The 72,089-nt window shown below is 46.2% G+C and overlaps 2 protein-coding genes, 1 long non-coding RNA gene and 1 pseudogene across 3 annotated transcripts; 1 reads left to right on the top strand and 3 right to left on the bottom strand.

Annotated features, from left to right (window-relative positions):
- Positions 1–13,322: 13,322 nt before the first annotated feature.
- LOC103628776 (putative leucine-rich repeat-containing protein DDB_G0290503) lies at positions 13,323–14,077 on the bottom strand (annotated as a pseudogene).
- Positions 14,078–17,442: 3,365 nt separating this feature from the next.
- Positions 17,443–18,519, top strand: LOC103627482 (uncharacterized). Its single transcript, XR_553624.2, has 4 exons — positions 17,443–17,470; positions 18,173–18,232; positions 18,318–18,381; positions 18,453–18,519. It is a non-coding gene; the product is annotated as an uncharacterized lncRNA (long non-coding RNA).
- A 3,109-nt stretch (positions 18,520–21,628) lies between these two features.
- LOC100284133 (uncharacterized) lies at positions 21,629–23,539 on the bottom strand. Its single transcript, NM_001370580.1, has 3 exons — positions 23,430–23,539; positions 22,978–23,319; positions 21,629–22,842 (listed from the first exon to the last, which is right to left on the bottom strand). Exons 1-3 carry the CDS (start codon positions 23,463–23,465, stop codon positions 22,036–22,038), a joined length of 1,185 nt encoding a protein of 394 aa, NP_001357509.1. The 5' UTR covers positions 23,466–23,539; the 3' UTR covers positions 21,629–22,035.
- A 30,648-nt stretch (positions 23,540–54,187) lies between these two features.
- Positions 54,188–57,114, bottom strand: LOC111589331 (uncharacterized). The gene is made up of 2 exons (XM_023300168.2): positions 56,525–57,114; positions 54,188–56,121 (listed from the first exon to the last, which is right to left on the bottom strand). The coding sequence occupies exons 1-2, from the start codon at positions 56,536–56,538 to the stop codon at positions 54,570–54,572; spliced, it is 1,566 nt and encodes a 521-aa protein (XP_023155936.2). The 5' UTR covers positions 56,539–57,114; the 3' UTR covers positions 54,188–54,569.
- Between the last annotated feature and the right edge of the window lie 14,975 nt (positions 57,115–72,089).

Raw genomic sequence — 72,089 nt, 5'->3', positions numbered from 1 at the left:
TTTCTTTCAACAATACCGTTTTGTTCCGGGGTATATTTGGAAGAGAATTCATGTTTGATACCCTTGTCATCACAATATTGATCAATTCTTGCATTTTTGAATTCCGACCCATTATCACTTCTAACCTTTTTGATGTCGAAATCAAATTGATTTTGAGCCAATATAGCAAATGACTTGAATGTTTCAAACACATTGGATTTGTCTCGTAGAAAATAAACCCAAGTAAATCTTGAATAGTCATCCACAATCACAAGACAATAAGAATTACCACCAATACTTACAAAAGATGTGGGCCCAAATAAATCCATGTGAAGTAATTCCAAAGGTCGATGAGTGGACATTTGACTTTTATTTGGATGAGTATTTGCCACTTGCTTACCGGCTTGACAAGAGCTACACAATTTGTTCTTTTCAAACTTCACATCTTTTAAGCCTCGAACTAAGTCATGCTTGGTTAATCGATTGAGTTGCTTCATCCCAACATGACCAAGTCTTCTATGCCATAACCAACCTAGTGAAGCTTTTGAAAACAGGCAAGTTGTGAGCTTTGCCTCATTAGATGAGAAATCAACAAGATAAAGATTTTCATGTCTAAAACCTTTAAACTTAAGATTGCTACCATCAACACTAGAGATAATAACATCTTCAACCGTGAAATTGCAACAAAATCCTAAATCACATAATTGAGCTATGGAAAGTAAATTAAAATTCAAAGACTCAACCAATAGCACATTTGATATAGAATGATCATTTGAGATAGCAATTTTACCCAAACCTTTAACCTTTCCTTTACGATTATCTCCAAATGTGATACTATCATAATTTGAGCAATCTTCCTCACTCATTTGGGTAAACATCTTCATATCCCCGGTCATGTGTTGAGTACATCCACTATCCAACACCCAATGATTCCCTCCCGCCTTGTAGTTTACCTACAAAAGGAAATCAATCTCTTTTAGGTACCCAAACTTGCTTGGGTCCTTGGATGTTAGTGACCAAGGTCTTTGGTACCCAAATAGCTTTCTTTTTGTTTCCAACAATTGAAGTACCAACAAATTTAGCATGAACACCTTTTGCATTATGAGAAAGAACATAACAATGCTCAAAACAAGTGGAGGATACATGTTTGAACTTGGGACAATTTTTCTTAACATGTCCCTTTTTGTGACACTTGTGACACACTTTGTCACATTCTTTCACAAACAATGTCTTTTGCTTTACAAAAGCATTCTTTCCTTTCTTGGGAACATATCCAAGACCTTCACGGTTAAGAGAGCATCGTTGACTTCCCAATATGAAATCCAATTTAGTCTTACCACCATATGCCTTTTCTAGGTCATGAGTTAGAGTATTTATTCTATCTACTAACACTTCATTCTCAACAATAATTTTTGATTCATCAAGAGCAATGTTATCATTGAGAGAAATTTTGCATTTATCACAAATAGAGTTAGTAGGTAGTGGTTCACTTGTAAGACTATCAAGTAAGTCACAAGTGACTCCAACATCCTTAGTGACCACCTCAACTTCATGCACAATAGATGATTTTTGAGCATCCGCAAGCTTCTCACAATTTTCTTTGAGGTCATTGTGAGAGGTCTTGAGCTCCTCAAAAGACACTTGGAGGTTTTTATACAATTCCTTCAAGGTCTTAAATTTTTCTTTTTCTTTGTGCATGTAGTCATCGGCCTCACCTAACATTCTAACGAGATCATCATATGAATAGCCATCATCATCAACATCATCGATATCATCATCATCTTTTATATCATTTAAATCGGTGATGATTTTTACCTTAGCATCTCCCTTTGCCATGAGACAATGGGGGGATGAGAAGAGTGAGGGAGCTTCCTTGATGGCAATTCCGGCATTAAGCTTGGATGAGGTGTCATCATCGTCATCCGAGCTATCATCCGAGTCCCATTCAACTAAGTAGGCTTTGCCATCTTTCTTCTTGTTATAGTATTTCTTTTTCTTCTTGTCACTTTCATCTTTGCCCTTCTTCTTCTTGCTTGGGCAATTCATGGCAATGTGACCGGGTTCCCCACACTCAAAACATTTTCTATCATTGAAAGCATTTCTTCTAGATGTTTGACCTCTTCTAGGTTGACCTCTTTTCATCTTCATGAATTTATTGAATTTCCTTACAAATAAAGCCATGTCACCATCACTCTCACTTTCATTTTCTTCATCATTGCTATCTTCTTTTTCAATTGCCTTTGAGGCCTTGGCTTTGAGAGCAATAGATTCATTTTTCACCTTCTTTGCCAAACTTAAAGCATCGGCTTGTGACTTCTTGAATATATCTTGAGTGAGAATTTCTCCCAATACTTCGGTTGGAGAAGTTGTAGATAGATCACTCCTTACTAGCATTGTCACAATAGTCTCATATTTCTCCGGAAGTGATCTAAGGAACTTGTGTGTGAAATCCACATCCGATACATTAAAACCAAGTCCTTTGAGTTCATTTACTATCTCATTCAACCGATTGAACATATCGGATACACTCTCATCTTCTTTCATAATAAATTGCTCAAACTTCCCTTTGCACACATATAGTTTGGCACTCTTCACAATTGTAGTTCCTTCATGAATCTCCATTAGTTTTATCCAAATCTCATGAGCGGTTGTGAGATTCTTGATACGATTGAACTCATTTATATCAAGAGCATCATAAAAGACATTCATGGCTTGATCATTTGTGAGGATATTCTCATTATCACTAACGGATGGTTCATCTTCCTTCAATACAACAAATCCATCCCTAACAATTGGCCAAATTTTTCCACCCATTGCTCTAAGATGCATTGACATTCTTATTTTCCAATAATCATAATTGTTTCCATCAAAGTGCGGTGGCTTCCCAATGTGCACATTGTTGTTACTAGCCATTTTGTCCCACTCCGGGATGATTAGATCCACAAACAATGGAGTCCTCGGCTCCGATACCACTTGTAGGATCTAGGACACCGGCTAGAGGGGGGGTGAATAGACGGTTTTGACTAAAAACAACAATACTAAATAAATTTAATCAATACAACAAGAGGAATAAATTATCTAGTGTCAATAAGTAAACAATGTATGAAAGACAACTACGGAGATTGAATACTTGAAGGACAATAAGCAAAGCACTAATCAATTGCAAGGCAATAAGTAATGCTAGAAGGAATAGACACCGAAATTTATCCCGTGGTATCGGTGATTTGCCGATCACCCCTAATCCACGTTGAGGTGGACTTCAAGCTCTCACTTGCTCCTCTATCAAGACACGACTTGATCTTTGAGCCAAGTGGACAAGAAATCACTCAATACCTCGATTCCACTAATGTCACCTTTGCCGCTCCGGCGAGGTAGGCGCGAACCCCTCACAATCCACACCGCGGCTTCTCCACAATCTTCTTGGAGAGCTCGACGGAGACAATCACCCGAGCCGTCTAGGAGGCGGCAACCTCCAAGAGTAACAAGCCAACGACGCTTGCTCGGTGTACCACCTAGTGCCTCAAGAATCACCAAATGATGCAAATGCACTAGGAACCCTCAATCTCTCACTAGAATGCAATCTCAAGCAAAGAGTGTGAGAGAGTGAGTTGGAGGATCACAAATGAGCTCAATGTGTGCAAGGAATGGCCAAGAGAGGTCTCTCACACAAGCTACCCTTCTATTTATAGTCCCTCATCTAAAACCAACCGTTATGTGCAAAAGGGGGCAGTTCTGCGCACACGCGGACCGTCCGCGCCCTAGGGCCGGACGGTCCGCCGTACAAATAACGGCTATAATGACCGTTTGAAACATGTCAGAGCTAACTCAAAAGGTGGGTCCGGACAGTCCGCCCTTCAAGGCCGGACCGTCCGCGACCTGGCAGAATGAAACACCCGAGTCTCGGATCAAAAGAGGTTAACACACGCGGACCGTCCGGCTATAAATCCCGGACGGTCCGCGACCTGAGACAGTACTGTCCGGACTGGTCCCCCGGACAGTCCGTAGTACAAATCTATAAAAACACACAGTCCCTGTCCAAAAACGAGTTTGACACTTGCGGACCGTCCGCCCCTCACAGGCGGACCGTCCGCCTATAATTCAGGGACTGGCCCGAAGCCACCCTTCTCTGGTCATGACTGCGGACGGTCCGGCCCTAAAGCCCGGACGGTCCGCAGTGCAATAGAACAAAGTGTCCACACAAATGGTCAGACTTCGGACCCCTCTGGAGGATCGCGGACGGTCCGCCCCCAAGGGCCGGACAGTCCGCGCGACCAAGACTTCACAATTTTCAAACATGCTTTTGAATGAACTTTTAACTCACGAAATGAGAAGCGCTGTTAGTCCTCATGCAAATGCAACTACTTGATGCTCTATGAGGCACTAAGTTTTACACAGATCTGAGTCATTGACCCCTCTTAATAGTACGGCTATCTAGCCTACTAATCCGGTCAGGTATCTTCTCTAAACTCCTCAAGACCGGCAAAAGTGAAACCTATATTATACCTTTCCCTTCATCTGATCCACAACCAATGCGTATGATTCTTCAACATTTCCTGTTCTATGTGGTCCAACCCTGCATTCTTATTTCTCCAAGAATCGTTAGTCCACAAGCAGTTGTCATTAATTACCAAAACATTACCAAAGGGGCCTAGATGATTCACAGTGGGCCCGCCTGACTGTCCGGTGGTGCACCGGACAAGTCCTGTAGACTGTCCGGTGTGCCACCCGCGCGTGCTCTGCCCTCTGCGCGCGCTGGCGCGCAATTAATGCTGTAGCAGGTGACTGTTGGCGCGGAATAGCCGTTGCTGCGCTGGCTCACCGGACAGTCCGGTGTGCGCCGGACATGTCCGGTGAATTATAGCGGAGCGGAAATCCGAAGCTGGCGAGTTCAGAGTCGCTCTCCCCTGGGACACCGGACACTGTCCGGTGGTACACCGGACAGTGCGGTGAATTATAGCGAAGCGCCTCTGAGAATTTCCGAAGGTGCGAAGTTTGGCTTGGAGTCCCCTGGTGCACCGGACACTGTCCGGTGGCACACCGGACAGTCCAGTGCGCCAGACCAGGGCAACCTTCGGTTATCACTTGCTCCTTTTTGTTGAACACTTTTTCATGGTCTTTTTATTGGCTTAGTGTGAACCTTTGGCACCTGTATAACTTATAGACTAGAGCAAACTAGTTAGTCCAATTATTTGTGTTGGGCAATTCAACCACCAAAATCAATTAGGGAATAGGTGTAAGCCTAATTCCCTTTCATGTCCAAATTATATAATCCAACAATTTTTATAATAAATATGGGTAGATTATAACTCCAATCAAACACCCCTTTATAACAAACCCGAGCGTACAATAAAGGCCTGTTTGGTTGGCTTCTCCCTATAGCCTGGATGCATGAGCCAGGCCGGCGGGAGCCTGGCTCTAGAGATGCAACCAATTTACTCGGGCCTGCAGAGCCTGGCCCAGGGTGCGTGCGAACCTGGCTTCACATCGCATGCAAATAAGCAAACACACACCTCGCACTCGTAGAGCCTGGTTGACAACAACCAAACATCAGTTCATTGCATCCCGCGATGCAAGCACCAGCAAATACAGGCAACCAAACACACGTTAATTTATTCGGCCAACGCCGGCGATGGTAGAGGTAGAGCCAGCATGACGGACCGCTTTCTCATCATCCCGTCCCATCTCAGTATAGCTGGCCGGCTCTTACCGGCTTCGGCGCCTGGGGAGGAGGTGGTCCCACGACGGCGACGGCGACGACGGTTCGCGTGATCTGATCCCTTGTTCCTGGCTTCCCGCCCAGGCCCACCTCACACCCTCTCCATTACTCTGCGGGCACCAATTTCTGACGGCAGATCAGAACAGAACGGCCTCTCCGTTGCGTTGCCCATACGCTACGCTCCTTGCTCCCGCTGCGGGCGGTTCCAAGAATTCAAGATGCACACACATGGGCTGCCACGCAAAGTGCGGGTCACTCCAACTCTGTCCGATTTGGTATGCCATTTCTGGACCCTTCTCTTCTCGTTCGAGTCCAGTACAAATTTTCGAATAAAATCCTTTGGAGCAAAGAACTGAATTCCTACGGATCATACAAAACTACGAGCTCATGGAATTCCGCAAGAATTATGACGGGATGCCGCCACGAAACTAAGCCTTATGGAGAATTTTCTTTCATGTGACATGTCTCACTGGATTTTCATGTTTTTTTCTACACAGCCTATCTAAACGTCTGTTCTTTTAAATACCCATAGGATTACACGATGCTAGCACATTGTATTTCTATGTTTTAATTATTTTCGTGCTTCTTTTGTTTTATGAACCACACAAGACGGTGCGATTTTATTTCTATGGAGCTTTTTGTTGAGAACTACGTTACCACGGATCACCAGATCCGCTCTCTTCCCTCCCGTCAGCAGTAGAGGCGCGAGAAGCTGTAGAGAACCCGTCTCCCTTCCCATAAGCACGACAGAGGAAACACACGAGACACAGGATATAGGGTTGGGCCTCTAGCCTCTTTCTGATCTCTGTATTATGAGGGGGTGTACATGTTCCTTATATAGAGATGTGAGACCCCTCAGGGGCAAAGCAGGTATTTGCCCACATAACCCTAACTAGGGTTACTTAACACTCCCCCTTGGGCGAATACCGTGACCAACACATGCCTCGTTAAAACTCCAAAAAACCCAGTGGGAAAAATGTGGAGAAAGAGTGCATGGTGATACAAATTGCATTTGCACTTTGTTGCCTCGTTAAAAACCTCATGTGAGAAACTTCAAGAAAATTCACCAAGAGAAAAGAGTACAACAACTGTCATCGGGACAGATTTCGATCCTTTGGGATCTAGATTCTATCGAATCTTCTACAAGGGCTAACTTTAGAAATGTGCTCCCCCTGATCCTTGCAAAACTGTATCAATAAGGCAAAACATCTTCTTCTAGAAGTATATGCACATAAAGATTTAGCAAACTGATTGCATATCCTTGCAAGGACTATTTCAGGAACTTTACCTCTACTCACTTCTAGGATATACGAGGTAAGTGCACATATCAATATAAATAAGACACTTTGACTGATGGTGTTCGATCGACTAGATCTATATATTTGATAGAAAGTTCCATAAAGGTTCACATATTGATCATCAATCTCACGCCTTCAGGGCATAGAATATGACATTTATTGTCTCACGGTTGTGATCAATATAAGCATTCGCTCCCCCTGACGATGACATCTGTCAAAGTCGTTATCCCTCATAACTCAAGCATATTCTTCAAGATATATGTCTCATTGTTCATCTGGAATAACGAGAATGGATGAGGTTGGGGTGCTATCATTTTCTATCTTACACCACAATTTATACATAGTTGTGCAAAGCAAATAACATGTCCTTCAATAGGACTTAGGGGATAATATAGTTGCAATAGTACATATTCTAAATATGATACATCGCTCGAGGCGTTCATCCATTGCAACATCTATGATGGTGTCACAAAAGTCCATCTAAGATCGTAATCCATCAGGGATTTTTCATCGATCAGATACATCATTATAGTCTGTCATTCTGGCACAATGGGGATATTTTGCCAGTAACACCTAAACCTTATAGGTTTCTGCCATCAGGACTTTAGAGGATACCGTAATTCCACATCTAGTGGAAATTACCATGAGTAAAACTCATGGAATGCACATGTGCTTATTCGGTGAACTTCAAGTCCTTTGATACCTCATCTTATTCCTTTTTGGGTCTGTACGGGTCTTTATCCCTTTATAGGGATTATCAAACTTTGGTGTTCAACAAAAACTTTGTTTCTTCTGGATAGGTTCCATCTGGGAACGATAGTCTCAACTACGAGATATTCTCCTTACATAGGAGAGTGATCATTCATCAGGAATGTATTATTCGGTACGAGATTTATATGTTGCATATTTACAATTCAAAGATATGAGTCCTCCTAGGATCTCATGATGGATCTTCAGAATCCTATTAACTGCATATTATAATTCATGCCATTTGCCAGATATATTACAAAGCGGAACTGTGTTTATTCAACACATACGTGGGATGGGTCTCTCACAAGACCACTTGAACCATCGCATTCACCACACATTATTTCAACAGTGCCCATAAATGTCCGAACTTCAAGCTCACGACTTTCATTTTGCGATTATTGGTTCAGCCTCGATTGCATTTATCAATGACCCGATAAGAGAGCTTAAAGCACTCATGCCTAGGACTTTGTTTTGGATCCCTTTGCAATTTATAGAGGCAAGATAGGTGTCGACACATTTGTCTCCCACATTTAATAATGATCTTCGTCATTTCCCAAAAACAAAAGATTCATTGTTCCGTATTCCTAGCACAATGATATTGCGCGCATTACTAGGAATTTCATCATCATGATGAACCTCTTCGTGAGGTAACTCACCAGCAGGGCGAGTTCATCAGAGGAGAGTTATTACAGACCACGTGAATCTGCAATCATAACATATGCTTCGACTAAGGCTAATGGATCATATTCGCAGGCGTCCCCGAGAATAGATCAAATGCCAATAAGTCAAATGTGGATATGATATTAATCCCGGGTATATCCACATCTACATCAGGTAGAAGCATTCAAACCAATATGGTTAAACCTCAACGATTTCTGGCAAACTCCATATACACAGGAGTACACACCGAACGACAGGTTCAGTTTGGCTTTTGTGCGTTTAATAGAACATTGAGGCATTACACTATATGGGCATTCCTCCCCCTAATGCCGAGATGTTCTTAAAATCATACAGATAAAATCCCCAACCACAATCATCCAGTTGTGGCCAATGTATGCTATTGTGGTGATTTATTTAGGAAATCTTACGCACATTACAAATAGGGGTTTCATGCAGTGAGCTTTGGACATTAATGTAGTGGCATGAATACTACATATTATCCTTCAACATGAAGGGTTAGTCTCAACATCCAGCGAGACACGCAACAACAAGTTGCTTCATGGTTACAATTCTGCCAACTTATTGTTATTATTACCAAATGCACAGTCAATCATTAAGATTTAGACTAATATGCACAACACTATTTTATCCATAAGGATCCTTCAGGGGCTCATGCATACCATTTGTCGTTTGGAGCTAGTAGTTGACTTCAGATCAACAAGTAAAATGACCATCAGGGTCTAACGCTCACAAAGACATTCACTCGTTGCATTGTGCTTTTAAGCACATAGGAAAAATGTGTGTGTTTATATTGGTAGTGCAGTGCACGGCATCAGGCCAATGCTGCCAAGCAAAGATTTTTATATGCAGAGATGTATAGTCCAACTCGTTTTTATCACTGCCCATGGTTTACCCAATTACTCATACTGCTCTGAAATTGGGTATCGATTTATGCAACATTTTTAGGTATTATACTTTTGAGAGAGAACTAATAACAATAGTCAATTATTTGTGATGCTGCCAGCAGGGCAAACATTTCTCCTCATATTATATACCAATTTGTTCTATAAAGCATTATTTCGATCTCTTCGTTGTTCGGCAAAAAGAGAAGCTTTGGAATAGAACAAACAAGGCCAAGAATTCATTTTATCTGGGAAAATCACCATATAACTAGCTTTTGATGAAGCAAATGATGATAACTGCTTGGCAAGAACGAAACAAGACCGGTATCCGCCTAGGATCCATCTTCAACAACAGATAGTACTGCTCGCATACGAAGAAATCATCAGGAGTAGAGAGGATACAACAGGTCTCTACAAGATCTTCATATTTCTATCACAAATTATCATCACTAGTAGTCTAGTGGTCAAGACATATGACTCTTCTGGCTCCGAGGACCAAGGACATGTTAATGTCTAATGTAGCTTCAAGTTCTGTTGTGATGTGGGATTTCATAGTTATTTATCTACTCTTCTCACTTCTGGTAGATCGGAGGTAGATAATGGTAAGCATGCAAAAGTGTGGAATTCAGTGTAGTTCGGCTACATAAACCCCAGGTATGTGTCCATTCAGGACCGACCTTTACCATTTAGCTTACAGTGTATACCAAACTTGTTAAAGGACTATCCTGAGTCAATTCAGTGACTATAAGTATTTACATTTCCGAGAGATGTATGCGACACAAGCATAGAGGTCCTCGATAGAACGAGTAAAGTGGTTCGACGGGAACACACTATGGTTTTCACACCAACATAGTGAAAAATTTCTCAGGATAATCTCTCGGTATACTTTTAACTTCGTGTTGCTAGCGGTTACATGTCCTTTTATCTCATAGTTTGCTTCATGTCATCCAGCGACAAAGAGAGCAATGTGCTAACATCTGGTTGAGCAATGTATGACTGAGATTTCTGATCTTAAATCATTTGGTAAGGTCTTTTTGCTTATCAATATAATCCCAATTTGTGATATCTTCTATGCCAAAAAGGCTTTTATGCATTATATTATATATCTTCGGGTTACTTCGGGTAAAACTTTATGCATAAGGAGAGAGGAGAGAATTAACTTATCCATGTTCTGTTGTATTTCAATTTAATTTCCCAGATTATTCAAGCACTATAGAGCTTGATATAGTTTTTATGGCCACTTGGCAATATAAATAAATATATGATACCACACAATACAATCAAATAAAATATAGAGTTAAACAACATTGTTTACGAAGGTTGTGCTATGTTGTGACTTCAGGGGCTCGAATAATCCACCACATTCCACGCGAGTACAAGCTCCAGCGTATCTGGCGTCAACATGTGTGTGGCCATCAAGGCTACGACAACGAATAAGCCTACGTAACAAGCGCAACATGCGCAATTGTGGCTCGATAGTCGGGGTATAGGATAAATCCACGCAACGTGCGCAACAGGCGCAATTGTAGCTCGCTGATCATGGCGGCCGAACTGTGCCTGCAGGGCATGCGAAAAATACGCGACTCAGCGATGGCGGTCTGACTCAACAGGAGCGATCCGATTAATGGAGAGCGCGACATAGCAATCACATGACGCAGCCAAGTTCGAACGGCACAAATATTGCGTCGTGTTGCCAGGGCGCAGTCAATATTCAGCTAATGTCATAACTCAGCCGATTACCAACGCAGCCTGATCGACGTGTCTGAGTAACCATTATACAATTTAATCGCTCGACGTGAGTCCGAAAGCTCAACGCAACACAAATATTTAGAGCGATTTAAGTATGGACAATATAGACTTTACATGCATTTTAATAATTTTCTGCTAAATATCTGCTACGAGAAATAAAAGCAGAAAAATAGACACCAAAATTATTGCATGAGCATAACACATTAGGTGTAAAAAACATTTTCCATATTTAAACATCTATTTTTGTACTAATTATTTACTGCGGGAAATAATTAATTAAAATAGAAATTGTAATATAAAACATGCTTTATTCTACTTGTTATTTGCACCAGGAAATAAATAGAATAAATAATATAGAGCATGTATATAAATTAAATTATGTTAAAGTTGATTAATTCAACAGGAATTTATATATAGGTAGTACAATACTTTATATTGTAAGAAGCTCATAAAACTTTAATAAGACAATTGCGCCGGTTTTTAGGCACAAATTCTTAACAACAAAAAAAATTTGGCACCAGAGAGCACATGAGAGTTTTTTTTTCTTAACCACTCCACCTTCCACGCATGCATGCAACACATGGGAGTTTTTTTTAACATGCATGCGGCTGAAATGGGTGAGCAAGCGGTTGCATGCGGGGAATCTGCCAGACCTACTTTTTTTCTAAACGTGCATGTGGTTAGATCCGGCCAGCAAGCGGTTGCATGCGGCTCCTTTCTTTTTTTTCTCACATCTCTAACAGACTTGCCGCATGCACTACTTTTTCCTCTCTCTTTTTTTTCGCACGTCTGACCACATGCATTGGTGCTTTTCCTTTTTTTCTCACATCTCCAACTGACTAAACCTGTCAGAGCTGCCGCCGCCACTACTCCAGAGACGACGCGCGCAACTCGAACCACACGGTCACACGATAAACAGTAAACATACCGTTCGATTGCGTAGAGGGTGAATCGAAGCCTGTCACGTAGGACAGTTCGGCTAGGCCGGAGACCTGCCAGATTGACGGAGAGTTGATGCAGATCTGATCCAGCAGCAACGTCGAGGTAGAGCGTGCTGATAACGTGTTGAGAACTACGTTACCACGGATCACCAGATCCGCTTCCTTCCCTCCCGTCAGCAGTAGAGGCGCGAGAAGCTGTAGAGAACTCGTCTCCCTTCCCATAAACACGACAGAGGAAACACACGAGACACAGGATATAGGGTTGGGCCTCTAGCCTCTTTCTGATCTCTGTATTATGAGGGGGTGTACATGTTCCTTATATAGAGATGTGAGACCCCTCAGGGGCAAAGCAGGTATTTGCCCACATAACCTTAACTAGGGTTACTTAACACCTTTGACCAAGCAGCTAATGACCGACCATGGGGAAGACAAACACCCAGGCGAAGGCCCAAGCGCAGGTAAGTATCGAGGCCGAGGACATCGCCAGCCACGACTTGAAGGCCCTCAGCGCGAGCTATTCTTCACAAGCGAAGGAAACCAAGACGTGAAGTCTGCCATACGACCGATTCACGGAAAATGACCCGTCCGAGTTATCGGCCCACTGTGGTGACTCACTGGAGGGCCCAACCGGTGTGTATAATTGTGGGTGCATGCTTCCATGAGGGGCTGCGGTGTTGTAATTACTCCGTTATCTCTACTACTAATTATGTGAATAATGTAGGCGTCTAACCACTTCCATGGCGCACGTTCTGCCAAGCCCGTATCCCGCAGCCGTTCCATGGCGCACGTTCTGCCAAGCCCGTATCCCGCAGCCGCCCTAGCCGCGCATCCCGCAGCCTCCCTGCATACGCCGCGCGATCCGCCCGCTTCCTCCTCCCCGCGCCCGCAGCACCCGCCGCCGATGGCAGCCGCCGCGCCTGCACAAGGGAAGTTGCTTCCCAAATCCGCGCACGGGTACAAGATTTCCTCTGTCCAACCACATGCATGGCACAAGTGCTCAGATTTGGATCCCGCAGACAAGATTTCCCGCAGACAAGTGCTCAGATTTGGATCCGAGCGCATCCCGCAGCCGCTCCTTCCATCCGCGAGGATCCCCCAGCCGCTCTTTCCGTCCTCGCGAGGATCCCCCAGCCGTTCCTTCCATCCTCGCGGATCCGAGCGCGCTCGATCGGATACCCTTAATCACGGCGACCATAAACGTGCTCCTGCCCCACGAAATCGATGGCGCGTGTGTTGAGGGTGTGGGGAGGAGGTGCGCGGCCGCCATCAACGATGTCCTACCCATCTGCTCCGCGATTCCCGCCATTCTTCCTGGTTGCCTATCAGTTTTTGGTTCCCCTGCTGAAGCTCAAATCTATCTGAATGGCTTCCCTATGAAGCATCATCTGGTTGCTCATTGGCATCACCTTTGTTCTGTTGAAACTGGACATCTTCTATGTTGGTTGTTAACGTTAAGAACTGTTCTTGTTAGGAACTGTTATCTTGTTGGTTGCTCTCCCATGCAGTGGTGTTGTAGGAATTTTATTCTTCTGCAGTAACAGGTACAGAACCATTGGTGCTTTCAGATTTGTCGAGTACCACAAGGTCAGAAGTTGCATTATCTTCTTTTGCTTCCATTATAATGTTCTCATTCTGGTGGCTGCTATCTGATGCATTAGTGTTGCTTGATTTTTTTTCTGGAGCAGGCATGGAATCGTTGGAGTTTTCATATTTGTCTACCACGGTTTCAGAAGTTGCATTTTCGGTGTTTGCTCCCACTACAATGCGCTCATCATTGTGGCTGCTCTCTGATATTGTAGTATTGTCGGAATTATCTTCTACTGTAGCAGGAATGGGATCACTGGAATTTTCGGATTTGTCAAGATCAGGCTCAGCTTCTTTCTGCTGCAGGAGTTCCTTTATAGTTGTCGTCTGATCTGGGTTTGAAGCAATTGTGTTCTCTTTCATTTGGTTGATATGGCTCTCTTTCTCCACAAGAGCTGCTTCCAATTCTTTCTACGTGTTGGTAAGATATGTCGTGGTGGTTTCTGAATCCATGAGCTTGTTTTTCAATTCTGTCCTCTCAATACTTAGGACAGATGTTTTTCAATTTTGCCCTCTCAATTCTGCTTCCAATTATATTTGTTTGTTACAAAATACTTTAAATTGTCATTTCATTTAAACTGTTTATTGTAAACTAGAAAGTATACATACATATATACAGATTTGTACACGTAATCATGTACAAAATTCGCCACACCTCAAATTTTGTGCGTCCTCCGCCACTCTCGCCCCCACACCTCGCCCTCCATCCACCTCCCCAAATGGCGCGCCTTCCTAGAATTTAAAAGGCCGAAGGGAGGCCACACACGAGACCACCAATCGGACACACGCGAGTACATCCGACGCCCACCATCAGCCAGGTGATGGTCGATTACGAGTTCATCCTGCGCAATTCTTTCTTAGTGTTGAGTATGTTGTTCTTTTTTTCTAGACATAGGTTACATGTTTATTTCAGAAATAAGTTTATGCAATGTGTTTCTGCAATGTGTTGGGTTCAGTCATACATTGGACAGTCACAGGTAGGTTACAGGTTTATTTCTGAAATAAGTATATTTCTGAGACATAGGTTACAAGTTTACCGATCCTCTCCATACAACTGGTCTGTTATGTTTCATTTGATTTTCAGTTAAGTCATAGTACTAAACTGCACAGTCTCATTCGATTTTTAGTTAAATCAACCTGTTAATTTTGTACCATAATTTTAAATATGTTCATCTTCTCTTTTGTGCGTTTAAATATGTTAGTTTTGTACAATTCAAGTCTGTCAAACCAATTTTGCTAGACTATTTAGTAGTACGGATATCTTTAACTTTGTTGCCTGATCTTTGCTCATGCTCCAGCTAATTTCAGTGCCTAATGCTACTCATAGTACTAAACTGGATAGAGTAGACCTTGCAACTGGACGTACCTTCCTGTTCATACAATTAGTTAGTTCCTGTTGCTAACTAAAAATTTGTAGCTATTTAATAGTTCTGTTAGAATATCGTTTGACTTTGTAAACATGATTTTAGTGTACTGAGTTCAAGGTAATATATAGCTAACACTGGTATCTTTGAATACATGTTTGGTTCTATGTTCAGCTAGGTTTTATTTCTTACATTTTTCACCAAAGCATCGTACTTTTGGCTGCAATTGTAACTGATAGTGTACAGAGCAGTGCTTCAATAGAAAAAGCACAACTGTTTTATTATTTCTAAGATAGCAATATTTATACTGAACCAGATAGTGACATTTTTCTTGTAGGCTGAGGCGGCGAACATTGTTCAAAAACAGTACAGTCTTAGTGTAAACCTGAATTGATATAAACTCATCAAGCAAGAGGTATGTATTTCTAAGTTTTAGGATACCCTCCTTTTCTCTGATTAACTGTAGCTGTGCTCTTCTAGGTTGTTGTATTCTAAATAAATTGAATACAAATTCTAAGTCTTCATTGTGTTTACCATTTCTCTTATGTTGGGGCAGTTCATGAGCATTAGACCTTATTGTTTTGGACTAATATAATGTTTCAGAAATTCTCTCAAAACCAGCCACGGTGATCAAGTCCCTACTACTCTTTAAGACTACAATATAGACCGTGCACCGTGGTTCTGCCATATCCCCGTTCGGACGCGATGCTCGCTATGACAGTCGCCTTCGTGTCTTCAGCGCCCGCACCGTGCCCGCTCTGGATACACCGCCTTCCTACCCCCGCCCGCTACGGCCGCATCGGAGACAGGCGCGCCGCCGCATCCTCAGTCCCCTCCTTGTGCTCCCCGCCGACGCCTGCCTCATGCTCCTGCTTGTCCGTCACTCCCTCTCCTCCACCACCGCATCTTGCCTCTCGCTCACGTATAGAGGTGGGTCTCCCCCCATACCCCACCCCGCTAGGTGCTTGGCAAGAACAACGACATCGTCGAGGGCGTGCAACACGTCCTCGGGTCCGCCCCAATCAAGCTCGACTCCTAGGGTCTGCTCCAGATGGGGGATGCCAAGTTCTACTTCCTCCTCCCCTCCGCTCCGTCTTTGATGCCGGCATAACGCGTCGGGCCTTCGTGGTCCAACGCACGATCCCGCTGCCTTCGTCTGATGACAACAAGGATGTACGGGAAGAGGCCGCACCAGCGGCGAAGCGTCGGAGGACGGGCATAACGATACTAAATTCTTGCATTTCTTGATCTTTGTTGGATGCCTCCGGACGAGCCTGGGGAGTGCGTCGTTCGCGGCTTCAGCTTCCACAACATGGTCATCGAGACGCCATGCCACGATGTGCGCCTCTAGGACTTGGACGCTGAGGGGGTCCGCGACATGCAACTCGCCTACGCGGAGCGTGTGCGGCAGCTCGGGGAGCACCTTGCGGTGAAGTATGTTCAGGTAGAGCCGTAGAGGGGGCTTTTAACGTGTGTGCATCCCATTTATGCTTAGTTTGTCTTTATCATACGACTGGGACATTTAGTAAACACAAATATGTTCATTTTCCAGATTGACTTGCTTCTACTATCCGATTGTTTGTGGATAACTTTTTTACTTTTTTATGCTGATTTCATTATGATGTAGGTGTTGCCTTAGATGTGAAATGTGATGATCTAAATGGGGAGGAGAAGATGCAGCAACATGAGATGGTGATGGATACAGAAGCACAATAATTATCATGATTCCTGAGGCCAGCATAAAATTATTTAGGCTTCCTTTAATGTTGTAAATAGTCTAATTCTTCTTATAAATCTTTTTTTGCAGCCAAATACTAAAAACAATGATGGTGTCATGACATTGTTACCCGCTATTGTTGCATGTTCCCTCCCATGCTTGGAGGTCCTAATCGAGGTCTATAGTATAATATGATAAGTAAAACATGTGTATTCCCTCTGCTATACCTTCTTACTTCACTATCATTTTCTACTAAGACCTTTGGCTCTTGGCACACAAGTCAAACTCGTCACTGATATCTTGCACGATTTATTTGATTTTATTTTTGAAATTGACCTCTGCACCCACAAAGATACATTCGTTTCTATGATTCCATATCCACCATGCTACCAAATGATCAACAAATTAAATCCCCTATGATATTGTTGAGACCTTGGTTCCCCTTTCATACGAGTTAGACACACACTTCTTGTATTTTTTGTAAGTTAACAGGTGCTATGTAGCCTTTGAACATTTATTATAAAACTATGTTCATGATTTGTTGTGTGATCACAAACAACTTTGGGAGTCAGGGACTACGCCACTACCAAGAGCTCCGGGAGGGAGATTGCTGGCCAACGGTGGCCAGGCGATCGCCTCCATGGCATGGAAGCTTGAGGGGTCATGTCCATTAGGGAGAGCGGAGGAGATCCGATGAGTCCATTCTCTAGAGTCCAGACTCCAGACCAGGATAGAACAAGGCTGAGGCGTTCGGTTTCATCAATTCATCACGTCAGTTACTAGGCGCACGCCACATGGCTGATTACCAAGGTGGGCCTTTCCTATCCTCTTCACACCTTTCTTGATGCAGTGTCCAGCTCTCGAACGGAAACGCCATTGAAAATGTGTTCCTCCCTTTTAAGAAAGCGACTCTCCTAAGCTCAACGTTGTTACTGTAGGCTGTAGTAGACTGTGAGTCAACACTTGAACACAGAGTCCACTCTTGAATCACAGCAATATCCACCATATGTTTAATTTCTTCAAATTTTAATAAGAAACAAGAGCTCCGTATGCACTAACTTTCTATTTTATCATTTTAATTCCAGCGTTGGTTGGAGCTTTTACCTAACTACATGAGAAAGTATTCCGCAACTATGATCCAACGCTTTGTAGTCAAGAGAAAGATGTTGTGTATACTCGGGCACTCGATGCTGCCAAGTTACAAAAGCTATGCCACTTCTCCCTTCCCTGCATTCATGTTTTCATGTTTTGTATGGATGGGCATATTGACGTTGTATCTCGATATGGCTTACTTCGGATGGTGTATTATGTTGCACAAATCTCGACATATATCTTCTTTCATTTTCTATGCTAGAGTTAGCTTCATTCGATATATTTTTTCCTTTTATTTATCTTTGCTTCAAACAAATATATCATTTTCTAAAGTACTGACTTTTTGTGTCCTGTAAAAGTAAAACCTATTTGAATAATCAAATCTTAGTTGTATCTATAACAAGATGAAAGTGGTGGCAGCCAAGATGAAAGTGGTGGTGGCCGCATCAAAGGAGAAGGTGCAACAAGACGAACCGAAAGGTGAGAAGATTTCTTTTCCCAAATCAACTTGCATCTACCTGTGATTGTTTGTGAACAAGTTTTTTATGCTAATTTTTTTATGTAGCTGCTATCTCAGATGTGAAATGTGACAACCCAAAAGAGGAGGGCAATGTGCAGCAAACCAAAAGGTTAGAGGATTTCACTTCCTCAATTTCTTTGGTTACACTGTTTGTTTGATGCTGATTTTGTTATCATGTAGTTGTTGCCTCAGATGTGAAATGTGATGACCTAGAGCAGGAGGAAGATTCCAATAAAAATGGGGAACTGAAGGAGTGTAACAAATGTGTAATTTATTTTTTCCACTCTATATGCTATCTTAGAAGTTTCAAAAGTTCCTTGTTTGTGCGTAATTCAAAATTTACTTTTAGTCATTGTTCCTGAACAACCCTTGATTTTATTTCTTGAATGTGCACCTGATTCGTCTAATGGAATCATGGAACCACATGTTGTGCTACTATTTTGGTTAAGAGCTACAATGATCTTAAGGCATTTGTTTTGTATGTTGTCTCTTAATTTTGTCTACTTTTTATATTTCATTTTTCATATATATTGTTGTGTGCTGATTACAAAATGAAAAATGTATGATACCAACCATTAGTAATTTAGGACTCACTAAGCAAAGCCAAAGATAAGTGTTTGAACAACTATCCATCTACCTATGTGATATATAAAACCCGTAACAACGCTTCATCTATGTAATCGTTGTGCGCTAAAATTTATCGAATAATTTATACGCCGTCGCAACGCACGGGCACATACCTAGTATGAAATATTTTGGAAATGTAGTTGGTAATCGAGGGTACGAACATACTTTGGACCACCTACTCCGTGTTGCCCTATAAATACCCACGTCATGTAACTGTACGGGACACGCATAGGGCTGGGCATTCCGTTTTTTTTGAAACTTCGGTTTGGTTTTAAAAAAACTTGGCTTACCAGACATCAGGAACCGATCAGTTTTCTAGAAAATAAAAAATTGAGAAGTTCAGTTTCAATTTTTGGTAAAAGCTGAACAACAAACTTATACTCAAGACAACACATACACCAAGTTTAAATGATAGATTACACATAATTTTAAAAAGTAAAAATATAGATTTAGAAATACATCATATACAATTAAGTGAATAACAATTTAACTGCATCACACATTTAGTTCACATTATCAAATAGAAAATTTCAGAATTGATAAAGGTTGGTATTCAGTTTTTTGGTATTTCGGCTTGGTATGCGGTGAAAACCGATTAAGGTACCGAACACCAAACTTTTTAGATACAAAAACCGAAATTGAATCGAACTACCGAAAAAACAAAATTTCGGTTCGGTTTTCGGTATGCAAAAAAAGTGCCCACCCATAGACACGCATAACAAAACACTAACAGTTCCCCATCTAACCTAGGGCGCAGCGAGGAGATTTTGTTATCGTGGTCGGTACTAGTAACTTATAGATTGAAGATATGACACCATGCATAACACTAATAATTCTTAAAATAATAACCAATGTATTATGATAAAATAAGCATTCACAATAATAATTACCTTCTACATTTTTCCTCTGTGATTACGATCCTCCATCTTGTGAAAACCGAACTATCACATCATCAATTGGAAGTGTATCTATAGATCCCTATTCCACGAAGCATATGAAACAATCATTCATAAATCCATCTCCCATATGATTTCTCAACATTGTCTTCACAATTTTCATTGTTGAAAAGCACCTATCCACCAATGCAGTGGCGATTGGAAGAATTAGTACAAGCTTGAGAAGTCGATGCGCCAAAGGAAAACCCAGATGTTTTTTTGTATCCACCATCAACCTGACAAGCTCAGAAATAGTGTTCAAGGTTGCAAATCTTGAATCGGCTCGCACGTTATCAATATAAAATTAAGATCACTTCCAAGATCCTTTAGTTGTGTTGAATCAAAATCATCAAAGTGTGACTTAGCCAACTCTATTAAACTCTCAACTTTGAAAGCCTCAAAAGAATTTTGGGGTTGAAAGCAGCAATCTGAGTAAGCAACTGAGAGTTTACTTCATTGAAACGATCATTAAACTCTACAAGTTGCAAGTCAATAATTGAGTTCAAACAGTCATATCTATAATGTTTTATTGTGCACTGTGCCCTCCTAATTATCTCTGGGTGTTTAGATCCACCTATCGGTAACCAACATTTGTCGCCCACCGTCTGTACGACGAAGACCAATCTCATGACACCTCCCAAGAAGAGCACTTGGACCAACTCACTCGAGGACGAAACAACGAAGGCATCCCTAGCCGCCAAAAAATGGCAAAATTGTCTTTGCCAATGATGCCCTACCACCATCCAACAATGATCTCCAAACCACTGGCGAACCAGAGGGTGAGGACGATGCTTGTGCCTAAGGGAGGACGAAAAAGACCAGGACCACCATATGTAGGAGGAAACGTAGGAGGAGCATACGAGCCATATGGAGGAGGAGCGAATGGATATCCATACAGGTATAGGGGATACAAATAAGTAGAAGGTTGTGGAGGACAAGCATCGGTGGAAGGGTTTTATCAGTGTTTGGAGGACAATCGTCAGCTATTAAAGGCTCAATAGTAGAAGGATGAGTATCAACACACTTGGTCGGTATAGATATGGAGGAGTATATGGATAAGAAAAGAGATATTGTGGAGTTAGACCACGGGAACGTGCATGAACTTCTCTCGTCGATGATGGACGAAAGAAAGATCATTGAAAAAGACTTGCCCTATACCTGCAAGGTCTCAGGACACTATGGAGATTGATCGTTGAGCAAGTTCGTGAACGTTTCATAGTTGGGACTCCACCTTAGATCAATAGCGAGAGGGAGGTTTGAAAGCAACTGAATCGAAACGGAGATGAAAGTGTATGAATAAAGGAGATGGCTTGAGAATTAAAAATGAAAGTGTGTGTGAATTTAGCACCCGGATGGGTTTAGTTTTTATAAAAATCAAATTAATACGATAAAATAGTTCAAATCATTTAAAGTGTGACATGTCAAGTACCGATCAGAATCGACTCCTGCGCCCAAGGTGCCGATCAATACTGCTCAATCGCTACCGAGTGGCCTACCCCGAAACAACCGCTAATACCCGCTCGGATCATTGAGCAGCCTAGCCAACCCGTCAAGCCAATTGATCTATATTGCGCCCGACGTTGCTAGTATAAACCGTCTAAATAGCCACACTTTGGGATGTTTGGTTTGCTGCCTATGGCGCCATAATGTGCCTAAGTTTTATGTCTAAATTTAGTTTTTTAATTCAAACGAATAAGGTTAGGGAGATTATGTCGGTTTAGATAGGAAACCAAACATAGACTAAGCACAAGCACAAGCAACAATGCTTTTAGTGATGATGATGCAGGCAAGACATGGCAATGCAAACAATCACTTTCTTACTCGCCTGACACTCTCGATTACAACAAGGCAGACAGTTCCATGTTCCGCGCCAAGGCACGCCTAACTTTCTTGTCACTGGTGCCAGCAGCGCCTCGACATGACAACATCATTCCTCGTAGGTCAGGCCAAACACCTCACCAAGTTCTTAACTACTACCACAAGTACTATGGCCATACATACCCTAACAATCCTAATCAACCATGGAAATCTTAATCTCTACTACCTAACTCGACCTAATAAAGCTTCTACAATTCAGAGCTCTAGCTAAATAGTACAGCACAACTACTAAATATAGAAGTGGAAGAGAAAGAAAAAAAAACCAAGTACGGTACAGCAGGTTAAACAGCTCCACCCGCGGACGAAAAAATGTACAGCGCCGGCTAGAACGACTCGACGGCCGGCCCAAGCAGAAGCGCGGCCGGGACTGGGAGCGGGAGCTGGCCAAGGTCGCCATCCTTCTTGCGGCGCATCTCCAGCACCTTGCGGTGGGAGTTGGAGTGTATGCTGCTCACGAAGGTGGGGCTGCAAGCCGGACGGTACTCCGGGAGCAGCCGCCCGGACTTGTAACGGACCCCGCACGCGTTGCACAGCGTCTTGGCGCCCTCGGGGCCCGCGCGCCACTGCGGCGTCTTCTGCACGCCGCAATGGCTGCAGCGCCGGTCGCCCTGGGCCGGCGCGTAGGCGGCGCCGCCCGAGAACTGGGGCGGCTTGGGGTGGTGCTTCGGCTTGCGGCCGCGCTTCTTGGGCTTGCCGCTCTTGCCATGCTTCCCGTGCTTGGACTTCTTCTTGGGCCGCGGCGTCTCGTCGAGGAGGTGCGAGGACAGGACGAGGGACGGGTCCGCCGGAAGGAGTAACAGCGGCGAGAAAGAGGCGGACGAGGAGCAGGACGACGTGGTGGCCGTGGAAGACGACGATGTCGACTCCGACAGGGGCGCTCCGCCGGACAGCGACCACACGGAGCCACGCGAGCGCTTGCTGCGCTTCGCCCTCATCACCGGCACTAGCGCCTCCGTCGACAGCGCGCATATGGTCGTGGTCGGGCTCCGCATAGGGCCTGCCACTGCGCCTTCCAGCGGCCGCCGCGCAGCTCCCAACGGCGCCGCGGGTAGCTTCGGTGGCGGCGGGAGCTCGGCGAGCGAGTCGTCCATGATACGGGACACCCACTCCAGCTCCTCGGCGTCATGGGCCTGCACACGCACCGAAACCTCAACAACCAAGGCGCGGAAATGGAACCTTGTGTGTAGAGAGGGTGGGGAGGGAAAAAGAAAGAAAAAAGCCGCCTTGCCGGCGAAGGACGCGGTCAAAATTGGTCTTGCTCTTACCGGCAACGGGAGGTCAATCATCGGGTGCGGAACCGGGAGCGTCATGAGCTCGTAGGACAGCACCGACGACCCGTGGGAGTCACTGGACACCTTGTCCTCTTCCTGCACAGACTCCGCCGCCGGCACCGTGTCGCCCAGCTCGGCGCAGTCCTTGTCAACTTCGCAGAGGTCCTCGAGGTCCAGCAAGTCCTCCACGGAGAACTCATCGGCAAAGGCGGCGATGCCCATGTCCGCGCCTCTGCACCACGCCTGCCCGGCCCCGACCTCCTCGGCGGCCTCGCACGGCCTGAGGCTACTCCTCAGGGCCAGGGCGGACATCTTGACCTTGCCCTCCCTGTCCAGCTGGAACCGCGCACACAGGAACCGGATGAGAACCAAAACTCTCGTGAGTCTCCAAGAGCAGCAAAAAAAAAAGAGAGAAAAAATCGCACGCGTCTGAGTATGAGCCTTACCGGCGAACCGTGGTGGTGCACGACGAAGGACGCCATGGAGGGAGCGGCTGCAGGGGAGGGGGGGCAGGACCGCAGGAGGGAGACGAGGAACGGGTGAAAAGGAGAGGCAAGGAGGCGTGGAGGGAGTGGGAGGCAGGGGAAAAGGCAGCGGCGGCAACGACAGCGTGGGTGCAAGCGATGAGCGTCTGGTGGGTCATTGAATGGCTGCCAAAGTCCGTGCGTGCAACAAATGCACTGTGGATTTCCCCAGCGATAAGCAGTTGGATTGCCCGACTCTTGTTAGCCATTGTAATTACTGCTATAGGGGTCGCGCACGGACTTTGGCAGTCGTGTACTTATTTAGTACACCCTACGGCGCATGGGCTCACCGTCATGTAGCTCAAAGCGGGTGTCAGGATTCGAACACGACTGGATGGCTAGAAACTGACATTGGTAACCAGTTGAGAGAAAGAGCAGCATCGACGAGTAAATTGTGTATACGCGTTCCACCTCGGATGGTATGCTAAGTAGACGTAAGATCTAGTGGCTTGCGCTATCTACACTTTGTTGCTCGATGCTCATAGTATGAGTTACAAGTGATTAGGAGAGGAAAGAGTTCTCAAGTCCCTATGCGTTATTGATTCTAAAGGACTACATATCAATTTTCGCTGCCTAGCTAAGTCGATCGAGTATCGCTGCTCCGTCTCCTCCTCCTTCGTTGGGGCAACCCTCCCCTTTTTGTAGACTAAGTGTTCTACCCTTGGTACAAACTTGTCCACCGATATTCGCACTCATCCTCTGAGCTCATTGGTATTTGCCCTCTTTCTCTTAGCTCTTTGGCTAGGCTGTTTAAGTAGGGTAGGATGATGTGCGTGGACGACGAGGGATCCAGGTGTCATCATTACTCCTCCTGTGACACCTTAATCTTTGGCCTTCGTAGCTTGAGCTTCGTCGGTCCCTCGTTGTATTGTAGGTTTTGTAGAAGACTCAGGTCTAAGCTCGGTAAGCTATAAGTGAGCCAAAGGTCTACGATTTCATAGGTCATAAGTGTATGAAGGACCGACCCACTATCATGGCTCGGCTCCAAGTGTATTAAATGCGGCCAGTTATTTATGATGGGATAGTTTTCGGGCCAGATGCGAAATCCACTCGAGTGGCTTACTCTTGGTTCGCTGGACTCTCGGGCTAGATATCTCGAGGTTATTCAGAAAGGCGTCCTTCTAAAACGGACTCTTTCTTCGTCCAATCTCTGACTCGTAGGCCCAAAAGCCTGGAAATCTGATCCCCGGTAATGACATAGATCTAATAATACTACGAGCTATTCCTAAAAAATAACGCTGTTAAAAAATTATCTTAATAGCTAGCTAGCTGTCGTTATTGGGTGTTGCGGAGCGTTGCATCTACTGTTCGGAAAGTGTGGTTTCTCGGTGAAAATCCCGTTACCGCTCACGTACGAGAATGATTTATCGTTTCAGTTTTTGGGATAGTCCAGTTCCAAATTAAAATATATGAAAGTCAATATTTTTAGTTAAAAACCGAAATTTCGCTATCGTAAAAACGAAAAAGTAATCCCTTTGCGGGTGCCCTAATTTGAACTCACTGGTCCTCACAGAAAAATGGATCTACTTATGCTCCGTATACGAGGGAGGACTAATTGTACGAGTCTGATCCCCCTGGCGGCCTGGCCCCTGCTCTGCTCCTATTACGCGTGTCTTTTTTTTTTTGGAAAAGGAAACATTACGGGCGAGTGAAATCTCAGGCAGGCACAGGTTCCTCACTGTCACTGTGATGAGGCGAGGCAAACATATTCGCCGCGCAATTATTCAGATTATTTTACCCGTGACCTTTGTGCCGGCGAGTGACCCCGCAGTCCCACAGACAGTTGATGAGGAAGTGGCGGGAGATTAGTGGCGTGCGCTCGGGCCATGCGCGGGCCTCGGCTCAGGCACCTGCAGATCCCTTCCTTTCCTTACATTTACACCTGTTTGTTTGATACGGCTCTTCCTCTTGTCACCTTTAGCTCTACTAGTATATTGCTCGCGCCCTGCGCGAGTTTCTAGTTAATGTGTTTCCATGATTAAAGAAGTGTTATATAGGACCAAATAATATATGAATGTGTACACATAAAAGTGACAGAAACATCTGAACAATCAATTGTTTGCAGTAGTAGAATAGTTCATTCTGCAAATGTAACAAACATAAGTTGTTTAGATGTTATATTACATTGGTGCTACTTGTGAGGGGTTGAGTAGTTATGTATATGTACAAATAATAAAGCTTCTTCATAACAACAACAACAACTCATGTGTTAGATGGAACATTTCAGAAATAAAGTTTTTTTCATAACAATGGCAAGAAAAAAATACATACAGGTCATTGTGCTTAGAAGGAGCTGACTGGTGTTGCTGCATGAACAATGACAAACCTGACCAAATGTTTGAAGTTCAGTGTCTATTGTGCTTCCAAAATACTAGATACTTCTAAATCAAATCTATTTTATCTAAAAAGACACCAACAGAGCCAGAGCGTTTTTAGCATCCCTGCAAACACAGAAGTCAGATCCGATGTGTATTCACTGTTCATGAACTTCAGGTTAGAAAGTATATACTGAAATACAACATTTCCATTTCGAAATATTATGTAACTCTGAGTCTCTGACCCAAATTTAATGTTGTTCCATTTATAATCAGTTTTTCGATGTCATATGTGTGGTTGAGGTGGTATGCAAAATATGTTTAACCATTGCATGGAAAATGCTAACAAAATTTACTACTCCCTTCGTATCACTTCCCCACGACGTGTCAGCCCCAAGCGGACTGATGACGCCAGCACCCTCGCGAAGGACCTGCTGGGCGTTACCCTTGTACCTGAGATGACGGTGTGCACCGCCCCCGACGCGACTTCACCACCGTCCAACGACCAAGAGGTACCGTCCATTTTCCATCCCATACCTTTTCGGTTCAGCTTCGATCCACCTAGCGACCCTGCAATGGTGAGCGCTTTCGTAAAGGCGTATCCAAACCTTCTGGGGTACCACATGTGGTCGACCTGGGACCGACTGACAGCCGTCTCGACCTTCGGAACGGTGGGTTCTGAGGAAGAGGACGTCCCCGACTCCGATTGGGATTTCTCTGCCCTCAGTGACCCTGGTGCCATGCGGGGCTTCATGTCCGCATGTGACCACTGCCTCTCCGGTTGTTCTGACGATGGCCATGACCTTGACGACGAGGGTTACGGCCAAGTCGCGAATGCTTCCATGTCGATCTGGGAGATCACAACGAAGGCAACCACCTCGGTATGCCGGAGGTTGACGATCCCCCTGGGCCCTCATCTCGCGATGACATCCTGCGGGAGCTAGCTGTCGTCCCAGTCCCTGCGGGGGGTCAGGACATACAGCTCGAGCAAATCCGTGAGATGTAGGCCCAGGTCGACGGGGAAGCAGGTCGGCTTGTACAGCTCCGACAGAACATCGAACAGGAGTGGGCAGGCCGATCACTCGCCGGAGAAGCCTGTCACCAGGCCCAAGACATCCGGCACCGCATCGTCGACAATGCCAGGGCAGCGCTGCCTCCGGTCGTCAGCGGGTATGGCCAGGACCTAGCTGCAGCGGCGATGCTGCTTCGGGCCATGCCGGAGCCATCCACCACCGAGGGATGGCGCATCCAGGGAGAACTCAAGAATCTTCTAGAGGGCGCCGCGGTTCGACGAGCTGAGAGCTCTGCCTCCCGTAGGTGAGCTGACCCCTCGGAGCATCACGCGGTGTCCTCCCGGCGCATTCGGGAAGCCTCGGTTCGCCCCGAGCGTACACGGGACGAGGCGCCCACCGCCCAGGAACGCCTCGGCAACGAGCACCACCATCTCGACCATCGAGCCCGCCTCGACGAGAAGGTGCGCCAAGGCTACCATCCCAGGCACGGGGGACGCTGCAACAGCGAGGAGGACTGCAGTCATTCGCCCGAACCACCTAGCCCACGAGTCTTCAGGCGGGCTATACGACGAGCACCGTTCCCTGCCCGTTTCTGAGCCCCAACTACTATCACCAAGTACTCGGGGGAGACGAGGCCGGAGCTGTGGCTCGCGAACTACCGACTGGCCTACCAGTTGGGAGGGGCGGATGATGACAACCTTATCATCCGTAATCTACCCCTTTTCCTCTCCGACGCCGCCCGAGCCTGGCTGGAGCATCTGCCTCCTACGCAGATCTCCGACTGGGACGATCTGGTCAAAGCTTTCGCGGGGAACTTCTAAGGCACGTATGTGCGCCCTGGGAACTCGTGGCATCTCTGAAGCTGCCGCCAGCAGCCAGGGGAGTCCCTCCGAAAGTACATCCGGCGGTTTTCAAAGCAACGCACCGAGCTGCCCAACGTCACCGACTCGGATGTCGTCGGGGCTTTCCTTGTCGGCACCACTTGCCGGGACCTGGTGAGCAAACTGGGGCGCAAGACTCCCACCCGCGCGAGCGAACTGATGGACGTCGCCACCAAGTTCGCCTCGGGTCAAGAGGCGGTCGAAGCCATCTTCCGGAAGGACAAGCAGCCTCAGGTCGAGCCGAAGACAGACGCCCCTGAGGTGTCCGCCAAGCGGGGCACGAAGAAGAAGGCCAAAAACAAGTCGCGAGCGAAACGCGACGCCGTGGACGTGAATCTCGTCGCTGCGGCCGAGCACTGGAACTCTCTGAAACCACCTGGAGGGGCCAGCACGTTCGACAAGATGCTCAAAGAGTCGTGCCTCTATCACCAGGGGCCCGTCAAGCACACCCTCGAAGAATGTATCATGCTCCAACGCCACTTCCATAAGACCGGGCCCCCGGTGGAGGATGGCAAGGGCCATGACAACGACAAGAAGGAGGGCGGCAAGAAAGAGGGATTCCCGGAAGTCCATAACTGCTTCATGATCTACGGCGGGCAGGTGGCGAACGCCTCGGCTCGGCACCGCAAGCAGGAGCGCCGGGAAGTCTGCTTGGTGAAGGTGGCGGCGCCAGTCTACCTAGACTGGTCCGACCAGCCCATCACCTTCGACCAAGGTGACCACCCCGACTTCGTGCCGAGCCCGGGAAGGTACCCGCTCGTCGTCGATCCGATCATCGGCAACGTTAGGCTCTCCAAGATCCTCATGGACAGAGGCAGCAGCCTTAACATCATCTACGCCGAGACCCTGGAACTCTTAGGGGTTGGTCGATCGGAAGTCCGGGCCGGTGCGGCACCCTTCCACGGGATCGCGCCCGGGAAGCGAATCCAACCCCTCGGACGGATCGACTTACCCGTCTGCTTCGGAACTCCCTCAAACTTCGAAAAGGAAGCTCTCACCTTTGAGGTCGTCGGGTTCCGAGGAACCTACCATGCGGTGTTGGGAAGACCATGCTACGCCAAGTTCATGGCCGTCCCCAACTACACCTACCTCAAGCTCAAGATGTCGGGCCCGAATGAGATCACCACTGTCGGGTCCACGTACCGCCACGCGTATGAATGCGACATGGAGTGCGTGGAGTACGCCGAGGCTCTCGCCGAGTCCGAGGCCCTCATCGCCGACCTTGAACACCTCTCCAAGGAGGCGCCCGACGCGAAGCGGCACGCCGGCAACTTCAAACCAGTGGAGGCGGTCAAGTCCGTCTCTCTCGACCCCAGCAACGACGCCAGCAAGCGAGTTCGGATCGGCTCCGAGCTCGACCCCAAATAGGAAGCGGTGCTCGTCGACTTTCTCCGCGCAAACGCCGAAGTCTTTGCGTGGAGTCCCTCAGACATGCCAGGCATACCGAGGGATGTCGCTGAGCACTCACTGAATATCAGAGCTGGAGCCCGACCCATGAAGCAAACCCTGCGCTGTTTCGACGAGGAAAAGCGCAGGGCCATTGGCGAGGAGATCCAGAAGCTACTCGCGACAGGGTTCATCAAAGAGGTATTCCATCCCGAATGGTTAGCTAACCCCTGTTCTTGTAAGGAAGAAGGATGGGAAATGGAGGATGTGTGTAGACTACACTGGTCTAAACAAAGCATGTCCGAAAGTTCCCTACCCTCTACCTCGCATCGATCAAATCGTGGACTCCACAGCTGGGTGCGAAACCCTGTCATTCCTCGATGCCTACTCAAGCTATCACCAAATCAAGATGAAAGAGTCCGACCAGCTCGCGACTTCTTTCATCACACCTTTTGGCATGTACTGTTACACCACAATGCCATTCGGGTTGAGGAATGCAGGCGCCACTTACCAGAGGTGCATGAACCACGTGTTCGGAGAACACATCGGCAGAACGGTCGAGGTTTACGTCGACGACATCGTTGTCAAGACGAAGAGAGCCTTCGACCTCCTCTCTGACCTTGAAACGACATTCAAGTGTCTGAGAGCAAAAGGCGTGAAACTCAATCCTGAGAAGTGTGTCTTCGGAGTCCCCCGAGGCATGCTCCTTGGGTTCATCGTCTCCGAGCGGGGCATCGAGGCCAACCCGGAGAAAATCGCGGCCATCACCAGCATGGGACCAATAAAGGATTTGAAAGGAGTACAGAGGGTCATGGGATGCCTTGTGGCTCTAAGCCGCTTCATCTCACGCCTTGGCGAGAAAGGCTTGCCTCTGTACCGCCTCTTAAGGAAGACCGAGTGCTTCACTTGGACCCCCGAGGCCGAGGAAGCTCTCGGAAACCTTAAGGCGCTCCTTACGAAAACACCCATCCTGGTGCCCCCCGCCGTAGGAGAAGCCCTCTTGATCTACGTAGCCGCGACTACTCAGGTGGTCAGCGCCGCGATCGTAGTCGAGAGACGAGAAGAAGGGCATGCACTGCCCGTCTAGAGACCGGTCTACTTCATCAGTGAAGTACTTTCCGAGACCAAAGCTCGCTACCCACAGATCCAGAAGCTGCTCTACACAGTGGTCCTGACACGACGAAAGTTGCGACACTACTTCGAGTCTCATCTGGTAACTGTGGTGTCATCCTTCCCCCTGGGGGAGATCATCCAGTGCCGCGAGGCCTCGGGTAGGATAGCAAACTGGGCGGTGGAGCTTATGGGCGAAACATTATCATTCGCTCCTCGGAAGGCCATAAAATCCCAGGTCTTGGCAGACTTCCTGGCTGAGTGGACCGACACCCAGTTGCCGACAACTCCAATCCAGCCCGAGCTCTGGACCATGTACTTCGATGGGTCACTCATTAAAACAGGAGCGAGCGCTGGCCTGCTCTTCGTTTCACCCCTCGGGAAGCATCTCCGCTACGTCATTCGCCTCCATTTTTTGGCGTCAAACAATGTGGTCGAGTACGAAGCACTGGTTAACGGGCTACGCATCGCCATCGAGCTAGGGGTCCGATGCCTCGACGCTCGAGGCAACTCGCAGCTTGTCATTGACCAAGTCATGAAGAACTCCCACTGCCGTGACCGGAGGATGGAAGCCTACTGCGACGAAGTCCGGTGCCTGGAGAACAAGTTCTACGGGCTAGAGCTCAACCACATCGCCCGACGGTACAACGAGACTGCAGACGAGCTGACAAAAATAGCCTCAGGGCGAACGACAGTTCCCCCTGACGTCTTCTCCAGAGACCTGCATCAACCATCCGTCAAGATCGACAACGCGCCCGAGCCTGAGGAAGCCTCGGCCCAGCCCGAGGCACCCTCGGCCGAGCCCAAGGCAAGGTACCCTCGGCGGCACCCGAGGCACCCTCGGCCATCGAGGAAGAGGCCTTGCTCGTCGAAGAGGAACAGAATGGGGTCACGCTAGATCCGAACTAGCAGGCCCCGTACCTGGAATATCTCCTCTGAGGAGAGCTTCCCATCGACAAGACCAAAGCTCGGTGGCTGGCTCGGTGCACCAAGTCATTTGTCCTGCTGGGTGATGAAAAAGAGCTCTACCACCGCAGCCCCTCGGGCATCCTTCAGCGATGCATATCTGAAAGTCGCCTAGAGGGGGGGTGAATAGGGCGAAACTGAAATTTACAAATATAAACACAACTACAAGCCGGGTTAGCGTTAGAAATATAATCGAGTCCGAGAGAGGGCGTGAAAACAAATCGCAGGCAAATAATGAAGTGAGACACGAGGATTTGTTTTACCGAGGTTCGGTTCTCTCAAACCTACTCCCCGTTGAGGAGGCCACAAAGGCCGGGTCTTTTTCAACCCTTTCCCTCTCTCAAACGGTCCCTCCGACCGAGTGAGCTTTCTCTTCTCAAATTAACCGGGAGCAAAAACTCCCCGCAAGGACCACCACACAATTGGTGTCTCTTGCCTTGGTTACAAGTGAGTATTGAACACAAGAAAGAATGAAAGAGAGAAAGCAATCCAAGCGCAAGAGCTCAAATGAACACGGCAAATCACTCTCACTAGTCACTAGGGCTTTGTGTCGAATTGGAGAGGATTTGATCACTTTGGGTGTGTCTAGAATTGAATGCCTAGCTCTTGTAAGTGGTTGAGAAGTGGAAAACTTGGATGCAATGAATGGTGGGGTGGTTGGGGTATTTATAGCCCCAACCACCAAAAGTGGCCGTTGGGAGGCTGTCTGTTTGATGGCGCACCGGACAGTCCGGTGCACACCGGACAGTCCGGTGCCCCCTGCCACGTCATCACTGCCGTTGGATTCTGACCGTTGGAGCTTCTGACTTGTGGGCCCGCCTTGGTGTCCGGTGCACACCGGACAGGTACTGTTGGCTGTCCGGTGTGCCAGCATGGGCAATTCTGACTCCTGCGCGCGCTGTGCGCGCATTAAATGCCGCAGCAGGTAGCCGTTGGCGCGAAGTAGCCGTTGCTCTGGAGTCGCACCGGACAGTCCGGTGAATTATAGTGGACGAGCCGTTGGCTTTTCCCGAAGCTGGCGAGTTCCTGAGGCCGACCTCCCTTGGCGCACCGGACACTGTCCGGTGTACACCGGACAGTCCGGTGAATTATAGCCGAGTGCCTCTGGAAATTCCCGAAGGTGGCGAGTTCGCGACGGAGTCCTCTGGTGCACCGGACATGTCCGGTGGCACACCGGACAGTCCGGTGTGCCAAACCAGAGGTGCCTTCGGTTGCCCCTTTGCTCCTTTGTTGAATCCAAAACTTGGTCTTTTTATTGGCTGAGTGTGAACCTTTTACACCTGTATAATCTATACACTTGGGCAAACTAGTTAGTCCAAAGACTTGTGTTGGGCAATTCAACCACCAAAATTATATAGGAACTAGGTGTAAGCCTAATTCCCTTTCAATCTCCCCCTTTTTGGTGATTGATGCCAACACAAACCAAAGCAAATATAGAAGTGCATAATTGAACTAGTTTGCATAATGTAAGTGTAAAGGTTGCTTGGAATTGAGTCAATATAAATACTTACAAGATATGCATGGATTGTTTCTTTCATTTTTAACATTTTGGACCACTTTTGCACCACATGTTTTGTTTTTGCAAATTCTTTTGTAAGTCCATTTCAGAGGTCTTTTGCAAATAGTCAAAGGTAAATGAATAAGAGTTTGCAAAGCATTTTCAAGATTTGAAATTTTCTCCCCCTGTTTCAAATGCTTTTCCTTTGACTTAACAAAACTCCCCCTAAATTGAGATCCACCTCTTAGTGTTCAAGAGGGTTTTGATATATCATTTTTGAAATACTACTTTCTCCCCCTTCTTGAACATAAAAGAATACCAATTGAAAATACTCTTTGAAAAACTAAGTTTTTGAAATTGGTGGTGGTGCGGTCCTTTTGCTTTGGGCTCATACTTTCTCCCCCTTTGGCATGAATCGCCAAAAACGGAATCATTAGAGCCCACGAAGTAATTTCTTCTCCTTTGGTCATAAACAAATGAGTTAAGATTATACCAAAGAGGAAGTCCGGTCCTTTTGCTTTGGGCTCTTACTCTCTCCCCCAAAGACAAGGTCGTTTTCTTAGAGCGATGGCGAAGGATGAGTTACGGAGTGGAAGCCTTTGTCTTCGCCGAAGACTCTAATTCCCTTTCAATACACCTATGACTTGGTTTGAAATACACTTGAAAAACACATTAGTCATAGCATATGAAAGAGATATGATCAAAGGTATATAAATGAGCTATGTGTGCAAGTTTAGCAAAAGAAATTTCTAGAATCAAGAATATTGAGCTCATGCCTAAGTTTGGTAAAAGTTTGTTCATCAAGAGGCTTGGTAAAGATATCGGCTAATTGATCTTTAGTGTTAATATAAGAAATCTCGATATCTCCCTTTTGTTGGTGATCCCTAAGAAAATGATACCGAATGGCTATGTGCTTAGTGCGGCTATGCTCGACGGGATTGTCGGCCATTTTGATTGCACTCTCATTATCACATAGCAAAGGGACTTTGGTTAATTTGTAACCGTAGTCCCGTAGGGTTTGCCTCATCCAAAGCAATTGCGCGCAACAATGACCTGCGGCAATGTACTCGGCTTCGGCGGTGGAAAGAGCGACCGAATTTTGCTTCTTTGAAGCCCATGACACCAAGGATCTTCCCAAGAACTGGCAAGTCCCCGATGTGCTCTTCCTATTAATCTTACACCCCGCCCAATCGGCATCCGAATAACCAATCAAATCAAAAGTGGATCCTCGAGGGTACCAAAGCCCAAACTTAGGTGTATAAGCCAAATATCTCAAGATTCGTTTTACGGCCGTAAGGTGGGATTCCTTAGGGTCGGATTGGAATCTTGCACACATGCAAACGGAAAGCATAATATCCGGTCGAGATGCACATAAATAAAGTAATGAACCAATCATCGACCGGTATACCTTTTGATCCACGGACTTACCTCCCGTGTCGAGGTCGAGATGCCCATTGGTTCCCATGGGTGTCTTGATGGGCTTGGCATCCTTCATTCCAAACTTGGTTAGAATGTCTTGAGTGTACTTCGTTTGGCAAATGAAGGTGTCCTCTTGGAGTTGCTTGACTTGGAATCCTAGAAAATACTTCAACTCCCCCATCATAGACATCTCGAATTTCTGTGTCATAATCCTACTAAACTCTTCACATGTAGACTCGTTAGTAGACCCAAATATGATATCATCAACATAAATTTGGCATACAAACAAGTCATTTTCAAGAGTTTTAGTAAAGAGTGTAGGATCGGCTTTTCCGACTTTGAAGCCATTAGCAATGAGGAAATCTCTAAGGCATTCATACCATGCTCGTGGGGCTTGCTTGAGCCCATAAAGCGCCTTAGAGAGCCTATAGACATGGTTAGGGTACTTACTGTCCTCAAAGCCGGGAGGTTGCTCAACATAGACCTCTTCCTTGATTGGTCCATTGAGGAAGGCACTTTTCACGTCCATTTGATAAAGCTTAAAGCCATGGTAAGTAGCATAGGCCAATAATATGCGAATTGACTCAAGCCTAGCTACGGGTGCATAGGTTTCACCGAAATCCAAACCTTCGACTTGAGAATATCCCTTGGCCACAAGTCGTGCTTTGTTCCTTGTCACCACACCATGCTCATCTTGCTTGTTGCGGAAGACCCATTTGGTTCCTACAACATTTTGGTTAGGACGTGGAACTAAATGCCATACCTCATTTCTAGTGAAGTTGTTGAGCTCCTCTTGCATCGCCACCACCCAATCCGAATCTTGAAGTGCTTCCTCCACCCTGTGTGGCTCAATAGAGGAAACAAAAGAGTAATGCTCACAGAAATGTGCAATCCGAGATCGAGTAGTTACCCCCTTTTGAATGTCGCCGAGGATGGTGTCGACGGGGTGATCTCTTTGTATTGCTTGGTGGACTCTTGGGTGTGGCGGCCTTGGTTGTTCATCCTCCTTGTCTTCATCATTTGCATCTCCCCCTTGATCGTTGCCGTTATTTTGAGGTGGCTCATCTTCTTGATCTACTTGTTCAACATCTTGAGCCTCGTCCTCATCTTGGGTTGGTGGAGATGCTTGCGTGGAGGAGGACGGTTGATCTTGTGCACTTGGAGGCTCTTCGGATTCCTTAGGACACACATCCCCAATGGACATGTTCCTTAGCGCTATGCATGGAGCCTCTTCATTACCTATCTCATCAAGATCAACTTGCTCTACTTGAGAGCCGTTAGTTTCATCAAACACAACGTCACATGAGACTTCAACTAGTCCAGTGGACTTGTTTAGGACCCTATATGCCCTTGTGTTTGAGTCATAACCAAGTAAAAAGCCTTCTACAGTTTTAGGAGCAAATTTAGATTTTCTACCTCTTTTAACAAGAATAAAGCATTTGCTACCAAAAACTCTAAAGTATGAAATGTTGGGCTTTTTACCGGTTAGGAGTTCATATGATGTCTTCTTGAGGATTCGGTGAAGATATAACCGGTTGATGGCGTAGCAGGCGGTGTTGACCGCTTCGGCCCAAAACCGGTCCGGTGTCTTGTACTCATCAAGCATGGTTCTTGCCATGTCCAATAGAGTTCGATTCTTCCTCTCCACTACACCATTTTGTTGAGGTGTGTAGGGAGAAGAGAACTCATGCTTGATGCCCTCCTCCTCAAGGAAGCCTTCGATTTGAGAGTTCTTGAACTCCGTCCCGTTGTCGCTTCTTATTTTCTTGATCCTTAAGCCGAACTCATTTTGAGCTCGTCTCAAGAATCCCTTTAAGGTCTCTTGGGTTTGAGATTTTTCCTGTAAAAAGAATACCCAAGTGAAGCGAGAATAATCATCCACTATTACAAGACAATACTTACTCCCGACGATGCTTATGTAAGCAATCGGGCCGAATAGATCCATGTGGAGTAGCTCAAGCGGCCTGTCGGTCGTCATGATGTTCTTGTGTGAATGATGAGCACCAACTTGCTTTCCTGCTTGGCATGCGCTACAAACCCTGTCTTTCTCAAAATGAACATTTGTTAGTCCTAAAATGTGTTCTCCCTTTAGAAGCTTGTGAAGATTCTTCATCCCAACATGGGCTAGTCGGCGGTGCCAGAGCCAACCCATGTTAGTCTTAGCAATTAAGCATGTGTCGAGTTCAGCTCTATCAAAATCTACTAAGTATAGCTGACCCTCTAACACACCCTTAAATGCTATTGAATCATCACTTCTTCTAAAGACAGTGACACCTATATCAGTGAATAGACAGTTGTAGCCCATTTTGCATAATTGAGATACAGAAAGCAAATTATAATCTAAAGAATCTACAAGAAAAACATTGGAAATAGAATGGTCAGGGGATATAGCTATTTTACCAAGACCTTTGACCAAACCTTGATTTCCATCCCCGAATGTGATAGCTCGTTGGGGATCTTGGTTTCTCTCGTAGGAGGAGAACATCTTCTTCTCCCCTGTCATGTGGTTTGTGCACCCGCTGTCGAGTATCCAACTTGAGCCCCCGGATGCATAAACCTACAAAACAAGTTTAGTTCTTGACTTTAGGTACCCAAATGGTTTTGGGTCCTTTGGCATTAGACACAAGAACTTTGGGTACCCAAACACAAGTCTTTGACCCCTTGTGCTTGCCCCCAACATATTTGGCAACTACTTTGCCGGATTTGTTAGTCAACACATAAGATGCATCAAAAGTTTTAAATGAGATGCTATGATCATTTGATGCACTAGGAGTTTTCTTTCTAGGCAACTTAGCACGGGTTGGTTGCCTAGAGCTAGATGTCTCACCCTTATACATAAAAGCATGGTTAGGGCTAGAGTGAGACTTCCTAGAATGAATTCTCCTAATTTTGTCCTCGGGATAACCGGCAGGGTATAAAATGTAACCCTCGTTATCCTGAGGCATAGGAGCCTTGCCCTTAACAAAGTTAGATAATCTTTTAGGAGGGGCACTAAGCTTGACATTGTCTCCCCTTTGGAAGCCAATGCCATCCTTGATGCCAGGGCGTCTCCCATTATAGAGCATACTTCTAGCAAATTTAAATTTTTCATTCTCTAAGTTATGCTCGGCAATTTTTGCATCTAATAATGCTATGTGATCATTTTGTTGTTTAATCAAAGTCATGTGATCATGAATAGCATTAATATCAACATCTCTACATCTAGCACAAATGGAAACATGCTCAACACTAGATGTAGAGGGTTTGCAAGATTTTAATTCTACAACCTTAGCATGCAATATTTCATTTTTACTTCTAAGGTCGGAAATAGTATCATTGCAAACATCAAAATCTTTAGCCTTAGTAAGCAAGTTTTCATTTTCATTTCTAAGGCTAGTAAGAGAAATGTTTAATTCTTCAATCCTAGCAAGCAAATCATCATTATTATCTCTAGGATTGGCAATCGAAACATTACAAACATGCGAATCAACCTTAGCATTTAAACTAGTATTTTCATGTCTAAGGTTGTCAATCATCTCATGGCAAGTGCTTAGCTCACTAGATAGTTTTTGACATTTTTCTATTTCTAGAGCGTAAGCATTTTTAACCTTAACATGTTTCTTATTTTCCTTGATTAGGAAGTCCTCTTGGGAGTCCAAGAGATCATCCTTTTCATGGATGGCACTAATTAGTTCATTTAATTTTTCCTTTTGTTCCATGTTAAGGTTGGCAAAAAGGATACGCAAATTATCTTCCTCATCTCTAGCATTATCATCACTAGAGGATTCATATCTAGTGGAGGATTTAGATTTAACCTTCTTTTTGCCGTCCTTTGCCATGAGGCATTTGTGGCCGACGTTGGGGAAGAGGAGTCCCTTGGTGACGGCGATGTTGGCGGCGTCCTCGTCGTCGGAGGAGTCGCTTGAGCTTTCGTCGGAGTCCCACTCCCGACAAACATGGGCATCGCCGCCCTTCTTCTTGTAGTACCTCTTCTTCTCCTTTCTTCTCCCCTTCTTGTCGTCGCCCCTGTCACTGTCACTTGATAGAGGACATTTAGCGATAAAGTGACCGGGCTTACCACACTTGTAGCAAACCTTCTTGGAGCGGGACTTGTAGTCTTTCCCCCTCCTTTGCTTGAGGATTTGGCGGAAGCTCTTGATGACGAGCGCCATTTCCTCATTGTCGAGCTTGGAGGCGTCAATTGGTTGTCTATTCGGTGTAGACTCCTCCTTCTTCTCCTCCGTCGCCTTAAATGCCACTGGTTGTGCTTCGGACGTGGAGGGTTCATCAAGCTCGTTGATCTTTTTGGAGCCCTTGATCATACATTCAAAGCTCACAAAATTCCCGATAACTTCCTCGGGGGTCATTTGAGTATATCTAGGATTACCACGAATTAATTGAACTTGAGTGGGGTTAAGGAAAATAAGTGATCTCAAAATAACCTTAACCACCTCGTGGTCATCCCATTTCTTGCTCCCGAGGTTGCGCACTTGGTTCACCAAGGTTTTGAGCCGGTTGTACATATCTTGTGGCTCCTCCCCTTGGCGAAGACGGAAGCGACCGAGCTCCCCCTCGATCGTTTCCCGCTTGGTGATTTTGGTGAGTTCATCACCCTCGTGCGCGGTCTTGAGTAGGTCCCAAATCTCCTTTGCATTCTTCAACCCTTGCACCTTGTTGTACTCCTCCTTGCTTAGAGAGGCGAGGAGTATTGTTGTTGCTTGAGAGTTGAAGTGCTCGATTTGGGCCACCTCATCCTCATCATAGTTTTCATCCCCTACCGACGGTACCTATGCACCAAACTCAACAACATCCCATATACTTTTGTGGAGCGAGGTTAGATGAAATCGCATTAAATCGCTCCACCTAGCGTAATCTTCACCATCAAAAGTTGGTGGTTTGCCTAATGGGACGGAAAGTAAAGGTGTATGTTTGGAAATGCGAGGGTAGCGTAGGGGGATCTTACTATACTTCTTGCGCTCTTGGCGCTTAGAAGTGACGGAGGGTGCATCGGAGTCGGAGGTCGATGTTGATGAAGTGTCGGTCTCGTAGTAGACCACCTTCCTCATCCTCTTATGCTTGTCGCCTTTCCGATGCGGCTTGTGGGAAGAAGATTTTTCCTTCTTCTCTTTGTGGTGAGAAGAAGATTTCTTCTCCTTCCCTTTGTTGGAGGAGCTCTTCTTCTTCTCCCTCCTTTTGGTGCGGGACTCTTCCGATGAAGTGCTCCCGTGGCTTGTAGTGGGCTTTTCGCCGGTCTCCATCTCCTTCTTGGCGTGATCTCCCGACATCACTTCGAGCGGTTAGGCTCTAATGAAGCACCGGGCTTTGATACCAATTGAAAGTCGCCTAGAGGGGGGGTGAATAGGGCGAAACTGAAATTTACAAATATAAACACAACTACAAGCCGGGTTAGCGTTAGAAATATAATCGAGTCCGAGAGAGGGCGTGAAAACAAATCGCAGGCAAATAATGAAGTGAGACACGAGGATTTGTTTTACCGAGGTTCGGTTCTCTCAAGCCTACTCCCCGTTGAGGAGGCCACAAAGGCCGGGTCTTTTTCAACCCTTTCCCTCTCTCAAACGGTCCCTCCGACCGAGTGAGCTTTCTCTTCTCAAATTAACCGGGAGCAAAAACTCCCCGCAAGGACCACCACACAATTGGTGTCTCTTGCCTTGGTTACAAGTGAGTATTGAACACAAGAAAGAATGAAAGAGAGAAAGCAATCCAAGCGCAAGAGCTCAAATGAACACGGCAAATCACTCTCACTAGTCACTAGGGCTTTGTGTCGAATTGGAGAGGATTTGATCACTTTGGGTGTGTCTAGAATTGAATGCCTAGCTCTTGTAAGTGGTTGAGAAGTGGAAAACTTGGATGCAATGAATGGTGGGGTGGTTGGGGTATTTATAGCCCCAACCACCAAAAGTGGCCGTTGGGAGGCTGTCTGTTTGATGGCGCACCGGACAGTCCGGTGCACACCGGACAGTCCGGTGCCCCCTGCCACGTCATCACTGCCGTTGGATTCTGACCGTTGGAGCTTCTGACTTGTGGGCCCGCCTTGGTGTCCGGTGCACACCGGACAGGTACTGTTGGCTGTCCGGTGTGCCAGCATGGGCGATTCTGACTCCTGCGCGCGCTGTGCGCGCATTAAATGCCGCAGCAGGTAGCCGTTGGCGCGAAGTAGCCGTTGCTCTGGAGTCGCACCGGACAGTCCGGTGCACACCGGACAGTCCGGTGAATTATAGTGGACGAGCCGTTGGCTTTTCCCGAAGCTGGCGAGTTCCTGAGGCCGACCTCCCTTGGCGCACCGGACACTGTCCGGTGTACACCGGACAGTCCGGTGAATTATAGCCGAGTGCCTCTGGAAATTCCCGAAGGTGGCGAGTTCGCGACGGAGTCCTCTGGTGCACCGGACATGTCCGGTGGTGCACCGGACAGTCCGGTGTGCTAAACCAGAGGTGCCTTCGGTTGCCCCTTTGCTCCTTTGTTGAATCCAAAACTTGGTCTTTTTATTGGCTGAGTATGAACCTTTTACACCTGTATAATCTATACACTTGGGCAAACTAGTTAGTCCAAAGACTTGTGTTGGGCAATTCAACCACCAAAATTATATAGGAACTAGGTGTAAGCCTAATTCCCTTTCAATATCCATCGCCCAAGGACAAGAGCTGTTGCAAGAAATACACTCGGGGGCTTGCGGCCACCACGCAGCGTCTCGAGCCCTCGTGGGGAATGCCTTTCGACAAGGTTTCTACTGGCCAACTGCGGTGGCCGACGCCACTAGGATTGTGCGCTCCTGCCGGGGGTGCCAATTCTACGCAAAGCAGATGCATCTGCCCGCTCAGGCCTTGCAGACGATACCCATCACCTGGCCATTTGTTGTGTGGGGTCTGGACCTCGTCGGACCCTTGCAGAAGGCACCCGGGGGCTTCACGCACCTGCTGGTCGCTATCGACAAATACTCCAAGTGGATCGAGGTCCGACCCCTAAACAGCATCAGGTCCAAGCAGGCGTTGGCATTCTTCACCAACATTATTCATCGGTTCGGGGTCCCAAACTCAATCGTCACCGACAATGGCATGTAGTTCACCGGAAAAAAAGTTCCTGGACTTCTGCGACGACCACCACATCTGTGTGGACTGGGCCGCCGTAGCTCATCCCATGACGAATGGGCAGGTGGAGCGTGCCAACGGTATGATTCTGCAGGGGCTCAAACCAAGGATCCACAACGACCTCAACAAGTTCGGCAAGCGGTGGATGAAAGAGCTACCCTCGGTAGTCTAGAGCTTGAGGACGACGTCGAGCCGCGCCACGGGTTTTACGCCGTTCTTTCTAGTCTATGGGCCGAGGCCATCCTCCCCACGGACTTAGAATATGGCTCCCCGAGGACTAAGGCGTACGACGATCGAAGCAACCAGACCAGCCGAGAAGACATGCTGGACCAACTCGAGGAGGCTCGGGACGTCCCCTTACTACATTCGGCACGGTACCATCAGTCGCTGCGGTGCTACCATGCCCGAAGCGTTCGGCCTGAGGCTTCCAAGTGGGAGACTTGGTGCTTCACCTGCGACAGGACGCCCGAGGGCGCCACAAGCTCACTCCTCCCTGGGAAGGGCCCTTCATCATCGCCAAGATCTTGAAGCCCAGAACATACAAGCTGGCCAACGACCAAGGCGAGGTCTACAACAACGCTTGGAACATCCAACAGCTACGTCGCTTCTACCCTTAAGATGTTTTAAGTCGTTCACGTACCTCGTTTACGTACACAAAGTCTAACCGTCAAGGAAGGGTCGGCCTTGCCTCAGCAAAGCCCGACCCTCCCTCGGGGGCTAGAAGGGGGGAACCCCCTCTACGTCAAAATTTTCCTCGGAAAAATTTTCTACCAAAACAACCTTTGTGCTTTAGACTTCCGTATTGATAGCGGGATCCTGAGAACGACGAGAGTGCACGTAAGCGGCAAGGCCGACCGAGCCGAGGAACTCCTACGCCTCCGGGATACGGATACCTCACTCATCATCTTCCGTGAGAAGTAACTCACGCTCGGATAAGCGATCCCGCTACCAAACAAGTCCTAACACTCGGGTAGAAAACAACTTTCGCGCCTTCTCGACTATCCCCATAATGGAATCCTTCGACTGAATGAGAGCGCACGTAAGCGGCAAGGCTGACCGAGCCGAGGGACTCCTACGCCTCCGGGATACGGATACCTCACTCATCACCTTCCGCGAAAAGTAACTCTCGTTCGGATAAACAATTCTGCCATTGACAGACAAGTCATGATGCTCGAAACAAGAGGAGAGAAGACGCAGCTTCTTAAACACGACGATAAAGTGTTTAGGCCTCGGCGGCCGCAGAAAAGCATGTGCATGCTACAGACAAACTGTTCCTGCAGGTTCTGGCATCGGCAGAGGGAGCAGCAGCACCCTCAGCGTTGATTCCACCCTCGGCGAAACCAGGCCCGGCCTCGGACGACGACCCGAGCAAAAGGACCTCCACCTAATGGAGGACGCCAACACCGCGCCAGCAGATGTTTTGGCCAAGCTCCAGCAGCTGCTGCCACATCTTCCTCGACCTGGGAAGCCGCCATCTTCTGGGCTGACGAAGTCTCCTTCCGAGCCGACTCTGCGTCTGTCCACGCTAGCACCGCTGCCTCCGGCTTCGGCTCATCGCAGAGCAGCCGAGGTTTCCGAAAACTGAGCACGGGAAGCCTAGAGCGACAAGGCCGACAGAGCCGAGGGACTCCTACGCCTCCGGGATACGGACACATCACTCGTCACCTTCCGTGAAAGGCAACCGACGCTCGGTTAAGTGGTTCGGCTAGCCAACAGACAAGTCCCAGCGCTCGGAATGAGGAAGACACATAGCTTCGTTCTCGAATACCCAAATGTTCAGGCCTCGACAGCCACAATGAACATACACTGGCGCTCAATGTGCCATTACAAACGGGACTCCGGTTCCGTTCCCGCGGGTACGAACAACCCCACACATCGGAGGGCCTGCGGGACGACGAACTCCAAGCGGCTCACCGGCAACCGCCCCGACAACAGCGACAAAGACCCCCGGCTCAGCTCTCCCTCTGCCTCAGCAAGGATGACGAAGATCCTTGAAGCTGAGGGCGGGGCGGAGGCCGCAGCCCGGCTCGCTTCTCCCCACCAAACTGCCCATTGGTGAGGGAAAGCAGCCGGGTTGCACGACGAAAATCCTTGAAGCCGAACGATAGCTGAAAGATACCGATCTCCACGAGGCCACGCTCCTCCAACGATAGCAAGAGCAAGGCGACGCTGGGGCACCCCATCCGGGGCTCAAAAGGCGGAAGGGCGCAAGGCATGAGGGGAGGACGAAGGCATGGCCACTGCCCAGGGGATCGAAGTCCCCCTTTTATAGGCAGACCTCCTCGCTTGCACCCCCTTAGTGTCACGGGCGAAGTCCCCACTAACAACCTCCAGGGTTCTCCCCCCACGACACGGGGGCTGGGACCCACACTGCATACGAGCTGAACCGAAGCACGAAGAAGGCGAACCACCGCACGCAATGCATGTAACCGTCCCGTGGTTACAAGCACTCTCCCATCTTCACAGAAACCGGTGGTCGAAAGGGTGGACTGCTACGTGACAAGCATCCAACTGCACCACAACTGTGCGCCCCTTCGGCTCCGTCCACATCTAGTGGACCAACGCGAAGGAAGCGGGCCCGCATGTCATGTAATCGACGCGCCAGTTACGACGTGCAAGAAGCTCCATCGCCACTTACGCTAATGTTGCGCCTCCTCGACTACAGGACCAGTACCACGACTCGAGGTACCCCTGCGCATGACCCAACAGTGCCAATTTAAGGCGATGGCCACGGGTCGATCAGCCGCGGGGCAGGCACGACGGTTGGCATGGTCAAAAGTGGACCGGCAGTAACTGCAGCGGCAGACGAACGGAGGCAGCAGTCAAGTCGCCTGCAGGCTCGCGTCCCCTCCTGAAGCGACGGGAGAGCCCTCCCTCACGGTGTGAAGACGACGCGCCCGTGCCCCGTTCCTCGAACGGCTCGCACGCGCAACGGGCGCCACGCGAATCACCCGTCCCGTCGCATCAACTCCCCGACGGAGCAGGCAACAACTCTGGCAGGCGAGGCGGGCGTCGCTTCGTCTTCGCCATAATGACCGCGTCAAAAAAGGTGCGCCACTTTATTTAAAATTCATATTCTTCCCCTCCTCCTCTCTCTCTTGCCACAGGGACCGGGAAAGGAGACATTGTGGAAAGGATCCTTCCCGGTGAAGGAAGCGGGCCCCAAGCCCTCCTACTGATCAGGGGTTCGAAGGCTGGCCCCTCAGAAGGGTTCGACAGCCGCCCCAGAGCGCCCGGGCTCCGTGCCCACTACTGATCAGGGGTTCGTAGGTTGGCCCCTCGGAAAGGTTCGACAGTCGCCCCAGAGCATGCAGAGTGAGGGATGACTCTGGGTACATTCGATACATAACCAAGGCTCGGGCTACGCTCCCGAGGTACCCTAGGACATTTCCGAGACCAGCGGGAACGATTTGTAACGGAATCCCACCGAAGGGAGGCATCAAGCCCTCGGACCCTGTCGAAGGGGTTTGGGTCCGGCGAATCACCCGTAGGTACTTTTGGAGCGCGCCTCCGGGCTACAGCCGACCCCTAACGAACGAGGCACGGGCGTCCACTCGGATCACCCATTAGCAGCTCACTGGAAACACCATGTTCGGCGCCCTCCGAGGGCAACATGGCGCTTTCCCCCCTCCTCCTTACGGAAAGGCGACGCAGGGGCGTAAATAAGAGTCGGGAAAGTCCTTGATCGTCCTCTCGCTCCGTGCAGAGGCTCGGGGGCTGCTCTCGCACCCGGCTACGGCCAAAACTGTTGACAGCGTCAACAAACCAGCCTGATAACTTGGAACCCGACCACGCACCCGGGCTACTGCCGGGCTGCAAGAGGGAACGACCAGACCGACCGAAGCACCACGAAAAGCATTCAGACCTCAGAGGAGTCAAACCACTCCTCCGAGGCCTCGGGGGCTACACCCGGCGGGTGCACTCGCGCGCACCCACCAGAACAAGGCAAAAAACCGAGAAAGGCCGGTCCCCTCACCGAAAACGCGACAAAAGCCTCCAAGCGAGTACCATCACTCCCTTCGAGGCTCGGGGGCTACTGTCGGGTACCATAATTAGGGGTACCTCCAACGCTCCTAATCACGGCTGGTTAACACCCTCAGACCAACTGACGGGTGCGGTTCAAGCCAAGACTTCGTCTACCCGAAGGACGCGATCTTACCCGAGCCCAGCCTCGGGTCGGAACAGTGGTCCCAGACGAATTCATGCCTCGCCCGAGGGCCTCCTCAGACGGCAGGCGCCCCCTCGGCTCTCCCGAGGCCCCGCTCGGGAGGGCTTCGTTGTGAAGCAACCTTAGTCATATCGCCTCACCAACCGACCGCTTCGCAGGCGCATTAAATGCGGGGGATGCCTAACACCGTATCCTGACACACACGCCTCAGTCGGCCAGGCCGAAGTGACCGCAATCACTTCGCCCCTCCTCTTTTCTGTCCGATATGATAGGAAAACAGCGCCACCCGCTCTGCTCCGACTGCCGTGTCAGCCACCCCGACAACGACTGACAACAGGTCACGATCAACTACCGAGCTCAAGCCCCGGGCGCAACAGGAAGCTCCGCCTCGCCCGGCCTCACGCTCCAGCCTCGGGAGGAGGTCTCCGCCTCGCCCGACCCCTAGGCTCGGCCTCGACTCCGGTCTCGGGAGGAATCGCGTCCTCGCCCGACCCCGGCCTCGACCACAAGAGAAGTCTCCGCCTCAACCGACCCCGGGCTCGGACTGACCGTGCTGATAGGGGATGCATCATTCCCCTACTCCTACCCTGCTCAGGCTACAAGGAATAAGACCGGCGTCCCATCTGACTTACCCCGGTGACGGGTAATGATTGTGCCCCGCGTGCGACCTGACGCTGATGGCTCTCAGCCCCTTACGATAGCAAGGAGACGTCAGCAGGGTCCTCGCCGCGCTGCCAGTTGTGCTCCTACAGGACTCAGGCGCTCCTCCGGCGGCCACGCCGTTACATGTACAACGCCCAAGCTCTCCCCCGACAGCCACGTTGGCATGTACTCAGGGCTTAGGCACTCCACTGCCGGACACGTTAGCACATAGCTACGCCCCTGTTGTACACCTGGACTCTCTCCTTGCCTCTAAAAAAGGGGAGTCCAGGGCCACCCTGAAAGAGGGTTCCGGGGGGGGGGGGGGGCCGCGCGAGGGGAAGCGGCGTACGAGCCCTCTCTCTCCCTCACGCGACGCGCTTGTAACCCTACTGCGAGCGGCACCCCTGGTGCAGGATAATACAAGGCTTGTTTTCACATCTTGTGTTCCATCCCGCGCCAACCCATCTGGGCAGGGACACGCAGCGACAATTTACTCGTCGGTCCAGGGACCCCGGGGTCAAAACGCCGACAACCCCCACCATGTATTAGTGAGACTTTGAAATTTACTGTAGACTTTAGTACATGATAAAGATGGGTCATATCTAATAAACTCTAGCACACATGAATCATACTCCTTTTATGGATTTGTTTCAAAACTTCTGCTTTGGTTGTTGATCTTCGAAGTTCAAAAAAGAAGGCACGAGTAGGTTGCAATTGATCTGTGTACAAATTCTCCCCTCTCCCTTGTTATACTCCGACTACAAAAAGGCTGTAGGTTGCCAGCCCGAAAGTTGTTTTTCCCACCTACTATATCATCACATCATTAGTCAGTTGATTGGTTCGTAGTTACTAGTGCTAGTTACCCAGCCCCTCGACTGCTGCCGTGACCCAAGATTGACAGTGCACCGTCAACCATCCGGGGAGTGACACATGCAGCAGCAGATTTTCATTAAAAAAAAGGGAAAACCACGAATCTTCTACGCTTGAAGTTACCGCTCGAGCGCCCTGCACGCGTTGACGCTGCTACGGCGGAAAAGCTCGTGTCCCTGTCCTTTGGCTGGTGTCTGTGGAAGGAAGGAACTGCCAATTTTGACCGAGCCCCGGGGGCGAAGTTATTACCAAAACACCAGTGGAAAAAACCAAGGAAACCCGGCCCGGTACGGCGGGCGCTGCCGGCCCCACGTTCACCACGAGGAAACAGTAAGCCGCCCGGGTGGGCGGGTGGCAGCGGCACCGGCACGGCAGCTGCGGCTGCGGACGGCGGTTCTCCGGTCTCAACGAGGGCACTTTCGGGATGTTCGCGGATGCGCCCGCGCTTTACGCGAGCGAGACGACGTCGTCTCCGCCGAGTAAACGTAACGGCGACGTGCGATGGCCTTTCGAAGTTTCACTTCACGTCGCACAGGACAGCGCGCAGTTCGCGGATGCTGCCCAGCACGGCAGCATCTTCGGCCCTGGCCCGTTGGAGCCCACAGCCCATCGTGTCAGCACAGTACAGTACAGGCCGTGACGGCCTGGCGGGTATTGGCGCGTCGACATTTATCCGACGTGGCGAGGGCACCAGCATGGCACCATGTGGGCGACGCGGTGGACGTGGCACCTATCGGCCCCCGCTCTGGACCATGACGCGTTCGGATTTGAAATGGCCTGGGTAGGATAGCATCGGAGAATTCTCAGTCGGTGAATAGCTTCTTATCTTTGTCCTTGCGACGAATTTTTTTTCACAAGGATCCACACAGAAAGTTTACTGTACACATTTCTTTTCGGACGGATATCCCATCTCCGTTTAAATTATAATTAGAATATACTTTCACTATTATTAATATAAAACATTATCACTTATACGTATTGTTAGACATAAAAAATTATTACGTATACATCAAAATAAACACATTTGTTTAACGAGTGATCTTTTGATAATGTAATTATTTATTTTTATCATTAATTAGTGTATAAAAACATAGTTATATATAAGTTTAACGGGTCATTGCGAGGAACGGGGATGAAAAATGCTTCCTCGTCCCCAGGGGCGGATTCACGACCGGGGCTGCCTGGGCTGCAGCCCCGGTCGCGGCCCAATAACGCAGGGAGCAGGTATTCCGCAGCCCAGTTCGCTAGTCGGCTAGTCGCTACGGGGTTCCAGTGTCCAGCCGCCGCCGCACGACGCCGAGCACATCCAGACCAGACGCCAGAGCCCAGAGCCGCTCAGCCGCAGTTGGCTGTTGGCCTGTTGCCGACTTGCCGGCCGGCGGCCGCCGCACGCCGCCACCGCCCACTCGCCCAGGCCGCCAGCGCCAGGCGCGTCTTCAGTGGCGCCCAGCCGCCCAGGCCGCCAGGCGCGACCGCGCGCAGTCTTCTGGCCTTGTGGGTTCTGGCCAGTGGCCACCGCCAGGAGCGAGCAGGCTGCAGGCGAAGCCGCGAAGGCGAGCAGACAGAGCAAAGCAGAGCGGCGAGTAGGCGAGCAGAGCAGCGATTAGCAGAGCAGAGCAGCGAGCAGCCAGTGAGCCCTTCTGTTTCTGTTTTAATTTGAAGTTTTCTGTTTTAATTTGAAGTTTTAATTTGAATTTGATAGTAATCTCATGTTTAATTATAGGAATAAAATGGATAAATTTCTCATCAAGAACCAGAAAAAAGATGATTCTATTTCTAAAACAATTAGGACAAATGAGAGCCGTGTAGAACAAAAGAGGCCACGTATTAAGCTAGATATGAATGATATAGTTGCAGATCCTGGTCTTAGAAAACCAATTGATGAATTCCCCCATGAAATTAGAGATGATGCTAAAAGAGCTTATTTACAAATGGGCCCATGTCAACCATTTACAAAAGTCTGGTCTAGAATTTGTATCGATTTATTTTTGGACTACATATTTCTTCAATGTTTAAATTATAACTTGCTTCTTGTGTCATATTAAATATCAATTATATTTTTTTGTTTGGTTTAAATCTTTTTATGTTAGTCTTAATTTAGTAGCCCCCCTCTTGAATCAATCCTGGATCCGCCACTGCTCGTCCCCATTTACCCTTGGGGGTAGTTTCCTCCCGTTTACATCCCAGTAGGGAAAAAACTTCTCCATTCTCATCCTCCAACAAAAGAATTCCAGCGGAGAATCAGGGATTGAATCCCCGTTGCCATCTCTACTTCTGCATTTGATTTTGGCCGCTCGTAGGCAGCAAAGGATGGACATTCATATTACCAGAATTTTTTTGGGCAAAAATATATTATATAATTTCAATTTGAGGGTTCAGAATCGCTTTCCAAAAATATGTAGGTTTTATATTATCCAAATTTTTGGGTAATACCTAAACAACATATATTGTTGTGTTAACTCCGCAAAAACACATGCACCCTACCAAATTAGCATAAAAACAGAGGCTGAATAATGATATACTCATAAAATACAGGCAATCCGTTATCACAAGTTCGTAACTCAATACTGCCACACACACTTACACATAAGTATAAGTACATAAATCGATAATTAACGACGTGAAAGTGTGAAACAAAATTTGGGGTCCGAATATTGAGTTATGGTTTTTTTCATCCAACCCTAGTTATTAGACACGAGATCGTGGATATTAAAACTTGAACCATCTAAGTGATCCACATATCGTACTCTTATATATATTACCATTTAATATCCTATGGAGAATACAAAATAATTTATGGTATCATACAATGGGGTAATTATATCTTATATTATACTCTTTCTATCCTAAACTAAAATTCGTTTTAGATAATTATTAGATTAATACAATACTTTATGTATGTGTTATATATATATATATATATGTACATTCTCATTCCCATCCCGCCGTACAGCCCACATTTAGCTAAAATTAAAAAAACACACATGTCCTTAAGGGGATTTGAACCCATGACCTCTCAAGCAAAGGCCAAGAGTAGTTACCGCTACACCACATGTGTATTCATGTCTACATCTATGACAGGAAACATATCTACTACATCTCTCACCAAGCTCACTTGCTACCCTTGCATAATGCGTAGTAGTAGATAAGTATCACCAAGATTCTTGAATTATATTTTTGGATGGAGGTAATATTATTTAAAGAAGAGCTTTGCATGCAATTTCTTTTGTTTAAATAATGTATTATGCTTAAATTCCCTTTTTTGCATGCGTGACATTTTTCTTCGTAATATTTTTCCATAGATCAGACTTGTGAGTCATTTTCATAAACCAATGCCAAGCATGAATCCATGTTTCTTACTTGAAACCCCAAGCAAACACCATAAGCAGAAGGCACTCGTATTGGCGTCGCTCATCGATGACGAGAAGAAGCTTGACGACTGTCAGTTCAACCTCTAGAAGCAGTCCTACGTGGTCGCATACGCCGCTGTGTATGACAAGCTCCCGCGAAGCCACCACTTGGACGTGGTCTAGAGCAGCCGCACCGCGCTGTCCATCGTTAAGCAGGGGGCCTCATGATTGTCGCCAACGTCGACGACTCTCGGGTTGTTCTAGACACCGCATCCGACGACGACGCCATCACGCCGTCCAGCTCATCGTCCACCTGAAGCCCAACCTACCATGTAAGTCGCTACTGACCGGACATGAATTCTTGTGCGCTGGGATGATAGACGTTGCTGACATTGTGTGAGTATCCTCGAACATGATGTATGTAGTGGAGTAGCGCATCTGGTGGTGCAACGGCCAGGGGTACTACCTCGCTGATGAGCCCGGGGTGCACTTCGTTTGGCAGCCCAACCAAGAGTCATCGGTACTCGTCATGTCGCGCGTGTTCGACGACTACTATATCGAGGATTGTGGCGTCATCTTGGCGTCGGAGGTGACGCAGAGGAGGATCAACAACAGTGACCAGTTTGTCATCCTTGCCACCGTCAGGGTAGCTTTCGCGTCGGTCCGTCTTTAATTCTCTTCACAAACACACACACTTATCTTTTTGTTTAAGTAAGAGCGTATGGTGGTGCGTGTCTGATGACTAACGATGTACGAGAAAATTTCTTCCAGCATGTGTGGAACGTGCTCTCCAATGATGAGACCATACAAATCGTGGCGTGACATATATCGAAGTCTGCATGATACTGATGGTTGCAATGTAGTGGTGAAACAACTAGATTAAAATAACAAAATTTATGTATGGCTAGAATCATAAATTGATTATAAAACATTTTCTTATAACAATATAACACACATTTTGTATATAAGTTATCGTAGTATACTGGTATTATATATTACCGTTGCAACGCACGGGCACTCAGCTAGTATAGACATAAAAACCAAGTGCTAAAAAATGACTAATATTTTAAAATGGAGGGAGTATAATTTTATATGATATGACATCTTTTAATACTATGACAAGATACAATAACACGGAATAATAAGTCTCAGTGAACGGAATTGTAAAGTTGTAACTCACTGAGTGACCTCCAACAGTGTACGCCAAGACACAGTAGATTGCACATTCTGTGCAGTCTCATGCGTCCGCGTGGTTGATGTCAAATTTGTCAAGTCGCGACATGCCGAGGACCGAGTCTTCGCCAATCGCCGCTTTCGCTCAAATGGATGACAAAAGAAGGACGATGATACTATCAAGCGGTCACGATCAAGAACGGACTGCGAAGGAAAAAAAATGTATGGCGAGCCAAAAAAAAATAGCGTGTAAATAATAGTACTCTCCCTCGTAACCCCTAAAAATATTTCGTATTTTAATGAGTCAAACATTATTAAATTTAATTATATTTTTAGAATAATATTAATATTTATATCTTTAAATATGTACCCCGAGTATACTATAAAATGTGTGATGTGATTCATCTCGTGACGTTTATTTGATATAATAGGTATTAATTATATATATAATATACTAGATGAGTGCCCGTGCGTTGCAACGGAGACATATATTATAATACATAAGTTACCATGATATTATATGTCCATGTTGCAACGCATGGGCACTCACCTAGTAAATCAAAAAAATGCAGCTTTAGGGCGCCCTGGAGGCCTGGAGTGATCCAGAGAGGTATTTAAAGAATAATAAGTAACCATAATGTCAAATTAGCCCTACTACGACCAACATCTCCTTTCTCTACGAAACTGGAATACACGCATGAACCAACTAATTTTATGGTACTACTGTAACAATAAACAAGGTGACAACAGATCGCAACACCAGCATCCAACCACACAAGGGTTCTGCTAAGTCAGCTTGACATCATGTATCTGCTCAAATGAAATCCTATTTCCTCAACAGAACTCCATGAGATGATCATCTTAGGGTGATCCTTTTGTCAACGGATTGTAGGATCTAGGACACCGGCTAGAGGGGGGGTGAATAGACGGTTTTGACTAAAAACAACAATACTAAGTAAATTTAATCAATACAACAAGGGGAATAAATTTACTAGTGTCAATAAGTAAACAATGTATGAAAGACAACTACGGAGATTGAATACTTTGAAGAACAATAAGCAAAACACTAATCAATTGCAAGGCAATAAGTAATGCTAGAAGGAATAGACACCGAAATTTATCCCGTGGTATCGGTGATTTGCCGATCACCCCTAATCCACGTTGAGGTGGACTTCAAGCTCTCACTTGCTCCTCTATCAAGACACGACTTGATCTTTGAGCCAAGTGGACAAGAAATCACTCAATACCTCGATTCCACTAATGTCACCTTTGCCGCTCCGGCGAGGTAGGCGCGAACCCCTCACAATCAACACCGCGACTTCTCCACAATCTTCTTGGAGAGCTCGACGGAGACAATCACCCGAGCCGTCTAGGAGGCGGCAACCTCCAAGAGTAACAAGCCAACGACGCTTGCTCGGTGTACCACCTAGTGCCTCAAGGATCACCAAATGATGCAAATGCACTAGGAACCCTCAATCTCTCACTAGAATGCAATCTCAAGCAAAGAGTGTGAGAGAGTGAGTTGGAGGATCACAAATGAGCTCAATGTGTTCAAGGAATGGCTAAGAGAGCTCTCACACACGAGCTACCCTTCTATTTATAGCCCCCCATCTAAATCCAACCGTTATGTGCAAAGGGGGGCAATTCTGCGCACACGCGGACCGTCCGCGCCCTAGGGCCGGACGGTCCGCCGTACAACATAACGGCTATAATGACCGTTGAAACATGTCAGAGCTGTCTCAAAAGGTGTGTCCGGACTGTCCGCCCTTCAAGCCCGGACCGTCCGCGACCTGGCAGATTCAAACACCCGAGCCTCGGGTCAAACGGAGTTAACACGTGCGGACCGTCCGGCTATAATTCCCGGACGGTCCGCGACCTGAGGCAGTACTGTCCGGACTTGTCACCCGGACAGTCCGTAGTACAAATCGATAAAAACACACAGTCCCTGTTCAAAAACGAGTTAGACACATGCGGACCGTCCGCGCCTCACAGGCGGACCGTCCGCCTATAATTCAGGGACAGACCCGAAGCTACCTTTCTCTGGTCAGGACTGCGGACGGTCCGGCCCTAAGGCCCGGACGGTCCGCAGTGCAATAGAACACAGTGCCAACACAAATGGTCAGACTTCGGACCCTCTGGAGGATCGCGGACGGTCCGCCCCCAAGGGCCGGACAGTCCGCGCGACCAAGACTTCTCAAATTTCAAACATGCTCTTGAATGAACTTTTAACTCACGAAATGAGAAGCGCTGTTAGTCCTCATGCAAATGCAACTACTTGATGCTCTATGAGGCACTAAGTTTTACACAGATCTAAGTCATTGACCCCTCTTAATAGTACGGCTATCTAGCCTACTAATCCGGTCAGGTATCTTCTCTAAACTCCTCAAGACCGGCAAAAGTAAAACCTATATTATACCTTTGCCTTCATCTGATCCACAACCAATGCGTATGACTCTTCAACATTTCCTGTTCTATGTGGTCCAACCCTGCATTCTTATTTCTCCAAGAATCGTTAGTCCACAAGTAGTTGTCATTAATTACCAAAACATTACTAGAGGGGCCTAGATGATTCACAATCTCCCCCTTTTTGGTAATTGATGACAACACCACATAGTATATTAAAGAGAAGTTTAGTTTCTCCAAATCTCTCTCATACCTAAGGTATAAAATAGATTTTGGAGATGAGTTTCATAGGACTTATCTTGAATTGAAGTTCTGTCCAAAAGATAGATAAATCCCAATAGAAACTCAGTATGCAAGAAGGGCTCCCCCTAAGTGTGTGCAGGATTATTTGAAGTTGAAGATATAACACACATAATATATTAGAGCTTGATGGAGACTTTCCTACAAACATGGTTATCGAGACATACAAGCGATGATTCGTAGAGTGAGCGCAGCAATTATAATCACATCTCGATTAACCACACACAGAGTAATTTGAACTAAAACATAGTTCATCCCACAGAATATTACAGATAATAATCCACAGACATACGACATAGAGTTAATAGATCGAACCAAGTTCCAAATGCATAAGACATAAACTAAAACGGCACAAAAAAGATAAAATGCATATGCATGGTCTTAGTGTCCACATAGAACCACCAACTCCCCCTGAAGGAGACGCCTGACAACTTCTCATCACTTCTCTCCCCCTTTGGCATCAATTGCCACAAAGGAGAGGCCTTACTGATCACTCGGCGGAGGATGCATGTGGTAATAATGAGTGCGGAAGGTGTCAAACAGGGAGGAGAACTGGTCAAAGTCCTGCTGGAGCTGCTGCTGCCTCTGACTGATATCATGCATGTTGTCAGTTGTAGAAAGATTATCAAACTGACTGGAGAGAGCACCCATGTTATCTTGAAAGCTTTGTTGCATATTATTCAGCCTTGACATGATGGGATCAGTGACATTAGTGTGAATGTGATCACGAAGGTCAGAAAATTCAGAGTTGAGCACATCCCAGTTGTCGTCAAAGCGAGACCGCATGTCATCGAGGCGGTGATCCACATGTGACATCAACCCCTCAAATCGAGTATCAATATGAGCCTCCAGCCCTTGCTGCATGTTGTGAAAATAAGGATCAAAATATCCTGGAGCAGGCTCCCAATAGTGCTGAGGCTGAGGAGGAGGTGGAGGAGGAGGCATCTGCTGTTCCTCAACATTAGGCGCTGCTCCACCCTCATAGCCAGGGTCTTCCTCATCATCTGGGAATGGAGTGAGTGGCCTGGTGAGAAACCCTATCTCATTCTTAAAAGGCCTGAATGGAGTGTGGACAATCTCACATGGGCCCTCAAATCTTGTCTTGGATTTGATAAGAGCCATAATGTATGGAGCATATGCCAAGTTTTGATTCTTGTCCATCTTTAAATCATTAAGCTGCCTCATCATGAAAAGAACAATGTTCATGACTTCTCCATTCATAATGTGATGAATTATGTTCCAGAACTTCTCCCTGATTTTACTCTTATCACCACTCTTGGGAAGGATGGTGACTCTGGCAATCTTGTTGATGACAGCAGGATGATGTCTGAGTCCTGCTGTCTCACCAAATCTCCTGGGTATACCAAGTCTGGCTGGCTCATAAAACTGCACAAAATCCTCAAAATTGTCTTCAGTATAAAGATCCACTCCAGCAGAAATGGTGCCATAGTTCAGACTGTTGGCAGCTGCAAAGTCAGCAAAAGAAGCAGAGTAGCGCTTGAAGCCAGTCATCCAGGTGATGGATTCTTCTGCAATATCAATCTCTGAGGTAGCCAAGAATTGCTTAACAGCCATTTCATTAAAATCTGTGCGCTGCCCCATAAACTGATATAGTCCGCATGCCTCAAACTTAGGGATCAAACCCTCCATGACTGATTGACTGAGCAGGAATGACCAATCAATCACCTGATGCTTATGGAAATTAGTATCCACCAGGGTGCCCCAGAAAACATCAAACTGCAGCTGCGTGTGGAAAAACTGGATGTTGGTATCTGATGGCAGAGCATACTGATTCACAGTCCGTCGAGAGCAGTACTCAGTCATAGAAAATCTCCGCTTTGGGAAAGTCCATCCTTGGATATCAATGGGATAATCAGGATGAACATGAGGAAAATCTTCCGCATCCATGGATTCAGTGCCCCCAGCTGAGGATTGGGCTTCTGAATCAGTGGTTGGTACATAATCATCATCATTTCCTCGAGGGCGCTTGGATTTAAAGCGACCTGCAAGTTTCTTGCGTAGACCACCAAGACCACTGCAACAATGTGACAAACATCCATAGATGAATAATTGAAACCAATCACCATTTATAAAAGGAATGGAACTGTAATGCTCTGCCAGGGTCCGGACTGTCCGCGCTAGGGGGCCGGACGGTCCGCGCCAGAGGCCCGGACGGTCCGCGTCCACCAGGCGGACGGTCCGCGACCGACCAGGGGCGACTCCAAGAACCCTAGCCGCCACAAGTGTTCAATTTGATGGTTTTGCAGATAATACCCAGCCAAATAAGTTGAAAATTTTGCATAGCATTGATATTGAGAAGAACTAACAATCCCACCAATCAGATTTTGAAACCCACTGCTCAATTTCAGATCAGAGAAGAAACCCAAATAATCTCAAAGTTGATGAAATTTGATTAAATCCACAAGATTTGAAGATACCGTGATGAAGACATGTTGAGGGAATGGTGCAGCAAGCTGTCGGACTGTCCGCACGCAACTTCACTTCACGGTCCGCGCACACTCGACACAAGAGAGGATATAGCGAGTGGAGAGCAAGAGAGAACAACCGAATAGGCACAACTGGCAAGTCTGCGGGCTCTGGTCCTTTTTCTGCCCTGTCGCGGACGGTCCGCGCGGGGGCGGCGGACGGTCCGCGTCCTGATGACCTCAGACAGTCTGCGAGGCTGCTCGGACTGTCCATTGCTTGATGCTGCGGACGGTCCGCGGTCCATGGGCGGACGGTCCGCGGCCTGATACTCATTTTTCCAATTTCTGTCCACTTTCTGATTTTGAATTCCGAATCCGAATTGGTGCTCATATATGGACATTTTGACCAATCCAAAAGTTGGTATGCATGCATATACTTATGATGTATTTGAGAAATGCAAGATTTTTGAATTAAACTATCTAGAGTAATTAGAAATGAAAAATGCACAAATAATACCAAATAAATAGCACAAAAAAAACATACTTAGACCCAAGATGCAAGGCGACACATGTGTGATCAACTTCAAGTCACATTAGAGATATCGATCACATTCATTTCACTTCTTAGAGAACAAAATCTTGTTTCATCCAAAGGTTTTGTAAAAATGTCTGCTAATTGATCATCGGTGCCAATGGAATAAATAGAGATATCTCCCTTGCCAACATGATCTCTTAAGAAGTGATGCCGTATATCAATATGCTTGGTTCTTGAATGTTGGACCGGATTGGTAGCCAATTTCACCGCACTCTCATTATCACACATGAGAGGCACATTCTTGAAAATAATTCCATAGTCCAATAAGGTTTGTTTCATCCATAATAGTTGAGCACAACAATTTCCGGCCGATATATATTCCGCCTCGGCGGTAGATAGAGCAACCGAATTTTGTTTCTTAGAAGACCATGAAACAAGAGATCTACCAAGAAATTGACAACAACCGGAGGTGCTTTTTCTATCAACTTTGCACCCCGCATAGTCCGAATCCGAATATCCAATTAATTCAAATTGAGCACCTTTGGGATACCATAGACCAATATTGGGAGTATACTTCAAATATCTTAGAATCCTTTTAGCGGCCTTCAAGTGAATCTCTCTAGGAGAAGCTTGAAATCGAGCACACATGCATACACTAAACATAACATCGGGCCTAGATGCGGTAATATAAAGCAAACTACCAATTATTGAACGATAAAGTTTTTGATCAACTATTGTACCTCCTTCATCTAAGTCTAGATGACCATTTGTTGCCATTGGAGTCTTGATAGGCTTAGCATTTTCTAAACCAAACTTCTTGAGCATGTCCCTCAAATATTTTGATTGACTTATAAAAATTCCATCTTTCAATTGTTTGATTTGAAGGCCAAGAAAGAAGCTCAATTCTCCTATCATAGACATTTCAAATTCCTTTGACATCATTTTTCCGAACTCCTCACAAAATAATTCATTAGTAGATCCAAAAATAATATCATCAACGTAGATTTGACAAACAAATAAATCTTTACCAATTCTTTTAGTGAATAGAGTAGTGTCAACCTTCCCAATTTTGAAGTCTTTGGAAAGCAAGAAATCCCTAAGCCTTTCATACCAAGCGCGTGGAGCTTGCTTAAGCCCATAGAGAGCTTTAGAGAGCTTGAACACATGGTTAGGTCTTTTGGGGTCCTCAAAACCGGGAGGTTGTTCAACATACACTAGTTCACTAATCTTACCATTTAGAAAGGCACTCTTTACATCCATTTGGTAGAGCTTGATATTGTGTGCACAAGCATAAGCAAGTAGAATCCGGATTGCTTCTAATCTTGCTACGGGAGCAAATGTCTCCCCAAAATCCAATCCTTCAATTTGAGTATATCCTTGTGCAACTAATCTTGCCTTGTTTCTTACTACCACACCATCTTCATTGTGCTTGTTGCGGAACACCCATTTTGTACCAATAACATTGTGGTTCTTTGGTCTCTCAACAAGCTCCCAAACTTCATTTCGAGTGAAGTTATTTAATTCTTCATGCATTGCATTCACCCAATCAACATCAAGTAGAGCTTCATCTACACGGTTAGGTTCCATACAAGATACAAAAGAGAAATGTTCACAAAATGAAGCTATGCGAGAGCGAGTTTGAACACCCTTACTAATATCACCCACAATTTGATCAACCGGGTGATCCTTCACAATGGAATGATGAATTCTTGATACCGTTTGATAGTTGCTTGATGAAGCATTAGGAGAAACCGTAGGTCTTGAAGTACCTTGATCATGAGTATCCATGGTTTCATCGAGTGGTTTGCTTTGGTGATCTTCCTCATTTATAGTTGAGGATGAAGGAATAACAACCACACTATCTTCATCATCATCTTCCTTAGGTTTTATTTCACCAATGGCCATTGTTTTCATTGCATTTATCAATTGAGTTCCCCCAACATCATCGAGATTATCACTCTCATCTTGAGACCCATTTGTTTCATCAAATTCAACATCATATGCTTCCTCAATAATACCATGAGTTTTGTTGAAGACTCTATAAGCCTTACTATTTGATGAATATCCAAGAAGAAAACCCTCATCACATTTCTTCTCAAATTTAGAAAGCCGGCTTCCCTTTCTCAAAATATAACATTTGCAACCAAATACCCTAAAATATGAGATATTTGGCTTTCTACCAATGAGCAATTCATATGGAGTTTTCTTCAAGAGTTTGTGACAATATAGTCTATTTGATGAATGACAAGCGGTATTTATTGCCTCGGCCCAATAAGAATCCGATATATTATATTCCGCTAACATAGACCTTGCCATATCAATAAGAGTTCTATTCTTTCTTTCAACAATACCGTTTTGTTCCGGGGTATATTTGGAAGAGAATTCATGTTTGATACCCTTGTCATCACAATATTGATCAATTCTTGCATTTTTGAATTCCGACCCATTATCACTTCTAACCTTTTTGATGTCGAAATCAAATTGATTTTGAGCCAATATAGCAAATGACTTGAATGTTTCAAACACATTGGATTTGTCTCGTAGAAAATAAACCCAAGTAAATCTTGAATAGTCATCCACAATCACAAGACAATAAGAATTACCACCAATACTTACAAAAGATGTGGGCCCAAATAAATCCATGTGAAGTAATTCCAAAGGTCGATGAGTGGACATTTGACTTTTATTTGGATGAGTATTTGCCACTTGCTTACCGGCTTGACAAGAGCTACACAATTTGTTCTTTTCAAACTTCACATCTTTCAAGCCTCGAACTAAGTCATGCTTGGTTAACCGATTGAGTTGCTTCATCCCAACATGACCAAGTCTTCTATGCCATAACCAACCTAGTGAAGCTTTTGAAAATAAGCAAGTTGTGAGCTTTGCCTCATTAGATGAGAAATCAACAAGATAAAGATTTTCATGTCTAAAACCTTTAAATTTAAGATTGCTACCGTCAACACTAGAGATAATAACATCTTCAACTGTGAAATTGCAACAAAATCCTAAATCACATAATTGAGCTACGGAAAGTAAATTAAAGTTCAAAGACTCAACCAATAGCACATTTGATATAGAATGATCATTTGAAATAGCAATTTTACCCAAACCTTTAACCTTTCCTTTACGATTATCTCCAAATGTGATACTATCATAATTTGAGCAATCTTCCTCACTCATTTGGGTAAACATCTTCATATCCCCGGTCATGTGTTGAGTACATCCACTATCCAACACCCAATGATTCCCTCCCGCCTTGTAGTTTACCTACAAAAGGAAATCAATCTCTTTTAGGTACCCAAACTTGCTTGGGTCCTTGGATGTTAGTGACCAAGGTCTTTGGCACCCAAATAGCTTTCTTTTTGTTTCCAACAATTGAAGTACCAACAAATTTAGCATGAACACCTTTTGCATTATGAGAAAGAACATAACAATGCTCAAAACAAGTGGAGGATACATGTTTGAACTTGGGACAATTTTTCTTAACATGTCCCTTTTTGTGACACTTGTGACACACTTTGTCACATTCTTTCACAAACAATGTCTTTTGCTTTACAAAAGCATTCTTTCCTTTCTTGGGAACATATCCAAGACCTTCACGGTTGAGAGAACATCGTTGACTTCCCAATATGAAATCCAACTTCTTCTTACCACCATATGCCTTTTCTAGGTCATGAGTTAGAGTATTTATTCTATCCACTAACACTTCATTCTCAACAATAATTTTTGATTCATCAAGAGCAATATTATCATTGAGAGAAATTTTGCATTTATCACAAATAGAGTTAGTAGGTAGTGGTTCACTTGTAAGACTATCAAGTAAGTCACAAGTGACTCCAACATCCTTAGTGACCACCTCAACTTCATGCACAATAGATGATTTTTGAGCATCCGCAAGCTTCTCACAATTTTCTTTGAGATCATTGTGAGAGGTCTTGAGCTCCTCAAAAGACACTTGGAGGTTTTTATACAATTCCTTCAAGGCCTTAAATTTTTCTTTTTCTTTGTGCATGTAGTCATCGGCCTCACCTAACATTCTAACAAGATCATCATATGAATAGCCATCATCATCAACATCATCGATATCATCATCATCATTTATATCATTTAAATCGGTGATGATTTTTACCTTAGCATCTCCCTTTGCCATGAGACAATGGGGGGATGAGAAGAGTGAGGGAGCTTCCTTGATGGCAATTCCGGCATTAAGCTTGGATGAGGTGTCATCATCATCATCATCCGAGCTATCATCCGAGTCCCATTCAACTAAGTAGGCTTTGCCATCTTTCTTCTTGTTATAGTATTTCTTTTTCTTCTTGTCACTTTCATCTTTGCCCTTCTTCTTCTTGCTTGGACAATTCATGGCAATGTGACCGGGTTCCCCACACTCAAAACATTTTCTATCATTGAAAGCATTTCTTCTAGATGTTTGACCTCTTCTAGGTTGACCTCTTTTCATCTTCATGAATTTATTGAATTTCCTTACAAATAAAGCCATGTCACAATCACTCTCACTTTCATTTTCTTCATCATTGCTATCTTCCTTTTCAATTGCCTTTGAGGCCTTGGCTTTGAGAGCAATAGATTCATTTTTCACCTTCTTTGCCAAACTTAAAGCATCGGCTTGTGACTTCTTAAATATATCTTGAGTGAGAATTTCTCCCAATACTTCGGTTGGAGAGGTTGTAGATAGATCACTCCTTACTAGCATTGTCACAATAGTCTCATATTTCTCCGGAAGTGATCTAAGGAACTTGTGTGTGAAATCCACATCCGGTACATTAAAACCAAGTCCTTTGAGTTCATTTACAATCTCATTCAATCGATTGAACATATCGGATACACTCTCATCTTCTTTCATAATAAATTGCTCAAACTTCCCTTTGCACACATATAGTTTGGCACTCTTCACAATTGTAGTTCCTTCATGAATTTCCATTAGTTTTACCCAAATCTCATGAGCGGTTGTGAGATTCTTGATACGATTGAACTCATTTATATCAAGAGCATCATAAAAGACATTCATGGCTTGATCATTTGTGAGGATATTCTCATTATCACTAACTGATGGTTCATCTTCCTTCAATACAACAAATCCATCTCTAACAATTTGCCAAATTTTTCCACCCATTGCTCTAAGATGCATTGACATTCTTATTTTCCAATAATCATAATTGTTTCCATCAAAGTGCGGTGGCTTCCCAATGTGCACATTGTTGTTACTAGCCATATTGTCCCACTCCGGGATGATTAGATCCACAAACAATGGAGTCCTCGGCTCTGATACCACTTGTAGGATCTAGGACACCGGCTAGAGGGGGGGTGAATAGACGGTTTTGACTAAAAACAACAATACTAAGTAAATTTAATCAATACAACAAGGGGAATAAATTTACTAGTGTCAATAAGTAAACAATGTATGAAAGACAACTACGGAGATTGAATACTTTGAAGAACAATAAGCAAAACACTAATCAATTGCAAGGCAATAAGTAATGCTAGAAGGAATAGACACCGAAATTTATCCCGTGGTATCGGTGATTTGCCGATCACCCCTAATCCACGTTGAGGTGGACTTCAAGCTCTCACTTGCTCCTCTATCAAGACACGACTTGATCTTTGAGCCAAGTGGACAAGAAATCACTCAATACCTCGATTCCACTAATGTCACCTTTGCCGCTCCGGCGAGGTAGGCGCGAACCCCTCACAATCAACACCGCGACTTCTCCACAATCTTCTTGGAGAGCTCGACGGAGACAATCACCCGAGCCGTCTAGGAGGCGGCAACCTCCAAGAGTAACAAGCCAACGACGCTTGCTCGGTGTACCACCTAGTGCCTCAAGGATCACCAAATGATGCAAATGCACTAGGAACCCTCAATCTCTCACTAGAATGCAATCTCAAGCAAAGAGTGTGAGAGAGTGAGTTGGAGGATCACAAATGAGCTCAATGTGTTCAAGGAATGGCTAAGAGAGCTCTCACACACGAGCTACCCTTCTATTTATAGCCCCCCATCTAAATCCAACCGTTATGTGCAAAGGGGGGCAATTCTGCGCACACGCGGACCGTCCGCGCCCTAGGGCCGGACGGTCCGCCGTACAACATAACGGCTATAATGACCGTTGAAACATGTCAGAGCTGTCTCAAAAGGTGTGTCCGGACTGTCCGCCCTTCAAGCCCGGACCGTCCGCGACCTGGCAGATTCAAACACCCGAGCCTCGGGTCAAACGGAGTTAACACGTGCGGACCGTCCGGCTATAATTCCCGGACGGTCCGCGACCTGAGGCAGTACTGTCCGGACTTGTCACCCGGACAGTCCGTAGTACAAATCGATAAAAACACACAGTCCCTGTTCAAAAACGAGTTAGACACATGCGGACCGTCCGCGCCTCACAGGCGGACCGTCCGCCTATAATTCAGGGACAGACCCGAAGCTACCTTTCTCTGGTCAGGACTGCGGACGGTCCGGCCCTAAGGCCCGGACGGTCCGCAGTGCAATAGAACACAGTGCCAACACAAATGGTCAGACTTCGGACCCTCTGGAGGATCGCGGACGGTCCGCCCCCAAGGGCCGGACAGTCCGCGCGACCAAGACTTCTCAAATTTCAAACATGCTCTTGAATGAACTTTTAACTCACGAAATGAGAAGCGCTGTTAGTCCTCATGCAAATGCAACTACTTGATGCTCTATGAGGCACTAAGTTTTACACAGATCTAAGTCATTGACCCCTCTTAATAGTACGGCTATCTAGCCTACTAATCCGGTCAGGTATCTTCTCTAAACTCCTCAAGACCGGCAAAAGTAAAACCTATATTATACCTTTGCCTTCATCTGATCCACAACCAATGCGTATGACTCTTCAACATTTCCTGTTCTATGTGGTCCAACCCTGCATTCTTATTTCTCCAAGAATCGTTAGTCCACAAGTAGTTGTCATTAATTACCAAAACATTACTAGAGGGGCCTAGATGATTCACACGGATGCTCCTATTACACTCGTAGTCTCTGAAGGATGAGAACCCACTATGTAGCATTTACATCGATAATTCAAGCATTGTATACGTCATTAGTCCGATTCTTTGTAGGAACTACTCGTAATAACGAGCTTGCAAAATGGATCTGTTTATCATAAAGAGATTCGTTGTTCCTGACCCTGCTTCACCTTAATTGTTATTTGAACAAAAAGATCACAATAAACTTTTGGTAAAAGTTCTGTCTTGGTCGGAGTGGGGATAGCATTTCTCTTCTGCATGTCTATGGAGTTTTGCAAAACCCAAACACCTCAGATAGAGGTAGGAATTTGTCGGACATAAACCCTGTACAATAAACAAAATACATGAAATCAAAGAAAACAAGATAAATTTTAGGGCAAGGAATTCATGAAAGACCACAAATCACGGACCTAGTGATATCAAGGAATATCACCGGTGAAGAGGCGCCACAGTCAACAAAACTGAACTAAAAATGATTTCATATCTACATATCAGGATGACCCAAATGGTGCACGCACAAACAGCTGACCATGAAGCGTGACAACAACGGATGTTTGGTGAGGATTGATTCTTGATGGCAAGTGAAAGGGAATTAGGCTTACACCTATTTCCTATACTAATTTTGGTGGTTGAATTGCTCAACACAAATAATTGGACTAACTAGTTTGCCCAAGTTTATAAGTTCTACAGGTACAAAGGTTCACCATAAGCCAATAAAAAGACCAAGAAAAAGGGTTCAAACAAAGGAGCAAAGGGACAACCGAAGGCACCCTGGTCGGGCGCACCGGACTGTCCGGTGTGCCACCGGACAGTGTCCGGTGCACCAGGGAAGATCGACTTCAAACTCTTCACCTTCGGGAATTCTCGAAGCCGACGGGCTATAATTCACCGGACTGTCTGGTGTACATCGGACAGTGTCCGGTGCTCCAAGAGGACGCGGCTCCGAACTCGTCAACCTCGGGAATTCGCTTCGGCTGCTCCGCTATAATTCACCGGACATGTCCGGTGTACACCGGACTGTCCGGTGTAACAGCGGGGCAACGGCTACTTCAGGCGCCAACGGTTACCTGCCATCGCATTTAATGCGCGCCAGAGCGCGCAGAAGTCAGGCACGCGCGAACAGGCGCACCGGACACTCTACAGTGCATGTCCGGTGAGCCACCTGACATCAAGACAGGCCCTGCGTCAGAGCTCCAACGGTCGGAACCCCAACGTTCGGGTGACGTGGCTGGCGCACCGGACTGTCCGGTGTGCACCGGACTGTCCGGTGCACCATACGACAGACAGCCTGCACCCAAACGGCTAGTTTGGTGGTTGGGGCTATAAATACCCCAACCACCCCACATTCAAGTCATCCAAGTTTTCCCACTTCAACTACTTACAAGAGCTCTAGCATTCAATTCTAGACACACCAAAGTGATCAAATCCTCTCCAAACTCCACACAACGCCCTAGTGATTAGTGAGAGAGATTTGCTTGTGTTCTTTCGAGCTCTTGCGCTTGGATTGCTTTCTTCCTTCTTTGATTCTTCATTGCGATCAAACTCACTTGTAATTGAGGCAAGAGACACCAATCTTGTGGTGGTCCTTGTGGGAACTTTGTGTTCCAAGCATTTGAGAAGAGAAAGCTCACTCAGTCCGAGGGATCGTTTGAGAGAGGGAAAGGGTTGAAAGAGACCCGGTCTTTGTGACCACCTCAACGGGGAGTAGGTTTGCAAGAACCGAACCTCGGTAAAACAAATCCTCGTGTCACACTCCTTATTCGCTTGTGATTTGTTTTGCACCCACTCGCGGACTCTATTATATTTCTAACGCTAACCCGGCTTGTAGTTGTGATTATTTTTGAGAATTTCAGTTTCGCCCTATTCACCCTCCCTCTAGGCGACTTTCAATTGGTATCAGAGCCCGGTGCTTCATTAGAGCCTAACCGCTCGAAGTGATGTCGGGAGATCACACCAAGAGGGAGATGGAGACCGGCGACAAGCCCACTACGAGTCACGGGAGCACTTCATCGGAAGAGTCCCGCACCAAGAGGAAGGAGAAGAAGAAGGACTCCTCCAAACGGAAGGAGAAAAGATCTTCTTCTTCACACCACAAAGAAAAGAAGGAAAAATCCTCTTCCCACAAGCCGCATCGGAGTGGAGACAAGAAAAAAAGGATGAGGAAGGTGGTCTACTATGAGACTGATTCTTCGTCGACATCCACCTCCGGCTCCGACGTGGCGTCCGTCACTTCTAAGTGCCAAGAGCGTAAGAAGTATAGTAAGATCCCCTTATGCTACCCTCGCATTCCTAAACATACACCTTTCCTTTCCGTCCCATTAGGCAAACCACCAACGTTTGATGGTGAAGACTATGATGTGGATGAAGTGGCCCAAATCGAGCACTTCAATTCCCAAGCCACAACCATTCTCCTCGCCGAATATAACAAGGTGCAAGGATTGAAAAATGCGAAGGAGATTTGGGACTTACTCAAGACCGCGCACGAAGGTGATGAACTCACCAAGATCACCAAGCGAGAAACGATCGAGGGGGAGCTCGGTCGCTTCCGGCTTTGCCAAGGAGAGGAGCCACAAGATATGTACAACCGGCTCAAAACCTTGGTGAACCAAGTGCGCAACCTCGGGAGCAAGAAATGGGACGACCACGAGGTGGTTAAGGTTATTCTAATATCTCTCATTTTCCTTAACCCCACTCAAGTTCAATTAATTCGTGGTAATCCTAGATACACACTAATGACTCCCGAGGAAGTAATCGGGAATTTTGTGAGCTTTGAATGTATGATTAAAGGCTCAAAGAAGATCAACGAGCTTGATGAACCCTCCACGTCCGAAGCACAACCGGTGGCATTTAAGGCGACGGAGGAGAAGAAGGAGGAGTCTACACCGAGTAGACAACCAATTGACGCCTCCAAGCTCGACAATGAGGAGATGGCTTTAATCATCAAAAGCTTTCGCCAAATCCTCAAGCAACGAAAAGGGAAGGATTACAAATCTCGTTCCAAGAAGGTTTGCTACAAGTGTGGTAAGCCCGGTCACTTTATTGCTAAATGTCCATTATCAAGTGACAGTGACAGGGATAACGATAAGAAGGGCAAGAGGAGAGAAAAGAAGAGGTACCACAAGAAGAAGGGCGGCGATGCCCACGTGTGCCGCGAGTGGGACTCCAACGAAAGCTCCACCGACTCCTCCTCCGACGACGAGGACGCCGCCAACATCGCCGCCAACATCGGTCACAAGTGCCTCATGGCAAAGGACGGCAAAAAGAAGAAGGTTAAATCTAAATCCTCCACTAGATATGAGTCTTCTAGTGATGAAAATGCTAGTGATGAGGAGGATAACTTGCGTACCCTTTTTGCCAACCTTAACATGGAACAAAAGGAAAAATTAAATGAATTAATTAGTGCTATTCATGAAAAGGATGACCTTTTGGATTCCCAAGAGGACTTCCTAATTAAGGAAAACAAGAAACATGTTAAGGTTAAAAATGCTTATGCTCTAGAAATAGAAAAATGTCAAAAACTATCTAGTGAGCTAAGCACTTGCCATGACACTATTGCCAACCTTAGAAATGAAAATGCTAAATTAATTGCTAAGGTTGATTCAAATGTTTGTAATGTTTCAATTCCAAATCTGAGAAATGATAATGATGATTTACATGCTAAGGTTGTAGAATTAAAATCTTGCAAACCCTCTACATCTAATGTTGAGCATGTTTCTATTTGCACTAGATGTAGAGATGTTGATATTGATGCTATTCATGATCATGTGGCTTTAATTAAACAACAAAATGATCATATAGCAAGATTAGATGCTAAAATTGCCGAGCATAACTTAGAAAATGAAAAGTTTAAATTTGCTAGAAGTATGCTCTATAATGGGAGACGCCCTGGCATCAAGGATGGCATTGGCTTCCAAAGGGGAGACAATGTCAAACTTAGTGCCCCTCCTAAAAGATTGTCAAATTTTGTTAAGGGCAAGGCTCTCATGCCTCAGGATAACGAGTGTTACATTTTGTACCCTGCCGGTTATCCTGAGAGTAAAATTAGGAGAATTTATTCTAGGAAGTCTCACTCTGGCCCTAATCATGCTTTTATGTATAAGGGTGAGACATCTAGCTCTAGGCAACCAACCCGTGCTAAGTTGCCTAAGAAGAGAACTCCTAATGCATCAAATGATCATGGCATTTCATTTAAGACTTTTGATGCATCTTATGTGCTTACTAACAAATCCGGCAAGGTAGTTGCCAAGTTTGTTGGGGGCAAACACAAGGGCTCCAAGACTTGTGTTTGGGTACCCAAAGTTCTTGTTTCTAATGCCAAAGGACCCAAAACCGTTTGGGTACCTAAAGTCAAGAACTAAACTTGTTTTGTAGGTTTATGCATCCGGGGGCTCAAGTTGGATCATCGACAGCGGGTGCACAAACCACATGACAGGGGAGAAGAAGATGTTCTCCTCCTATGAGAAAAACCAAGATCCCCAACGAGCTATCACATTCGGGGATGGAAACCAAGGTTTGGTCAAAGGTTTGGGTAAAATAGCTATATCTCCTGACCATTCCATTTCCAATGTTTTTCTTGTAGATTCTTTAGATTACAATTTGCTTTCCGTATCTCAATTATGTCAAATGGGCTACAACTGTCTATTTACTGATGTAGGTGTCACTATCTTTAGAAGAAGTGATGATTCAATAGCATTTAAGGGAGTGTTAGAGGGTCAGCTATACTTGGTAGATTTTGATAGAGCTGAACTCGACACCTGCTTAATTGCTAAGACTAACATGGGTTGGCTCTGGCACCGCCGACTAGCTCATGTTGGAATGAAGAATCTTCATAAGCTTCTAAAGGGAGAGCACATTTTAGGATTAACAAATGTTCATTTTGAGAAAGACAGGATTTGTAGCGTATGCCAAGCCGGAAAGCAAGTTGGCACTCATCATCCACACAAAAACATCATGACAAGTGACAGGCCACTGGAACACCTACACATGGACCTATTCGGCCCGATCGCTTACATAAGCATTGGCGGGAGTAAATACTGTCTAGTTATTGTGGATGATTATTCTCGCTTCACTTGAGTGTTCTTTTTGCAGGAAAAATCCCATACCCAAGAGACCTTAAAGGGATTCTTGAGACGGGCTCAAAATGAGTTCGGCTTAAGGATCAAGAAAATTAGAAGCGACAACGGGACGGAGTTCAAGAACTCACAAATAGAAGGCTTCCTTGAGGAGGAGGGCATCAAGCATGAGTTCTCTTCTCCCTACACCCCACAACAAAATGGTGTAGTGGAGAGGAAGAATCGAACTCTATTGGACATGGCAAGAACCATGCTTGATGAGTACAAGACATCAGATCAGTTTTGGGCCGAGGCGGTCAACACCGCCTGCTATGCCATCAACCGGTTATATCTACACCGAATCCTCAAGAAGACATCCTATGAACTCCTAACCGGTAAAAAGCCCAATATTTCATATTTTAGAGTTTTTGGAAGCAAATGCTTTATTCTTGTTAAGAGAGGTAGAAAATCTAAATTTGCTCCTAAAACTGTAGAAGGCTTTTTACTAGGATATGACTCAAACACAAGGGCATATAGAGTCTTTAACAAGTCCTCAGGACTTGTTGAAGTTTCTTGTGACATTGTGTTTGATGAAACTAACGGCTCTCAAGTAGAGCAAGTTGATCTTGATGAGATAGGTGAAGAACAGGCTCCGTGCATTGCGCTAAGGAACATGTCCATTGGGGATGTGTGTCCTAAGGAATCCGAAGAGCCTCCAAATGCACAAGATCAACCATCCTCCTCCACGCAAGCATCTCCACCAACTCAAAATGAGGACGAGGCTCAAGTTGATAAAGAAGAAGATCAAAGAGATGAGCCACCTCAAGATGACGACAACGATCAAGGGGGAGATGCAAATGATCAAGACAAGGAGGATGAGGAACCAAGGCCGCCACACCCAAGAGTCCACCAAGCAATCCAACGAGATCACCCCGTCGACACCATCCTCGGCGACATTCATAAGGGGGTAACTACTCGATCTCGTGTTGCACATTTTTGTGAACATTACTCTTTTGTTTCCTCTATTGAGCCACACAGGGTAGAGGAAGCACTCCCAGATTCGGATTGGGTGATGGCGATGCAAGAGGAGCTCAACAATTTCACGAGGAACGAGGTATGGCATTTAGTTCCACGTCCTAACCAAAATGTTGTAGGAACCAAGTGGGTCTTCCGCAACAAGCAAGACGAGCATGGTGTGGTGACAAGGAACAAAGCTCGACTCGTGGCCAAGGGGTATTCACAAGTCGAAGGTTTGGATTTTGGTGAAACCTATGCACCCGTAGCTAGGCTTGAGTCAATTCGCATATTATTAGCCTATGCTACTTACCATGGCTTCAAGCTTTATCAAATGGACGTGAAGAGTGCCTTCCTCAATGGACCAATCAAGGAGGAGGTCTATGTTGAGCAACCTCCCGGCTTTGAAGACAGTGAGTACCCTAACCATGTCTATAGGCTCTCTAAGGCGCTTTATGGGCTCAAGCAAGCCCCAAGAGCATGGTATGAATGCATAAGAGATTTCCTTATTGCTAATGGCTTCAAAGTTGGCAAAGTCGATCCTACTTTATTCACTAAAACTCTTGACAATGATTTGTTTGTATGCCAAATTTATGTTGATGATATTATATTTGGGTCTACTAACGAATCTACATGTGAAGAATTTAGTAGGATCATGACACAAAAATTCGAGATGTCTATGATGGGGGAGTTGAAGTATTTTCTAGGATTCCAAGTCAAGCAACTCCAAGAGGGCACCTTCATTAGCCAAACAAAGTATACTCAAGACATTCTAACCAAGTTTGGAATGAAGGATGCCAAGCCCATCAAGACACCCATGGGAACCAATGGGCATCTCGATCTCGACACGAGAGGTAAGTCCGTGGATCAAAAGGTATACCGGTCGATGATTGGTTCATTGCTTTATTTATGTGCATCTCGACCGGACATTATGCTTTCCGTTTGCATGTGTGTAAGATTCCAATCCGACCCTAAGGAATCCCACCTTACGGTCGTAAAACGAATCTTGAGATATTTGGCTTATACTCCTAAGTTTGGGCTTTGGTACCCTCGGGGATCCACATTTGATTTAATTGGTTATTCGGATGCCGATTGGGCGGGGTGTAAGATTAATAGAAAGAGCACATCGGGGACTTGCCAGTTCTTGGGAAGATCCTTGGTGTCTTGGGCTTCAAAGAAGCAAAATTCTATCGCTCTTTCTACCGCCGAAGCCGAGTATATTGCCGCAGGCCACTGTTGCGCGCAATTGCTTTGGATGAGGCAAACCCTGCGGGACTACGGTTACAAACTAACCAAAGTTCCTCTTCTATGTGATAATGAGAGTGCAATCCGCATGACGGATAATCCCGTTGAGCATAGCCGCACTAAACACATAGCCATTCGGTATCATTTTCTTAGGGATCACCAACAAAAGGGGGATATCGAGATTGCATACATTAATACTAAAGATCAATTAGCCGATATCTTTACCAAGCCACTAGATGAACAAACTTTTACCAAACTTAGGCATGAGCTCAATATTCTTGATTCCAGGAACTTCTTTTGCTAATTTGCACACATAGCTCATAAATATACCTTTGATCATGTCTCTTTTATATATGCTATGACTAATGTGTTTTCAAGTGTATTTCAAACCAAGTCATAGGTATATTGAAAGGGAATTGGAGTCTTCGGCGAAGACAAGGCTTCCACTCTACTCTACTACTCATCCTTCGTCGTCGCTCCGAGCAATTCTCCGTCCTTGGTATAATCTTCACTCATATGTTTTATTTGCCAAAGGGGAGAAAGTAGTTAGGGAAGGGCTTATATCTCACTCAAAGTATCCATTTTTGGCGATTCATGCCAGAGGGGGAGAAAGTATGAGCCCAAAGCAAAAGGACCGCACCACCACCCTAATTTTAAAAATTAATGATTTTCAAATGGTAAATTTCAAAATAGTATCTCTTTGTGTTCTAAAGGGGGAGAAAGTAGCACCTTTCAAATT

Source organism: Zea mays, chromosome 5 (genome assembly GCF_902167145.1).
Source record: "Zea mays cultivar B73 chromosome 5, Zm-B73-REFERENCE-NAM-5.0, whole genome shotgun sequence".
NCBI classification, from domain to species: Eukaryota; Viridiplantae; Streptophyta; class Magnoliopsida; order Poales; family Poaceae; genus Zea; species Zea mays.
Note: the sequence above shows the minus strand (reverse complement) of the source record. Positions and strands in the feature narration are given on the sequence as shown.

Coding starts and splice junctions, on each gene's coding strand:
- LOC100284133 (NM_001370580.1), bottom strand. CDS start 23,465: ATGGCGTCCTTCGTCGTGCACCACCACGGTTCGCCG. Junction 23,320..23,429: donor TGCACCACCACGGTTCGCCG/GTAAGGCTCATA, acceptor GCGCGGTTCCAG/CTGGACAGGGAGGGCAAGGT. Junction 22,843..22,977: donor TGATTGACCTCCCGTTGCCG/GTAAGAGCAAGA, acceptor GTGCGTGTGCAG/GCCCATGACGCCGAGGAGCT.